At 40.2% G+C, this 66,274-nt stretch overlaps 7 protein-coding genes across 8 annotated transcripts; all 7 read left to right on the forward strand.

Annotated features, from left to right (window-relative positions):
• Window positions 1-2,329: 2,329 nt before the first annotated feature.
• Window positions 2,330-3,965, forward strand: LOC122993432 (tripartite motif-containing protein 16-like protein; the record flags this gene model as incomplete). Its single annotated transcript, XM_044367583.1, has 1 exon — window positions 2,330-3,965. A coding segment is annotated over exon 1 (1,611 nt), but the record flags the coding sequence as incomplete, so codon positions are not given.
• Window positions 3,966-14,278: 10,313 nt separating this feature from the next.
• Window positions 14,279-19,026, forward strand: si:dkey-7l6.3 (neurotrophin receptor-interacting factor 1). Of its 2 annotated transcripts, none has more exons than XM_044367879.1 (4): window positions 14,279-14,794; window positions 16,041-16,150; window positions 16,487-16,607; window positions 17,713-19,026. In XM_044367879.1, exons 1-4 carry the CDS (start codon window positions 14,521-14,523, stop codon window positions 18,537-18,539), a joined length of 1,332 nt encoding a protein of 443 aa, XP_044223814.1. In that variant the 5' UTR covers window positions 14,279-14,520; the 3' UTR covers window positions 18,540-19,026. The 2 variants fall into 2 exon arrangements, with proteins under 2 accessions (XP_044223814.1, XP_044223815.1); XM_044367880.1 differs by having other exon boundaries at window positions 17,719-19,026.
• Window positions 19,027-23,856: 4,830 nt separating this feature from the next.
• Window positions 23,857-35,141, forward strand: LOC122993433. The gene is made up of 8 exons (XM_044367584.1): window positions 23,857-24,848; window positions 27,011-27,074; window positions 27,678-28,603; window positions 28,949-29,117; window positions 31,338-31,655; window positions 32,163-32,260; window positions 32,342-32,432; window positions 32,823-35,141. The coding sequence occupies exons 1-8, from the start codon at window positions 24,486-24,488 to the stop codon at window positions 33,680-33,682; spliced, it is 2,889 nt and encodes a 962-aa protein (XP_044223519.1). The 5' UTR covers window positions 23,857-24,485; the 3' UTR covers window positions 33,683-35,141.
• Window positions 35,142-38,410: 3,269 nt separating this feature from the next.
• Window positions 38,411-40,236, forward strand: LOC122993583 (tripartite motif-containing protein 16-like). Its single transcript, XM_044367878.1, has one exon. It carries the CDS (start codon window positions 38,546-38,548, stop codon window positions 40,217-40,219), a length of 1,674 nt encoding a protein of 557 aa, XP_044223813.1. The 5' UTR covers window positions 38,411-38,545; the 3' UTR covers window positions 40,220-40,236.
• A 5,158-nt stretch (window positions 40,237-45,394) lies between these two features.
• Window positions 45,395-47,116, forward strand: LOC122994227 (tripartite motif-containing protein 16-like). The gene has a single exon (XM_044368806.1). It carries the CDS (start codon window positions 45,415-45,417, stop codon window positions 47,086-47,088), a length of 1,674 nt encoding a protein of 557 aa, XP_044224741.1. The 5' UTR covers window positions 45,395-45,414; the 3' UTR covers window positions 47,089-47,116.
• Window positions 47,117-51,894: 4,778 nt separating this feature from the next.
• On the forward strand, window positions 51,895-57,439 carry LOC122993434 (tripartite motif-containing protein 16-like). The gene is made up of 3 exons (XM_044367586.1): window positions 51,895-52,383; window positions 52,502-53,695; window positions 57,377-57,439. The coding sequence occupies exons 1-3, from the start codon at window positions 52,123-52,125 to the stop codon at window positions 57,437-57,439; spliced, it is 1,518 nt and encodes a 505-aa protein (XP_044223521.1). The 5' UTR covers window positions 51,895-52,122.
• Window positions 57,440-59,203: 1,764 nt separating this feature from the next.
• LOC122993905 (tripartite motif-containing protein 16-like) lies at window positions 59,204-61,151 on the forward strand. The gene is made up of 2 exons (XM_044368357.1): window positions 59,204-61,018; window positions 61,110-61,151. Exon 1 carries the CDS (start codon window positions 59,322-59,324, stop codon window positions 60,993-60,995), a length of 1,674 nt encoding a protein of 557 aa, XP_044224292.1. The 5' UTR covers window positions 59,204-59,321; the 3' UTR covers window positions 60,996-61,018; window positions 61,110-61,151.
• Window positions 61,152-66,274: the final 5,123 nt, after the last annotated feature.

Below are 66,274 nucleotides of genomic sequence, written 5' to 3' on the forward strand. Positions count from 1 at the left end.
ATGAATTATTATTGTGCACAACTCAAACATGAAATTATTCATCCAGTGACATAACTTATATTATAGGAGGTATAATAATAGGGAAATAGTCCTCCTTGTTGGCCACACAAGAGAGATCAATTAGAAATGTGATTGCTATTAATATTAATTATGATTTTGCGAGGGTATAGGTCTTTTAAGGTTAAGTGTCTGAGATGCAAGCACAAGAAAACACAAACAAGCCCACTTTAGTTACATACACATTACTTACTAATACTACAGGTACAAGTACTAAACACAACAACATTTTACAAACAAGACACAAGAGGGAAAGAGAAACTGGTACACAAGGCTATGGCTAGTGAATAATTGAAATGCATGATGCAGAGTTATCTACTGTGCAGTTGGTATGAGAGACCTGACAAACAGATGAGATGACTGTTATCTGAGAAGCAGTGAGTCAAATCAACGGTACAACAGCTTAGTTCTGAATTGCTAATTGAAATTACAAATCATGAAAGCACCAGGGTTCGAGCAAGTTGATGAAGGTTTTGTACAAATACTTGCTTGCTTCCTGACGTGGCTTCTTGTGGAGAATGGAGTCCGATGCACCGGGATGAGGAGCTGGAGTCTCAATCTGGTAATGATGAGTAAGTTGGCTGGTCCAGAGTTGAAAAGTTTCCATTGGAAGAGAGCTCCTGGTTCATGCTTTCCAAGGCTTGATCCTCAACTCATGACTCTAGACTTTTGAGGTCTAGAGTCCCCCCCCCCCATTCATGGACAGGTGGGTACAGTTCCTGAATACAGTTACTCCATTAATCAAAGTATTTAGAATTTAACAATTGCATGATTCCTAATTTTGCTATTTCAATAGTAGCTTTAGCATTCTGACAATGAAACAAGCAGAATGATACCAAACATGATAGTGTTATCATGGATGATGGGATTATGTTAGTGGTACATTTCTTGGCTTAAAGGTAGTGGAATAAAAGTCTGACTTAAGTACATAACAACACATATTGTGATATAAACACATATCAACATAAAACAATTATTGTCCTTAGACAAAGTCTAAAACTACATTTGTAAGTCTATGGGTTTTACAGTCCTCTGTTCTCCTTGATCTGACTGCAAACGGCAGGGGTCCATGCCATTTGAGGTTGTGTGTGCGTGAGTGCCTGTATGTCACTGGAGCACAGCATATTATGCAGCATGTCTTGTGCCTTATGCTGGTTTGCCCAGTGATCAGTTCTTGGATTGGTCATTCAAGTCCTGAAAGTCAAAATCCACAGTGGGATTAAAGTTGGCGACAGCTCTTCTCTGTGTGTGACTGGCTCTTAGAGGTGAGTTATGATAGTCAATGGTGGGGGTCGTTTATCCAAATGGTACTATCAATTCACACTGGGGTGTGAATTGGTCTTCCCATCTTGCTGGATCAAAGGTGGTTTGGGTCAGTGGTCTGGTTTGGTGACCATGCAGGACATAGGGGTTCCTTATCTGATCCTTTTCTGTTTGCAGGAGGTTGTTTAGATGGTCTGGTCAGTGAGGAGTTTGGGACTCTCACTTATATATTATTGGCCAGCATTCATGGGGTGTTGAAGAAAGTGCTGGTCTGTTGTTTGACGCTTGTGCTGTCGACCTTCAAAACATGCAGGAACTGTACCCTACAGTTGATAATACATACAGCACACAGTGATGTGTTTATCATCACTCAGCAGTGGTAGGTCTGCCAGAGAGAGTAGGCGGATCTAATGCAACAGACTTGCTCTCTAACTAAAAATAGGTCTATCTGTGCACTCACAGTATCTACACCACACACCTATTTCACTACATGACACACTCACTTGGTCAGGTTTAGGTCATGTAGTAAAGTGGGTGTGTTGTGTTTGTCTGGCATATTGGCACGTTGGTTATGTTCTTTCAGTAATTAACAGGTTTAAATTGTCTATTTATGTCTTATTCTGTGACAGCCAGATGTTACTATAGATTTATAATCAAATGATAAAACATTGGAGCAGTATGCCAGGTGTTATCAGGTGTTTTCCTTCCAGCTATCAATATGTGGAAAATATTAAGTAATAGATTAAAGAGTTTATTTACTGTACATGAATTTTAAGCTTAAACTTAAGAGTTTAAACTGTTACTTAATCATTTCTACATATTGATAGCTGACTTCTTCATAACTGACAGTGGAGATGCTGTGCATCATTGTTGTCTTCTCAAAATAACACTGGCATGAGTGAGGACGTCCCTTTTGGTGAATTAAATTCCTCTGTCCTCGCTGGGAGGAGCTGAGACATGAGTGAGGGAAACGAGGAGTCGTTAGCCAAATGAAAAGCATCCAGTATCCCTTTAAAACTGCTCCTCCTCCTGGAATGAATCAGTGCTTGATAACTCCTCCCTCTTCTTCCTGCTCTCAAACAAAACAAGCTGCAGTCTGTCCACATATTTCTTTGTTCCCTCCCCCACAGATCAGACAGGCGTTGCCACTGAGAGCTGAAATGGCACAGAAAGGAGTTCAGCTGGACCGAGAAACTTTCTCTTGTTCGATCTGTTTGGATCTACTGAAGGATCCGGTGACTATTCCCTGTGGACACAGCTACTGCATGAGCTGTATTAAAACACACTGGAATGGAAAGGATCAGAGAAAGATGTACAGCTGCCCTCAGTGCAGACAGACCTTCACACCGAGGCCTGTTCTGGGGAAAAACACCATGTTAGCAGCTTTAGTGGAGCAGCTGAAGAAGACTGGACTCCAAGCTGCTCCTGCTGATCACTATTGTGCTGGACCTGAAGATGTGGCCTGTGATGTCTGCACTGGGAGGAAGCTTAAAGCTCTCAATGATGATGAGGGGATGAAGATGTTCTGTCATACTCATCAGCAGAATATGTGTTATCTCTGCCCTGTGGATGAACATAAAGGCCACGACACAGTCTCAGCTGCAGCAGAAAGGACTGAGAGGCAGAGAGAGCTCGAGGTGAGTCGACAGAAAATCCAGCAGAGAATCCAGGACAGAGAGAAAGATGTGAAACTGCTTCAACAGGAGGTGGAGGCCGTCAGTCGCTCTGCTGATAAAGCAGTGGAGGACAGTGAGAAGATCTTCACTGAGCTGATCCATCTCATCCAGAAAAGAAGCTCTGATGTGAGGCAGCAGATCAGATCCCAGCAGGAAACTGAAGTGAGTCGAGTCAAAGAGCTTCAGGAGAAGCTGGAGCAGGAGATCACTGAGCTGAAGAGGAAAGACGCTGAACTGAAGAAGCTCTCACACATAGAGGATCACAACCAGTTTCTACACAACTACCCCTCACTGTCACAACTCAGTGAACCTACAGACTCATCCAGCATCAATATCCGTCCTCTGAGATACTTTGAGGATGTGACAGCAGCTATGTCAGAGCTCGGAGATCAACTACAGGACATCCTGAGAGAGAAATGGACAAACATCTCACTGATAGGGACTGAAGAGGACGTTTTACTGTCAGAACCAGAACCAAAGACCAGAGCTGAGTTCTTAAAATATTCACATAAAATCACACTGGATCCAAACACAGCACACACATATGTGTTATTATCTGAGGGGAACAGAAAAGCAACAGTAACAAGTCAACAACAGTCTTATTCTAGTCACCCAGACAGATTCACTAATTGGCGTCAAGTCATGAGTGGAGAGAGTCTGACTGGACGTTGTTACTGGGAGGTGGAGTGGAGAGGGACAGCAGTTTGTGTAGCAGTCACATACAAGAATATCAGCAGAGCAGGAGGCTCAAATGAATGTATATTTGGACGCAATGACAAATCTTGGGCTTTAAGATGTTACACTAACAGTTATAAGTTTTTGTTCAACAATGTCTCAACTCCCGTCTCAGGTCCTGGTTCCTCCAGAGTAGGAGTGTACCTGGATCACAGTGCAGGTATTCTGTCCTTCTACAGCGTCTCTGAAACCATGACTCTCCTCCACAGAGTCCAGACCACATTCACTCAGCCTCTCTATGCTGGACTTTGGTTTTTACAGTTTGGAGTCACAGCTGAGTTGTGTAAACTCAAATAGACAGAAGTCATTTCAGACTTCATGTGTCAGATTTGGTGGCTGGTGAATTTGAAAATCAGTGGCTATTTACATTTTAAAAAGTCAATTTCCAACCCATGTTGTCATTCTTCATGTTTTTGTCTCCATTGTTTCTGAGAGCTCGTTGCTGTGGTGTTTCTGAACTGCACAGAGATCAGCTGTCAATCAAACTGAGATTGTCAACACTTTTTTATCATTTGTTGTTCTGATGATGTTTTGAGTTTCTTTAAATGTCACTTTTTCCTGTGTGTTTTTATCCATGGAGGCTATCGCTGCTCATGATGATGTCTTTTGCCTTCACTGATGTTTCTTCAGATGAAAATATAAACTTCTCTTTGTTCTAAATGTTAGTTTCATGTTTGTATTGATGTGTTTGTGTGTTGTTGTTTCTTAAACAGAGAAAACAGCAGAACTTCCTTCATCATAGATATTTTGTTCTCTTTACTTTGTAAATTTATAAAGAACTGTGTTCTAGAACTATAATTATCTTGATAATAATCAAGGAGGAGATCATTTATTATGTTGTTGTACATAGCTGACATTCTGGGTTAAACTAACTGATTGTGTGGATGAAGTGAATCTGAACATGAAATCATTGAACAAGAGTCATTTAACAGACTTTACTGATTGGATGTGTGAACAATCTGAAGCTTTATATCATCAATAAAGTTGTTTTATTTCAAGATTGAACAAAGTATTTTCTTCTGTCTTCATCTCAGGATCTCATTCAAAGCTTCTGGAGAAAATGTGAAACCAATATGAGAGTTTATTTGAGGCAGTTTTCCTCCTGAAACACCACAAAGTGCAGAGTTCATGTTCAGAGCAGAAGAATGTTTGTCAGTCAGTCTCTGTACTTTCAGCTTTCTTCACTAAAACATTTTAATGCTTTAGAGGTGGAGATAATTTTAACACCTTATACCTTATACAATATGTAGATGACAAACTGATCAAATGTTTTATGTATAAAATATTGATCTAAAAAGTAACTAAAGCTGTCAAATAAATGTAGTGGAGTAGGAAGTACAATATTTTCCTCTGAAATGTAGTGGAGTGGAAGTGTAAAGTAGCATCAAATCGAAATAATCAAGTAAAGTACAAAACTCAAAATTGTACTTAAGTACAGTACTTGAGTAAATGTACTCAGTTACTTTCCACTACTGCAGGACTTTTACTTGTAATGGAGTATATCTATGTATTTTCAGCATGTATACAACACATCCACTTAGTTAGGTTTATGCATGAGCAGTGAGATGGTTAGGGTTAGGGTTAGGGGTCAGGGGTCAGGGGGCTGATATTGTGTAACTTGACCTATGTCGATCATTGACACACCCACAAAATGTCAGGCCACCAGACAAACAGGAGACATCTGGGAATATTGAGGAAGGGGGGCAAAGTACACCACACACACACACACAGCATGCAAAGACGAAATTAAGAAATGTCCTACTCTCATGGGTCAAAATCCAAGTGATCATTGACTCATGAAAGTGCCGAAAAACATAGGCAGGAAGTCACGTCCGCTTTGGTGTAAATAGGGGTTGGGTGTGAGTTGAAAGGGGCTGTATTGGTGATTTTCTGAGTTTTGTATGTTCGTGTGTAATGAAATAAACTCCTGTTGGTTGTCTGCACATCTCTCTGGTCTCAGCGTTTGGTGTGAACGTCTTAAATATAGTCTGATTTGAAACCCCTATATGTATTCACCAAGTTAATAGCAAACATCTGTTTAGGGAACAACAGCTTCAAACATCCAATGACAAAAGTATTTTCTGGTTAGATCTGACTCACAGAAAAGCTGCAGGGTTCCTCTGCTGTAGGTGTGGTTGTTGTTGGGGTCTTGAGTCCAGCTGACAATGAGGAGGTCGATGGATCAGCAGCCTGAAGACACAGTAAGGACAAATGTTAATGTTCCTAATCTGTCAGATGTCAATAATGTCATTATTACTGATATAAATGATGGACAAAACTACGGAAGTAAGACCCAAGTTGTAATAAACTTTAATAAAGTGGATTTACTATTAAGTGCCATGAAAATGTGATTTGTGAACAGTGTATACTCAGCAAATAGTATATTACAGTTATGGTTATATCTGTAGTCTCTATTCTGTTATTAGTTACTCCATTTATTTTTTATATTTGAGTTAGTCTATTTGGTTATTGTATATAATTTAGCTTTTCACTGTATTTGTTTCTTTTACCGACCTCACTGCTTTTGTATTTTGATTTATGTCAAGTGGCTGCTGTAACACTTTTAATTTCCCTCTGGGATTAATTAATCAATCAGTCAATCTATCTATCTATAGTAGCCTATAGTATTCTGCTAAAATCATTTGAATTCATTCTTTCCCTCATCAGTCTACACTCAGTACCCCTTAATGACAAAGTAAAAACAGAATTTTAGAAATTTTGGCAAATTTATTAAAAAGGAAAAACTGAAATATCACATTGACGTAAGTATTCAAACCTATGACACTTGAAATTTAGTTCAGGAGGAAGAGGTATTCATATCCTTTACTTAAATAGAAGTAGGAATACCAGACTATGAAAATACAGTGGAAACCGCTTATAGTGATCACGGTTACAGTGATGAACCGCTTATATGGACGAAAATGCTTTAGACAGAATCATTCCTATACAAATCCTTTAATTCGCTTATACTAATCAATAGTCCGCTTATAGTGTTTATTTTGGGTCTTTTCATAAATGAAAACATATGGAAAAAACATTTTAAACTACGGTAATTCTATTTTCTTTTTTATCTTACTCCCATAGTTCACCTATGATGTGTATTTAGCGGCTGCGACACCATTATCAGGCTTTGTGGCGCACCTCTGCAGGGTTGTGTGGAGGTGCAGGGTATGGGTGTTTATTTGTAACTGCCGTGAAACAATCAGAAAATAACGTTTTATTCCCCTCATTCACCAGCTTTCTAACTTCTGCTGCTCGCGCTCCTCATCCACTCTCTAGATCACTTGACCACTGCTTCTCTCTCTCTTTCTCGTCTTTTTAAAAATGAGTTGGAAGCCGCTAGCAAAGCCTATCTTTCTTTTAACATTATCAAACAACAAGAAATGTCCTCCCCTCTTCCTAGTAATGTTTTAGTCCTCCCTCAAGGCAGGGTTGTACAGCGTTACCAGTGTTCTCCAAAAGTTGATTCTGGTCCGACTTTCACACTACGGCCCCTAACCCCGCAGTCTCAATGCACAACGCACAACCCGTCTGCTGCCAGCTGGCGACCTGAGGCTGGTGACGCGTCCACATTGAAATCATGACGGGAGAAAGAAAAGGAAAAATTAACTTTCTCTCAATGAAAAACGTAGTCTCCTTGAAGCTCATGACAAACTGCCAAATTTGATGGTAATCTGCATGAAAAATTAAGAAAAAGAAAAAAAATCAGGTATAATAATCACCTGCTTACAGTGATCAATTTGACACAAATGGAAGTGATTACTATAAGCGGTTTCCACTGAACTCCATTATAAAAAGTTTTGCTTAAAATTAAGAATCTTTTTCTTTCTTTTTTTTTTTAGTACAGATGATCAGAGAACTTTAATACTTTTGGCTATTTGCCTAAAATATTAAAGTACATTTATTTATAATGCAGGATGACTTCTTAACAGAATATATTATCTATATAATATTTTTTGTTGCTGATGCATTAACTTGTAAACATTTGGTATATTTGGAAATTGTGCAGCCAATTTTAATTATTTTATATACTACAGTATGGGCTAGTTTAACCTATAGTAATAGTAATCAAGAGTGCTTGATACTTTAAGTTTTGTTGTGTAAGTATTTGTGCAATTATGAATTATTATTGTGCACAACTCAAACATGAAATTATTCATCCAGTGACATAACTTATATTATAGGAGGTATAATAATAGGGAAATAGTCCTCCTTGTTGGCCACACAAGAGAGATCAATTAGAAATGTGATTGCTATTAATATTAATTATGATTTTGCGAGGGTATAGGTCTTTTAAGGTTAAGTGTCTGAGATGCAAGCACAAGAAAACACAAACAAGCCCACTTTAGTTACATACACATTTCTTACTAATACTACAGGTACAAGTACTAAACACCACAACATTTTACAAACAAGACACAAGAGGGAAAGGGAAACTGGTACACAAGGCTATGGCTAGTGAATAATTGAAATGCATGATGCAGAGTTATCTACTGTGCAGTTGGTATGAGAGACCTGACAAACAGATGAGATGACTGTTATCTGAGAAGCAGTGAGTCAAATCAACGGTACAACAGCTTAGTTCTGAATTGTTAATTGAAATTACAAATCATGAAAGCACCAGGGTTCGAGCAAGTTGATGAAGGTTTTGTACAAATGCTTGCTTCCTGACGTGGCTTCTTGTGGAGAATGGAGTCCAATGCACCGGGATGAGGAGCTGGAGTCTCAATCTGGTAATGATGAGTAAGTTGGCTGGTCCAGAGTTGAAAAGTTTCCATTGGAAGAGAGCCCCTGGTTCATGCTTTCCAAGGCTTGATCCTCAACTCATGACTCTAGACTTTTGAGGTCTAGAGTCCCCCCCCCCCCCCCCCCATTCATGGACAGGTGGGTACAGTTCCTGAATACAGTTACTCCATTAATCAAAGTATTTAGAATTTAACAATTGCATGATTCCTAATTTTGCTATTTCAATAGTAGCTTTAGCATTCTGAAAGTGAAACAAGCAGAATGATACCAAACATGATAGTGTTATCATGGATGATGGGATTATGTTAGTGGTACATTTCTTGGCTTAAAGGTAGTGGAATAAAAGTCTGACTAAAGTACATAACAACACATATTGTGATATAAACACATATCAACATAAAACAATTATTGTCATTAGACAAAGTCTAAAACTACATTTGTAAGTCTATGGGTTTTACAGTCCTCTGTTCTCCTTGATCTGACTGCAAACGGCAGGGGTCCATGCCATTTGAGGGTGTGTGTGCGTGAGTGCCTGTATGTCACTGGAGCACAGCATATTATGCAGCATGTCTTGTGTCTTATGCTGGTTTGCCCAGTGATCAGTTCTTGGATTGGTCATTCAAGTCCTGAAAGTCAAAATCCACAGTGGGATTAAAGTTGGCGACAGCTCTTCTCTGTGTGTGACTGGCTCTTAGAGGTGAGTTATGATAGCCAATGGTGGGGGTCGTTTATCCAAATGGTACTATCAATTCACACTGGGGTGTGAATTGGTCTTCCCATCTTGCTGGATCAAAGGTGGTTTGGGTCAGTGGTCTGGTTTGGTGACCATGCAGGACATAGGGGTTCCTTATCTGATCCTTTTCTGTTTGCAGGAGGTTGTTTAGATGGTCTGGTCAGTGAGGAGTTTGGGACTCTCACTTATATATTATTGGCCAGCATTCATGGGGTGTTGAAGAAAGTGCTGGTCTGTTGTTTGACGCTTGTGCTGTCGACCTTCAAAACATGCAGGAACTGTACCCTACAGTTGATAATACATACAGCACACAGTGATGTGTTTATCATCACTCAGCAGTGGTAGGTCTGCCAGAGAGAGTAGGCGGATCTAATGCAACAGACTTCTCTAGTTTAGTTCTCTAACTAAAAATAGGTCTATCTGTGCACTCACAGTATCTACACCACACACCTACTTCACTACATGACACACTCACTTGGTCAGGTTTAGGTCATGTAGTAAAGTGGGTGTGTTGTGTTTGTCTGGCATGTTGGCACGTTGGTTATGTTCTTTCAGTAATTAACAGGTTTAAATTGTCTATTTGTGTCTTATTCTGTGACAGCCAGATATTACTATAGATTTATAATCAAATGATAAAACATTGGAGCAGTATGCCAGGTGTTATCAGGTGTTTTCCTTCCAGCTATCAATATGTGGAAAATATTAAGTAATAGATTAAAGAGTTTATTTACTGTACATGAATTTTAAGCTTAAACTTAAGAGTTTAAACTGTTACTTAATCATTTCTACATATTGATAGCTGACTTCTTCATAACTGACAGTGGAGATGCTGTGCATCATTGTCGTCTCCTCAAAATAACACCGGCATGAGTGAGGAAGTCCCTTTTGGTGAATTAAATTCCTCTGTCCTCGCTGGGAGGAGCTGAGACATGAGTGAGGGAAACGAGGAGTCACCATAGCCAAATGAAAAGCATCCAGTATCTCTTTAAAACTGCTCCTCCTCCTGGAATGAATCAGTGCTTGATAACTCCTCCCTCTTCTTCCTGCTCTCAAACACAACAAGCTGCAGTCTGTCCACATATTTCCTTGTTCCCTCCCTCACAGATCAGACAGTCGTTGCCACTGAGAGCTGAAATGGCACAGAAAGGAGTTCAGCTGGACCGAGAAACTTTCTCTTGTTCGATCTGTTTGGATCTACTGAAGGATCCGGTGACTATTCCCTGTGGACACAGCTACTGCATGAGCTGTATTAAAACACACTGGAATGGAAAGGATCAGAGAAAGATTTACAGCTGCCCTCAGTGCAGACAGACCTTCACACCAAGGCCTGTTCTGGGGAAAAACACCATGTTAGCAGCTTTAGTGGAGCAGCTGAAGAAGACTGAACTCCAAGCTGCTCCTGCTGGTCACTGCTGTGCTGGACCTGAGGATGTGGCCTGTGATGTCTGCACTGGGAGGAAGCTTAAAGCTCTCAATGATGATGAGATGATGAAGATGTTCTGTTGTACTCATCAGCAGAATATGTGTTATCTCTGCCCTGTGGATGAACATAAAGGCCACGACACAGTCTCAGCTGCAGCAGAAAGGACTGAGAGGCAGAGAGAGCTCGAGGTGAGTCGACAACAAATCCAGCAGAGAATCCAGTGCAGAGAGAAAGATGTGAAGCTGCTTCAACAGGAGGTGGAGGCCGTCAGTCGCTCTGCTGATAAAGCAGTGGAGGACAGTGAGAAGATCTTCACTGAGCTGATCCGTCTCATCCAGAAAAGAAGCTCTGATGTGAGGCAGCAGATCAGATCCCAGCAGGAAACTGAAGTGAGTCGAGTCAAAGAGCTTCAGGAGAAGCTGGAGCAGGAGATCACTGAGCTGAAGAGGAAAGACGCTGAACTGAAGAAGCTCTCACACACAGAGGATCACAACCAGTTTCTACACAACTACCCCTCACTGTCACAACTCAATGAACCTACAGACTCATCCAGCATCAATATCCGTCCTCTGAGATACTTTGAGGATGTGACAGCAGCTGTGTCAGAGCTCGGAGATCAACTACAGGACATCCTGAAGGAGAAATGGACAAACATCTCACTGATAGGGACTGAAGTGGACGTTTTACTGTCAGAAGCAGAACCCAAGACCAGAGCTGAGTTCTTAAAATATTCACATGAAATCACACTGGATCCAAACACAGCACACACATATGTGTTATTATCTGTGGGGAACAGAAAAGCAACAGTAACAAGTCAACACCAGTCTTATTCTAGTCACCCAGACAGATTCACTGGATGGAGTCAGGTCCTGAGTAGAGAGAGTCTGACTGGACGTTGTTACTGGGAGGTGGAGTGGAGAGGGACAGGAGTTTGTGTAGCAGTCACATACAAGAATATCAGCAGAGCAGGAGGCTCAAATAAATGTATATTTGGACGCAATGACAAATCTTGGGCTTTAAGATGTTACACTAACAGTTACACGTTTTTGTTCAACAATGTCTCAACTCCTGTCTCAGGTCCTGGTTCCTCCAGAGTAGGAGTGTACCTGGATCACAGAGCAGGTATTCTGTCCTTCTACAGCGTCTCTGAAACCATGACTCTCCTCCACAGAGTCCAGACCACATTCACTCAGCCTCTCTATGCTGGACTTTGGTTTTTACAGTTTGGAGTCACAGCTGAGTTGTGTAAACTCAAATAGACAGAAGTCATTTCAGACTTCATGTGTCAGATTCTTTGTTGTAATTCTTCATGTTTTTGTCTCCATTGTTTCTGAGAGCTCGTTGCTGTGGTGTTTCTGAGCTGCACAGAGATCAGCTGTCAATCAAACTGAGATTGTCAACACTTTTTTATCATTTGTTGTTCTGATGATGTTTTGAGTTTCTTTAAATGTCACTTTTTCCTGTGTGTTTTTATCCATGGAGGCTATCACTGCTCATGATGACGTATTTTACCTTCATTGATGTTTCTTCAGATGAAAATATAAACTTCTCTTTGTTCTAAATGTTAGTTTCATGTTTGTATTAATGTATTTGTGTGCTGTTGTTTCTTAAACAGAGAAAACAGCAGAACTTCCTTCATCATAGATATTTTGTTCTCTTTACTTAAATTTATAAGGAAATGTGTTATAGAACTATAATTATCTTGATAATAATCAATGAAGAGATAATTTATTATGTTGTTGTACATAGCTGACATTCTGGGTTAAACTAACTGATTGTGTGGATGAAGTGAATCTGAACATGAAATCATTGAACAAGAGTCATTTAACAGACTTTACTGATTGGATGTGTGAACAATCTGAAGCTTTATATAATCAATAAAGTTGTTTTATTTTAAGATTGAACAAAGTATTTTCTTCTGTCTTCATCTCAGGATCTCATTCAAAGCTTCTGGAGAAAATGTGAAACTAATATGAGAGTTTATTTGAGGCAGTTTTCCTCCTGAAACACCACAAAGTACAGAGTTCATGTTCAGAGCAGAAGAACGCTTGTCAGTCAGTCTCTGTACTTTCAGCTTTCTTCACTAAAACATTTTAATGCTTTAGAGGTGGAGCTAATTTTAACACCTTATACTGTTGAATAGTCTGATTTATAACAGTACGTAGATGACAAACTTATCAAATGTTTTATGTGTAAAATATTGATCTAAAAAGTAACTAAAGCTGTCAAATAAAAACAGTGGAGTAGAAAGTACAATATTTTCCTCTGAAATGTAGTGGAGTGGAAGTATAAAGTAGCATCAAATCAAAATATTCAAGTACAAGAACCTCAAAATTGTACTTAAGTACAGTACTTGAGTAAATGTACTCAGTTACTTTCCACTACTGTGACTTTTACTTGTAATGGAGTATATCTATGTACTCTCAGCATGTATACGACACACCCGCTTGGTTAGGTTTAGGCATGAGCAGTGAGATGGTTAGGGTTAGGGGTCAGGGGTCAGGGGGCCGGTGTTGTGTAACTTGCCTCTGGGTGCTGCGTTCCAAACCACATACGTTTTTACTTTTAGTATGTACTGCAGCTGCCCTTACAAAGTACCAACTGTTGCATGTGGTATGCATAGAATTGGGACGTAGTTCATCTGTCATTGCGGCTTCCGTCATTGCAGTGTCAATGTGCTGTCACTGGTCTGTGCTCTCTCAACGGCTCAGTCGATGTGATGTATCTTCCGCTCAGAGGATTGTGGATACTGGAAAATGCAACCGGTTGTAGTAGGACATCCTGGTACTACATACTAAACCTTTTTCTGGCATACTAAATAGTATGGTAGTATGGGTATCATGGGTATCAACACACCAAGGGTGACAACAAAGGCGGAGGGGACATGATACTTATTGTCATATGTGCTGCCAAAGAGAATGAAACTGAGATCATGGAGATTGTTATTTTAACTCTTATTACTATTATTTTCTTTATGTTGTGTGTTCTGTGTCTTCATATTATAGCACCTTGAGTTTCACTGTGAATGAAAAGTGTGGTACAAATGACATGTATTATTATTTTACTAATTTATGTTGTCAAAGAATTGATCTTAAGATATTGCTGTTGGTTTATAAAGCACTGAATGGTTTAGGGACAAAATACATTTCTGATCTGCTGCTTCGTTATGAACCATCCAGACCTCTCAGGTGGTCTGGGACAGGTCGGCTTTCTGTCCCCAGAGTAAAAACTAAACATGGATGTTCCACATATCTGAAACAAATCAGAAAACTGTAGATCTGCTGCAACTCTCAGTTCCTTTAAATAACAGCTGAAGACTTTACTGTTTGCCTTTTATTAAACCAAATTTGAGGGTTAATATTTTACACTGCACTGTAACTTTTATTCTCTTGTCTTATTCCCTTTTTAGCTTATTTTTATATCCAAATTTAACACTTTTTTAATGTTTTTTTTTATCTTTGTTTTCTTTTTACTTGTGTTGCTTTTATATTCTGTCTTGATGCCTTTTATGCTCTATGTAAAGCACTTTGAATTGCCTTGTTGTTGAAACGTGCTATACAAATAAACTTGCCTTGCCTTGCGATGCTGGAATTTACGAAGCGCACTCCAAGGCAACACTCTGAACCTTTATTTTGAAAGTAGCATTGCGGAAGTTACCCAACGACCCGTAAAAGAGGAGACAACCGACCGACCGACTGACAACAAACAACAACGGCTACCCGCAGCATCCCTCCGGTACCCGCAGCCGGTCACACCGGTTAAACACGCTCAGACTTAGCCGCGCAGAGCTCACCGGACGCCGGAGCTGACCCGCTGGCTGTTTGTTGATGTTTATTTAACGGACATTTCGACAAAAAAAATTGTTGTCGTTCCAACGTCCGTTCACGATGACGAGTTACCGGGCGTTTCATTCTCAGCTGACGTCCATCATGGAGGCTCTGGCCAAAGCCGCCGTGGCGGAGATATGCGAGCTGGTGGACGACAGCTACGCGGGGCTGCAGCTGGAGATCAGCCGCAGCCGGAAGGAGAACGAGGCGCTGCGGAGGAAGCTGCAGCTGATCGAGGGCATCATCCACCGGGGACACCGGGGGACCGTCGCGATGTTGGATTACGGCGGCGAGGAGGAGGCCGACGGGGGGCTGATGATGGATTTCACTGTCGGTGAGTTTCGGGGGTGTGGGGGGGCAGGGGGGGTTGGTCACTCAGTCAGTCCGTCAGTTGCGCTTCGTTGTCAGGGGCAACTTCCAGGAGTCCCAAATAAAAGGGCCCCAAACAGCTGGAGATTTATTATGATGTTTAGATATGAAAAACATTTAAATCATGTTACTTTTCTAACACATTTTACCCCAAAATAACTTAAAAAAGCCCCCCAAAGCACTTAAAACATGTAACTGTGTACTACTTATTTACTGTGTACTTCTACTCCAGATGTAAACATTGTACTTCGACATTTAACTGAGAGATTAATGTTATTGGTTACGCTGCAGATTTAATATTTTATTTTCAAGGTACAACAATTAAAATATGATGCATTATTATTCATGAAACTATCCAGTATTATATAAGAATTAAGAGTTACACCTTGAACAGATATTTATTAAATGTATTTCTTTCATGCTTCACTTTTAAGTAAAACTTTACTGTGTGTTATTGATATGAAAAATATTGAATTATGTGACTATTCTAACTTTTTGTATAATAAAATAAATTACAAAAGGCTCCCAAAGCACTTTAAAAAAACATGCAACTGTTTACTTCTACTTCAGAGGAAAAAACATTGAACATTTACCTGACAGATAAATATTACAAGTTATGGTACAGATTCAGATTTTACTCACAAAATATAACAATTACAATATTTATTATTCATGAAACCATCCAACATTATACAGAATAGTTAATAATATAATTAAATAAGAATTAAAAGCTCCACCTTTTACAATGCAGTATTAATAGTCGAGTACTTCCTCCACCACTACCACTTACCACCGTTCCCAGTTAGAGAAAGGTTGAAAATAAAGCAAGATGGTGTTTGTCTGGAGGCCTTCAAATCACTAAATTTAGCTAAATTTTCATTACAATACACCTTCTTTCTTATATTGATGATCCAGAAAATACACCGATACATATTATCCAAATCATGTGGCGTTTCTGAAAGGAAAACAACTTAAAAATTGTACATTTCTAAACAGACTTCCTGGCATTCATCACCTATTTCTGACATAAAATATGCCAAATAATCACAGTTTACAGCAAGGAATTCCTGTTGAAACATGACCATCACATCAGTCAGCCTTACACATCCCACTGGGACCAGTGTAACCCTCCGTAGTGGTGCTCTGGCTCTTGTATAAGGAACCTTTTCTCTTACTTTCTTTTTTGTATTATGATTTTTTTTGTTGCTCAGAACGTGCCTTGCCGACCGTAGCGGTGCAGCCGAAAGCCTCGAGTCTCAGAAGAAGCGGAAGGGTTCCTGCGTTGGAGGCGACGACACCCGTGACCCCTTTAACCAAAGAGGTGAGAGGACGTTGCCACGGCGCAGGTCTGAACGTTTCCTCTCTGCATGAACGCCAACATAAACACAGAAGTATTTCTTTAAGGGTTACAGTTGGTGCCTTTGTTTAATTTTATCCCTGTTCATTTGAAGAATGAGTTTCGGCTCTTCCTTTAAGACCAGGAAAAGACAACTACCTTCCTGTTTTTCTTGATTTACTGGATGTTTGTTGGCACCGGTTTGCCACCGGTTTCTTTGAACCTGTGAATATTTTGATAAAGGTTTGAATAAACTCCACACCTGCCTTTAGCAATTTTAGAGTTTAGTGTGAAATCATAATGGTGGTTTTCTACTCTCAGGATACTTTGTCGGAGGAGCCGAATGACGAGGACGTCGTGTTGATAAAGGAGGAGACGTCAGGCGAGGAGACGATGAACGGTACCGACGCCACAGACAACAACCTGCTTCTCAACGAGGACGGTAAGAGAGGAAACATTACAGACACCAGGAACTAACACTTTGAATTTACTGTCGTCATTCTGAGAAACAGAGAAACAACTGAAGGAACGAGAAGAGTTTAACCAGAAGAGTGAGAAACAGAGAGAGAGAAACCAGTAACAACAAGCAGTCGTGATGGTTTAGACCAGTTCACACTGTGAATCTGTCGTGAACTGTTTAGCTAACACGTCTTTTCACTGGTCGATTAGTTGGTCGATTTGCTCTCGTCCGACTAAATTCTCATTGGTCGAATAATCTCCGTGTTATTTTCATAAGGAGAAAAGTGCGACATCAACAGCTTTCCAGGATTAATCCATTATTTCCTGCGGCCCAACCTAACGGAGACCGCCGAGTCTAACTACTGAACGTTTACTGAATCAGCATTTCTCCTGTAATGAACAACGAACCCCCATCAGGCCAAAAAAAACTTTTTAATGCCAAAAAAAAAAAGCCAAACATCTCTTCATTCAGAAATCAATAGTGTTTGGGAGTCTCAGTGCAGCGCTGTTCCGAAACGTGAGTTAACCTCTGTGTCGTTGCCTGGGAAACCGCTGGTAGCGTAACCCTGTCTAAGAATAGAGAAGTGCTTCGTATGTTAGCGTAGTGAGCGAGAAACAGCGAGAGGTTAGTAGTAAGTTGTCAGTCTGGCAGTAAATGTACAGTACAGACTACAGTGTGTCAGTTAATAAATGCTAAAAAGTCACGTCTGTTGTTTCCCCAAATGCTGGAAAAGTAAAGGAGGTTAGCTCCAAAGTTAGCAACAACGGGTTAGCATAACCTGAAGATGCTAAACAGAGAAATACAGAACAGAGAAATGTGTGGCTGCAGAGTTTACTGTTCACTCTGTCCCGTTACATCACCATCAGTTTTTTGCTGCTTGATTGTTGTCAGACAGTTTGAAACGTCACTTGCTGCCCTGATCACACCAATCACACAGCTCTGATTATCACCTGTAACATCTGTCTGTCCGTCACCCAAAACACGTTGTTTCTTCTCCTAGTGCATGCTGGGTTATATTATATTATATTTTGACAGAAGTGTTTAAATGTAGAATCCTCACTAATCACTAGTTCTGCTCTGTGTGAAGGAACAGAGGTGCATCTGTCAGAAGCGGACGACAGTGAGGAAGGACCCTCGGGGATGATGATCTCCTCCTCGTCGGCTGACGTGAGGAACACGTGGGAACACGGCGGCGGCGGCGGCAACAGGCCGCCGGAGCGAGTCGAGCCTCGAGAATCCCACAGTGCACCGGGGTCTCCGGGCCCAGCAGGGGGCGCCGAGGACAACTCTTCAGACGTCGTGTTTGATCTGGCATCGGAGTCGGACTGCGAAGCCACAAGAAAACCGTTCCTCTCCGGGTCGGGGGGAAGCCCCGCCTCCCTGCACGGGGACATGAAAAGAGGCGTGTCCCTGATCAGCTCCCTCCCCTACGACACAGAGCTGGATCTGTGCTCCTCCTGGACCAATCAGGGGCTGCCGAGCATGGTGCCCGTCCCTCACCAGCAGTACCTCAAGCCGGACCACCGGTCGACATTACTGGACAAAGTGTCTGACTTGAACACCGCCAGTTTCCCGTTGGCGTTGGGCCTCGCCGCGTCCAGACTGGAACCTCTGGACCTGAACCGGTACTGCAGGGACAGACGCTTCGTCTGCAGCTACTGCGGCAAATGCTTCACGTCGTCGCGGAGCCTGGAGACGCACGTGCGCGTTCACACCGGCGAGCGGCCGTACAGCTGCGCTCAGTGCGGGAAGCGTTTCACGCAGTCGGGTCACCTGAAGACGCACCAGAGCGTCCACACGGGGGAGCGGCCGTTCGCCTGCGAGCACTGCGGGAAGAGGTTCGCCGGGAAGCAGAACCTGAGGATCCATCAGCAGAAACACCATCCCGCCGAGCAGAGCGCCGCTCCCGTTTAACCGTTTACCTCCCGTGTACCTCGGACGCTGCAGGGCCTGAACGTCAGATTGACCTGCTGATTTTTTTTTTATGCACTCATGGTACTGAGAGACCAGAACCTCACTGCTGATACTGAACTTCTGATTTCAACAGATGGTTTTTTTTTTTAAGTTGACGGCCTTTTTTAAAGATGTTTTAGAAGAATGTTGCTTTTAAAAAACAAACAAACTGATCAATACTTGTGACTGTTTTTTATCCTGTCAGGCCTTACAGACTTTTAACTGATGGAAACCCGACACGGAGCAGAACCAGAACCAGACTGTGATCCAGATCAATTCTTACCTCAAACAGAACGCGGGCCGTTTTGGGTCCGCTTCCATACTTTAGGAAAAAAAAGTGCCGACTGCGCCTGATGATGAAAAGTGATTCCTGTAGCGAGCCGACATGTAAGAAGCATGTGAATGTTCATTGGTTGGTGTATATCTGGAATTAAAAGCGTGCAATTCACTTCCTGTTTGTCTCGCTTTTATGTCGTAGACGCAGTTTGTCCCGACTTCATCTATCTGCTAGTCGCTTTTATTCAGACGTGAGAGGTCGGCATGGAAACGATTAGTCGATCGACCAAGAAACTGAAAGAAAATGAGTCGTCAGTAGTTCTTCTAATTGTTTGAAGTCGTTTGAAGATTTTCTGCTTTTCTCTCTTTTATTTCATCATAAATTGAACATCTTTGATTTTTGAGCTCTGAGAACATACTTCTGATATTTTATAGGTGGAATTATTTTATTATTTATACATTTTTATTTTTATTATTATTATTATGGATGATATTTGTAATGGAGATGATCTTTAATTGCTGGTCTACACTAAGTTTCGGGAGGATTTTTCTTGGTCTTCTTAGGTCTCACATGTGCTTTTATTGATAAGAATATTTATTTTTCTAGAAAAATGAGCAATGAGGAGGCCTGTAGTGAGACTATTTAATCAGATAGATTAGAGTAGTGTCTGTTTCATCTGTTAGAGGTGGAGTTTCGCTCCAGATGATAATCCTGGTTGACAGCGTGGCTTTCATTTTTGTAGTTTTGTCCAAAAAAAACCAACTAAAATTCTCTGATTCCAGCTTCTTAGATGTGAATATTTTCTGGTTTCTTTAGTTCTGTATGACAGTAAACTGAATATATTTATCGTTTTAGACTTTTGGAAACAGTGATCATCATGTTTCACTATTTTCTGGCCTTTTATAGACCAAACAACTCATCAATTAATCCAGAAAATAATCCACAGATGATTTGATAGTAGAGCTGCAATGATTAATCTTTGTCAAACATGACGAAACAAGACGTCTGAAGACATTTTATCGAGAAAATAAATGTAATTAATTAGATTAATCGATGATGAAAATACCAAAATGAATATGTGAGATCTGTCAGACTTCTTTTCAGTGATATTATTATTTTACGATATCAAATATAACTGATACAATGTCGTGGTTTTTTTTTCCGTACATCTCTCCAGGCTTTATGTGTCCTTTCTGTCTGTCTGTGTGTGTCTCTATACAATGTCTGATAGAATCACAAACAAATGCCTTTCACACAATAGAAGCACAGAGAAACACTGGCTGACTGGACTCTCACTGGTTCCACTGGTTTCTGAGAAATCCACACGCTGAAAGGCTGAAAAAAACCCAGCGTGAATACGAATACATTTGACTAAACAATCTCACCACAGGGTCCATTTATAAAAGTAATAATAATAATAATAATAAAAATAATCTTTATTTATATAGCAATGAAAACAAGATTACAAAGTGCTTCACTGATATAAAAACAGAAAATACACAAATTAAAGTTCAAAGCAATCAAGAAATAGATGAGGACACATTTGTACTTGAGCTTTCAATCATACCACATGATCTTCATCAGCAGATGGAGCTCCCAACCTGTCATGGAATATAAGATTTTTTTTTTTTTTTACACACTTTAACAACTTCTCATCCATGTTTGCTTAAAAGTTGTGACTGAATTCTGCTGATGAGGTTTGTGTGATATGATCGAAAGCTCCAGAACAGCTACTAAATAGACCTCGCAGTGCAAGTGTTTCATCAGCTGCAGATGTTTGGTTTTTTTTTAAATATATATACTGTGTTTTTAAAGTTTTTTTTTTTTTAATAAATCAGTGAAAAGTTTCTTTAATTGTGACACAAAGAAAAGTATTAAAACCGTCTTGAGCGACACCTCAAGAAGGTGAAATAACATAAAATTAAATCCAGTTGTTGGGCGTGTTGTTGTGTCTTTGTGGACACCCGGGAGTCCGTTCTGTCTCCTCCGACACGTCAGCTGATGAAAGGAACAGAGGTCGGCTGCGTTTAAATCCTCCTAAATGTTTGAAAGTGTTTGAAGTCTGTTTCACCGCTCAGTTAAACCGCTAACAGAGGCCTGGAGCATCACTACTGTCGCCATGGCTACCAGCAGTTCACAGGACAGGTTCACGGTTTTTCAAGTGTGTGTTAAACCAACAGTCAGGTGTCCGTATGAGCAGTGAAAGAGGTTTTTCTCGCTGTAATCATTCCTCCTGTTCATACTGGATGTTAAAAGATCCTTCAAATGTGTTTTCAGTGTAAGTGATGGAGGCCAAAATCCACAGTGTGTCCACACAGTCATTTAAAAGTCTTTGTGAAGCTTCTATTCAGCTTCAGCAGTCTGAGTTAGTCATATCAAGTGGATATCTGACACATTTACAGTCTTTTTGGCCTCTTTGTGTTTTGGGGCTCCTGATTGTTTAAGACAGATATGAAAAATTGCGAATCCGCCCTTTAATAAAAAGACTAGTATGAAACCCGTTTATCATCCAGCAGTATTCTGGTCTAACGTTGAGTTTTGTCTTTGTTTCCTTTTTTACTGTCTAAACAATAGCAGCACACATGAACGCTGCTCACTATTCATACAGTAGAAAAACAGCTTTTCACTGTGTAGACAATAGAGTCTATTTACAACACACACACACACACACACACACACACACACACACACACACACACACACACACACACACACACACACTGTCCCAGGTCACTTTTCGGGACATTACATAGACTTACATTCATTTCCTGGAAACTTAACCTAACCCTTACCTTAACAACTGACCCAAAAATCAGCTTGTTGCCAATTGGACAAAACATCCCCAATTAACTGGTCTTTGATCTGAAATTTGTCCCCGAGAGTAGCCTATGACAGAACCACACACACACACACACACACACACACACACACACACACACACACACACACACACACACACACACACACACAGAGGCCAGCTGACTGCATTAACAGCCAGCTGGAGTCAGTTTGAAGACGTAGTAAATCATCGTTCACTCAGTCGTGTTTGCTCATGTTTGGCAGCAGAAGTTGTTAAATCAAACAAAATAACGATTTATTTATTGATCATGAAGCAGACTCTGGTTTTTTAAGAATGACTGATGAGAATTTATTTGTGTGTCATCAACAAATGTAGCTGCAGAGAAATGATGTCCAAATCACTGACCGACCTTCAAATTTACAACACCATCATCATCAATACGAGGAAATGTTGAAGATGTTAATCTCGTGTTTGACAATGTCATTTTTTGGTTGGTCGAGATTATGCAGCATTGAGACAGATTTAAATTAAAAAAAAACTAAACTAAAACTAAACATCCCTCACATCTCTATAAGCTTTTGACAGGAGGATATTAACAGAAAATGGAAAACAAAGTCATAGAATTTGTGGAACTTTATCTCAGTTATATATTTATTTATTTCTCTGTTTATTTAATTTCCTATTTATCTATTTACCTGCCATTTAAAAAAAAAAAAAAAAAAAATTACTCTCACCTGGACAAGGGGAGCGGTGCTGTGTGGATCATATTCTTTCATTTTTTCCATCACCACCACCCAGCCCCTCCTACTGAGAGACAAAATGACAGAGATGAGGGTGGACTCACACCTGGTGACCTGGATCATGGACTATCTCACGGGGAGACCACAGTATGTCAGGCTGAGGGACTGCTCCTGCACACCACAGGGGACTGTGCTCTCCCCTGTCTGGTTCAACCTTTACACTTTTGACTTCAAGCACAACTTGAAGATGATTGTAGGGTTTATTAGTGGTGGACAGGAGGGGGGGGGGGGGGTACAGGAGCCTGGTGGAGGACTTTGTGACATGGTGCAGATTGAACTATCTGCAGCTGAACACCTCCAAGACCAAAGAGATGGTGGTGGACTTCCAGAGGACCAGGCCCCATCTGCAACCGGTCTCCATGTAGGGGGTTGATGAGGAGGTGGTCAGGACCTACAAGCACCTGGGGCTACAGCTGGGTGATAGACTGGACTAGTCAGCAAACAAGAGGTCCTGATGTTTTACCAGTCGGTTGTAGCCACTGTTGTTGTTCTCTATTCTATGGTGTGTTGGGGAGGCAGCATTAAGAAGAGGGACGCTATGCGGCTGGAAAGACTGGTAAGGAGAGCTGGCTCTGAGGTTGGCCCGGAGCTGAATTACTTTATGTCAGTCAGGTACTTTACAGATGAAGATTTGACACAATGGATAATATAACAAGCTTTTAAAATACAACACATTGTTAAAGATGAAACCAGTGGTTTCCAACCTTTTTGGCTTTTGACGTCTTACAAAAAGCAGTGTGTAGTCGGGGTCACATTTCACATGTCTATGAGTTGTTAACAGCTCCACCAAATAGTGATTTTTCCCTCTAAACTTCTCACATGCTTTCATTTCAATAAATGTTCAAATGATCCAATAATTCAGCAAAAATCAAAGATTAGAGAAAAAGTCCAAAAACTGAAAACAGATTTGTGTATCAGAACTTTGTTTTTTCTTCTTTCCTCTCCCATTAATCATCTCACCACCCCTCAGATTTATCTGCTGACCCTTTGGAGAGGCCCAACCCCTAGGTTGGGAACCACTCCAGCAGCTACAACAGTAACATGCTGCTCTAACACTGATGCTTCACTATTAATAATCTAATGATGTCATATATAATAATATATCAGTCAGAGGGACCAAACCACTACTTTTACTGCAATACTTTAACTACATCAAGCTCATAATACTTATGTACTTAATTTTACTGAAAGTGGAAAGTTTCTCTGAGCTCATTGAAAACCCAATTTTAAGGGGCGGGCCTACGAGCATGATTTGTGACATCACAACTGGTTTAAAAGCCAATCCTGGTCCAATATTCGACTTGCAGAAATGTGATGTGGAAACTTGAATCCTCCAGTGCACAAACATTGAGAATGACCTTTACAGTGAAGTAGGAGACATCTCGTCTGTTGTGAAATATAGTCGTATATTTTCTGGGATTTTAACAATCAGGAGGACAAGGAGTAGATGCCATTTTACATTTCTGACAAGAGTATTTTTCAAAGTTGAGTATTTTATGCACATCTTAAAACATGCCTGGAGAGGATCTTTAAGTAAAGGATCTGAATACTCCTTCCAACAGATGCTGTTGTCTTTCACACCCAACAAAAACAACAACAGACTTTTAGTTTGAAGTCAAGGAGTAATGTTATTCCGGAAACGCGAATTGGAAGGGAAGCCAAATTATTTTTCCTAGGAAGGCGAAGTCATGGCCCTCCCTACTCTGCCTCTGATTGGCTAGTGCTCGGTACCTTCGTTGTTTAGGTTGGTAAGGATCAGACATGAGGAGTGAGACTGGTTTGGGTTAGGGGTAAGAATATCAGGCTAAGCCAATCAGAGGCAGAGGAGGGCGGGTCGTGGCTTCGCCTTCCTAGGAAAAATATATCGCGGAAGGCAAGGAAACAAAATATTTCCCCTCCTTTGTGGTCAGAGGCGACAGGCAGATTTAACGTACGCACCCAGCTCTCCGGTTGTTTCAGAGCCCGCTGGAGCTCCGTGGTGCCCGTTAGCAGGAGTCTCGGTCCGGCCTGGTGTCCTCTCGAGCGACGGGATGTCGGTTTTATCCAGCAAGGCTCTGCACGAGCAGCTGTCCGTCATCATGGGCGCGTTGACCAAAGCGGCGGTGGCGGAGATCTGCGAGGTGGTGGATGAAGGTTACGCTGTGCTGCAGATGGAGATCAGCCGGAGCCACAAGGAGAACGACGACCTGAGGAAGAAGCTGCACCTCATCGAGTCCATTGTGGTCCGCGGGAGCTGCGGGGGGAAGAAGGCGGAACCCGGAGTCGTCGTAGCGGCCGCGGAGGGCGCAAAGCAAGCGGGAACACCGCAGCAGCAGCAGCGGGGCGATGATGGAGGAGACACCGCTGCTGCTGGAGGAGGAGACGGAGGAGCTGCTGTCTTCCTGCGGGAGGAGGTAAACACACGCCCGGCCTGGCTCCATCATTATATCCGTCAGCTCCGTTTCATTATTACGAATATTATTATATATTTTTATCCCTCTCATCGATTTTATTTGTCTTTTTAATCTGTTTTATCTGTTTGTTTGTTTTTTTTTTTTTTTTTTTTTAAATTATCATTATTATCATTATTATTATTATTATTTTAGTTGTTGTTGTTATTATCATCATCATCATTATTATTATATAGCTAAATCTATTTTAGTGTATTTCATTGTCATCATTTTTATTTTGTTTTGTCTTTTTAATCTATTTTTATTTCACCCTATTTTACTACTGTTACTGTATTATATCTTTTAAATCTATTTTATTACATTTTCTCATTGGTCACATTGGTTTCAGATAGTTTTTAAAAAAATATTTTTTGTTGTTTTTGCGGTGTCGATAGATAAATATTTATGAGGCTAGTCCTCTCGGAAATCAATCACTTGCTCTGTCTTTTTATTGGTTTATTATCGGCTCATCTGTGGAGCACATTGATCAGCGCTAACCTGTATGAAAAGCTCATACAAATAAAGACTGATTGATTAATTGATAATATCGTTACCGTAGTTCTGACGGTATTTTCAGAATCACCAAAGACTCCTCCAAACATCCGGATCAAAACATATTCTGTTCTCTGAATTATAAATAAGATTTTCAACCTGTTTCCATCTTTGTTGGGAATCTGAAACAGAGTCTCAACTTGGGAAACGCAGCGGTGGAAGAAGTACAAAGATCCTTTACTTCAGTAAAAAATACCAATACAGCGACGAAAAAATACTCCATTACAAGTAAAAGCACATAAGTATTATCAGTAAAATGTAGTTAAAGTATTAAAGTGACAGTGAAGTACAGGTTTGGTCCCTGACAAGCTGGAACTGGACAAAGTTTAGTATTTTTGTGTGAAAATGAGAACAATTAATAAATTGGTTGCAGATTATTTTTCTGTCAATCAAATAACCAATTGATCAACTAATCATTTCAGCTCTAAATTTGGATTTCAGCCTGTTGACAAAACAGGCAGATATGTGACTATGTCACCTTGATCTGCGGGAAGTTGTTAAGGATATTTTTTCACAATTTTCTAACATTTTATGAACAAAATGATTAACCACTCAAATGAATGGCAGACTTATCTTTAATAAATAATTGTTATCATGATTATTTTTCCATAGGAACACAGCAGTAGACGTGTTTTTATCAGTTAAATGTAAGATTTTTATCAGCTCAGCAGCACCCTCATAAATACTAAACAAAAGTGACGTCTTGGCTCGTTTGTTTTGGAGCTCTGAAGGTCAAAATGAATCTTTAAAATTATGCTTTGTAAATATATATATATATATATATATATGTACAAGTCATACAGTTGGAACAACGTCCAACAAGTTATTATCACAATATTAAACCTCAAGTTAACAAAAATATAAAATAAATATATACATATATGCATATTTTTGGACTTAATGGACATTTAATTTCTACTTTAATAATATTATTCATCATGTGGAAGTCGACAAGTCATTGCATCCTTTCATATTGTGCCATTACGCCTTAAAAATATACATGAAATGCTGCATATGGTGCAGAAGGTGTGTATATAATCTCTAGATCAGAAGTTAATTATCACCTTATCTCTGCTGCAAACCTCTGCACATGCTCTGTGCATGCTGACAGGGGGGGTGATGTTGATAACTTATCTCAAGATAGACATTTTTAAATTTATTTTTATCTCAGCCTTGTTGCCTTGGGCTGAAAGTCGTTTTCTCGTTGTTAATTACCTCGTTATCTCCCCCCCCAAAAAAAAAAAAGTCAGAAAGCTGCTGTTGAGATAACGTGATCATCAATGAGATGTTGAGATAATGAGGATTAAAAATATAATAGCAACAATGGTCACTCTAAAGTTTCTATAGAAAAGCACCGATGTGGAAGCTAATCTATGGTCAGTGTATTAATATTTCAATTAACTGTCGGTCACAAAGATGTGTCATTAACATTTGTATAGTATTAGTGAACTTTCACAGATATAAAATCAATATCTCATGTATTAAACACATAACTCTCCTGGTTGCTTATTTTAATTGTTTAAATTTGAATAATAATCATCAGATGTGACAACAGTGTTGTTCATCTTCTGCAGCTTCCAGACGTGGTGTTGATCAAAGACGAAGACTCGGACAGTAACGACACCTTCGAGGGGGAAGGTGAGTTTCTCAATCTCTGGGTCTGGACCGCGTGTGGAGTCGCTGCATATGAAGCTGGGTACTTAAAAAAAAATAACCTTCAAATTCATGGATCTGTCACCGTCTTGCCAACACAGCAACTTTACTGCACTGTTTATAATTCAGTGTTTTTTTTGGCTTTTGATGCATTTTTAATTTAAAGAATAAATGTGTTTGAAAATTCAAAGTGTTGCCTGTAAAACTCAGTGAAAACCAGGGCTCATGACAACTTTGGTTCCAAAAAACATAAGGAAAGAGAGGCATGATAACATAAATATACTAACAGCAAAAAACCAAAAAACAACAGTGACTCCTGTGACGGTGGCAGCTCTCAGCCATCAGTTACTGTATTCACACATTTCTGCAACTGAGAAGCATTTAATCTGCATGTCAGCTGTTGCTTCACTGACTTTCATGTATTTTAAATATAACTGGCTTGTTTTACTGCATGTTTTTCACTTTATGCTGAAAACATAAGGCCTGACTCAGCGCTAAAACACTAAAAAGCTTCATTCATATGGACCGGTTCAGTGTTGTTGTGATCTTTCTTAGCTTGGTGATAATATGTTTTGTCTTTTCTTTCAGGGGACAAAGCACCCGCTGACAGAGCGACAGCTGCAGCCAGAGAGAGCGCCACGTCGTCTCCAACCGGCCGGAGTATGAAGAGACCCTGGCCGGGAAACGAAGACGCTGAGAGGAAGTCGTCCTCTGAGCTCACACTGATAAGTCCGACGACATCCAAACAGACGCAGAAGAAGACCGTGTCCGTCTACAGTCTGGACTCTCCTCGCAGCGAGCCGGGCTGCTCCGCTCAGCTCGGCGGTGACGAGATGGAAGCCGGCGGCGAGCTGGTTTGTTCGTACTCCTCGCAGATGGACCCTGACATCCATTTGGTCCACCAGGAGTGCTCGCTGGTTCCTCCCATGTCGAGCGCCAGCAGACAGGTGTATTACGCCAACAGCACTCTGATCGACTCTCAGTCTCAGTCTACAGACGGAGCAGAACTGGATCTCACTCCGACGTGGAGCAAACAGTCCAAAAGCCACATGGCCTTCGCTCAGTTTCACCAAAACGAAAACATGGACGGCGACGCTTTCGGCCTCAAGCTGATCAACGTCTCGGGATCGACGCCCACAGACTGCCAGCTATCTGAAAGCAGCAACTCCGCATTCGGGTACGACGAGGCCGACACGATGAACTTCGCCGTCTACAGGGACCAATCGGGTCCATCGCAGCGCTGTAACGGGGCGGGCAAAGTGAAACGCTTCATATGCTCCATCTGCAACAAGACGTACGCCACGTCTCAGAACCTGGACGTTCACATGCGGATCCACACGGGGGAGAGGCCGTTCAGCTGCAGCCAGTGCGGCAAGAAGTTCACGCAGTCGGCTCACCTGAAGTCGCACCTGAGCATTCACTCTGGAGAGCGGCCGTATGCCTGCACCCGCTGCTCCAGGAGCTTCATCGTCAAATACAGCCTCACGTTACACATGAAGAAATGTCACCCCGACGTCTGAGCCATTTCACATCAGTCATAGGTTTTATTTCAAAACGTTATGTGCTCTGTATATCCATTTTTATATTAAGGAAAAGCCACTTAAAACAAAATTATGGAATTATAGAAATGATGCTTTTCCAATTGTAAGTTTTACTTTGACTGTACAGGGGAGCGTCATTGATGCATTTTTGTAAACAACCAAGATGGCTGCCGCTGATGTGGAACTGTCTGTTGAATCCACTGTTGTGACAGTATTAAATGCACTGGACGGTATATTTTCTCTAAAGGAAGAAAAAACAACTGCACTTAAAGATTTTATTGTTAAGAAAGACGTGTTTGCTGTACTTCTGCCGCTCAGCGCTACGTCGCTCAGCGCTACGTCGCTCAGCGCTACGTCGCTCAGCGCTACGTCGCTCAGCGCTACGTCGCTCAGCGCTACGTCGCTCAGCGCTACGTCGCTCAGCGCTACGTCGCTCAGCGCTACGTCGCTCAGCGCTACGTCCCACATTTCATAGCTCTGATTGATTGTAGGTCTATCCAATTGCGTCCAGAGGCATTTTGGTCTGCGCCCTTGGAAATCAAGAATCAACAGAGAGGTTCCAGACTAATACGCAAGTGGTCTGGCAATGTCAGGCTATAAAATCATGTCTCATTTTTAAAATAGCTCCACTTTGGTGAGAAATTTGAAAGAGGTTTCTAATGATTTCTGTCTTTGCTGTTAAAATATGTCTGAAACACTGAAAGTATGGTGCACAGGTCAAACACATTTCAGGCCAGTTAACTGTTGTGTGAGAAGCAAGATACTGTATAAGTCACATACAGTACAAGTTTGTCATTATTGGTTAATAAACAAGTTCTGAAATTTGTTTTGTATCAGTTATTACCTTTGTAACAACAGATTTGTGTTTGTTGAAGGTATGTGCAGCAGTAACACGCCACACAAGGTATTTAAGGTATTTAAAACCCCAAAGGAGATGTTTGACAGTATTTAAAGTGAGTATTTTGTTAAACTAACATGACAAACTTTTGTGACACTCTTATAATAAGTCAGATAAGAAGAGGGATGTCAGTTTCATCATCGAGTTAGGTCCAGGGTGTGTTTAGCTTAGCTTAGCACAAAGACTGGAAGCAGAGGGAAACTGCTAGCGTAGCTCCATCAAATGATAAAAAATAAACCTTCCAACGACTCTAAAGCTGTCTGATTTACATGTTGTATCTTCTTTATAAAACTGACTTATAAATAAAAATGTAAAAAAAAAACCTAAAAGCAGCAAAGGTTGTGATTTCATTTTTTTAAAATGCTGCTGTTACCTCAAGGTCACAAGTTTGTTTTTGTTTTTGTTTTTGATCTCGTTAAGGTTATAAGAAACAAAAGGTGATTAAAAAATGTTATTGAGATAAGGTTCTCATGTTACATGATGTATGTGTCTTAGTTAATCAACAAAAAATTAATCACGAACATAATCAGTTTATCTTTTATTTCATTATCAAGCCAAAATACCAACTATTCTGTTGTTGCAGGACTTGTTGCTTCTCTTTGTTTTATATCATTGTAAATAAAATATCTTTGGGTTTTGGACAAATTTGACTGTAACATATTTTTACATCTACTTGCCCGCCTTCTTTGAGTACATATTTTTAAGCAAATATCCCCAAAATTTGCTGGTTTCAGCTTCCCAGATGTGAACATTTGCTGGTTTCTGTCAGCATCTATGAGTGAAAATGTCGGGTGTTTTTAAGAATAATCTATTATGAAAATAATCATTAGTTTGAACTCTTACATCTCTTGACATCTGGAAAACTGCACAATCTGTGCAGAAAGGTCCCATCCATATTTATGAATATTTACTGAGATTTGTTCTCTTGATATTTAGCCACATTTTAAATACTGAGTGTTAAAGTATTATAGAACTATAGTTAAACTCAAAAATCTTCCAACCACAGCACGCTCTTATTCAGCAGTTAGGGTTGCTCAGTTTTCATGGAAATAGTGTAGGTTTGGGAGACTGAGAAAGCTCTAAAAACTAGTGGTGGACCTTGAGTTAAAGAATAAGTTCACAGTTTAAGTGTTTCCTAAAACACCATATGAACACTGAGAGAGGTTTTCCTGTTATTATTCCCTTCAAATGTGCTTTCAATGTAAGTAATGAGGAAAAAAATAAAATATCTTTGGGTTTTGGACAAAGTTGAGTGTAACACATTTTGACTTTTACTTGCCCCCCTTCTTTGAGTATAATTTTTAAGCAAACGTCCCCAAAATTTGCTGGTTTCAGCTCCTCAGATGTGAATATTTGGTGGTTTTTGTCATCTTTTATGAGTGAATATTGGGTGTTTTAAAGAGATTAAAAAATCGATAATGAAATAATTGTTAACTGTTACTGAAAATCAAATATTAAATAAATATGTATTTGAACTCAATTATCTTTAATTCATATATTTCATTGAGGCATGTTTTTCGTGCATGTGTGAATGTGCGTATGATTACCATTCTAACGTTGTCACACCTGCAATATTTCTGAAAATACCGAAAATAATGTAAAAGGATACTTTGCACATGCGCAGTCCGTGTTGTCTCTGGTCGTTTTTACTCTCGCATCACTTCCTGGTTTGTCTCGAAACTGTTTACATCAGGTGAGAGGCCAGTCAGATAAACGCAGCGGGCGCGTGCGTTTCTGTTTTTGTCACCTGCCACGAGGCCGTAATCTGGATTATTCTGTTTCGACAAACGCACGCGGAGGAATAAAATATGTCTCCGGCCGCCGCCTTCCACGCGCAGCTCGCATCCATCATGGAGGTGCTGGCCAACACGGCAGTGGCGGAGATCTGCGAGCTCGTGGACGGCGGCTACGCGGTGCTGCAGCTGGAGATCTCGCGGAGCCGCAAAGAGAACGAGGCGCTGCGGAGGAAACTGCGGCTCATGGAGCTCCGAGCCGCCCGCGCGACCGCCCTGCGAGCCGTGGCTACCGCCAGCGGCACCGCGCTGCTGCTCGCGAGCGGCCGCGCACGAGCTCCGCTGCCCGCTCATCACCCCGGCAACGAACCGCGGAGGAGCAGAACACCTGGAGGTGACCGTTAAAATTTGAATTTACTGACAGTTAAAAAAAAAAAAAGTAACCGTTAAAATTTGATTTAACTAGAAAGCGAATGAATCTCTGTTTTTTTAACGTTAAAATATGAATGCAACGCTGATCCGGCTTGTGTTGTGTTTGCTTTACATCTGGAAAACTGCACACCCTGCGCAAACACTGTCCCATCGGTATTTACATGGGATTTGTTATTATCCAAACAATGTTTAGTCACTTAAATGAGCGTTAAGTTCATTTTTCTTGACCTTAGAAAGCGTAGTTTGATACCATTCTCTTTACCGTTTTGTGATGACAGAAAATGAGAAGTTTTTTTATATTAAATGGGAATTGCATTGTGGGACAATAACATCAATCAAGAGCATGAAAAAACAAATAAGTTAAAACCAGCAAAAAAGACCATGCATTATGACAAAAGACATTTCTTCTGTCGTTGTTTTGTAAAATACCTGCTACCTTGCTGTGTACCTTTAACCGTGTCTCCTCCAGGTGGGGCGGCGCTGTCCAGAGTGTCCCCCCAGGAGACACCACGGTGCAGAGATATTGAGCCATCCTCAGACTCCGGACATGAAACCACACAGCAGGCGGTGAGTGGAGGAAGACGAGTCTTTCACAGATTTCCTTCATTATCCTCTTCCCTCAGTTTTATTCTATCTCTGCTCTGACAGCAGCCTGCTGCAGGTGAGTCGGCCAAACTGACGACCGCAGTGATCAAAGTGGAGGATGATGATGAGTCCTGGTCTCAGTCCGAGCAGGAAAGTGAGTACAGTTACACACAGAGCTGCAACGATAATCAGTAACTATTCTGATAATCAGTCAATCATTTCAGCTATTTTACAAGCAGAAAACAATCTCTGTTTTTCTTCAACATGTATAACAATTAAGTGAATATATTTAGTTTTCAGACTTCAGTGATGGAAAGTAAATAAGTAAATTTACTCAAGGACTGTGCTGAAGTTTTGAGGTGCTTTACTTGACTATTCCCATTTGATGCTACTTTATAAATATTGTACTTTCTACAAATCTACAATCTACAAATAATTGTGATAATGTCAACCGTAATCGTGCAAAATACTGTTGAAATCTGCTGATTTGTATGCTTGAAAAAAGTATAAAAATCGTGATATCCTGCTTTCCTTTTCTTTCCAGAAGATTTCTGTTGTGTTGTTGAAGGACAGCAGATGGAAACAGAAGCTCCGCCCCTGCTGACCAAACAGGAAGTAGTAGAGGACAGCAGCGCGTCTCTGTCGTGGACGGGTGGTGATGTCAGCTCCAACACCAGCAAGATGTCAGACACCAGCGACGCGGCCAGTTATGACTGTCTGATGTACGAGCCACAGGTCCAACATGCCCCCCGCAGTACCCAGAATCCTTTGCGTGAGGACCCGGGCTGCTCATACGTGTTGAACACCAGCGAGAGTGTTTCAGCTGCGTCTGATTTATGCAGCAGCTTCCCGTTTGCTGTCAGTGAGGTGACTCTGTCTGTTGCAGAGCACCAGCAGCCTGCAGGCTTCCAGGACGGCCAGCAGAGGGCGCCGTTACCTGCAGATGAGCCAAGGAAAGAGACAGCAGAGACGCAGCATGCTTTTATCAGAAGGGATGGGTGGAGACGTCAGGACGGCGTCAGCAGAGAGGACAGTGGCGGGAAGGCGTTTGTCTGCAACTGCTGCGGTAAAACTCTGGCCTGCCTGAAGAACCTGAAGACGCACATGAGGGTCCACACGGGCGAGAAGCCGTTCGTCTGCGCACTCTGCGGCAAACGCTTCTCCGACTCCAGCAACCTGAAACGCCACCAGAGCGTTCACACTGGCGAGAAGCGCTACGGCTGCGTCCACTGCGGCAAACGCTTCGCCCAGTCCGGATCCCTGAAGGTCCACATGACCGTGCACACGGACTGTAAGCAGTTCAGGTGTTCGTACTGCGGTAAGACCTTCATCTCCGGCAGCCACCTGCGCCGCCACGTTACCGTCCACGCAGGAGAGAAACGCTTTGCTCCAACGTCTCAGTGACAGGTGGGCTCATGGGAGGATGAGGTCAGGGGTCAAATCCTACAGGAGCCACGCACACTGACAGTGAAAGACGTCACTACAGCTGAAACGATTAGTCGATTGAAAGAAAATCAATCTGCAACTAGGAAAATATCAAAACTCTTTGGTTCTAGCTTCTCCGATGTGAGGAGTTGCTGCTTTTCTCTGTTTTGTATCAGTGTGAACTGAATAATTTTGGGTTTGGACTGTTTTTCTGTCAACACAAGACATTTGAATACTTCATCTTGGGCTCTGGGATAACTGGACGGGGATTTTTCACTGTTTTATAAATCAAACAATTAAAAGGTGCAACATGTGACATTCAGCCCCACTAGATGTCGCACTAGAGCACCATCTCAGACCAAAACAAAAATGTGCACGTCGTTTACTCAATAAAGTTTAGGAAAAGAAGAATCACCTGACCAGCTACATCAGGAAACTCAATTCAATTAATGTTTAGCTGTAGTTTGAGAAAGTTTGTGACACTGTGCCGCCATGTTGGAAACGGACACACGGCCGGACCGGCTACTAAAACAAAGAACAGAGAAACTCGGATAACAACACACACAAATGGAGTGTGACTTCATTCTCTGCTCAGGACGCCATTACTCTGCTATATCTCTACATAGCAAATAGTTGCTGACATCCAATGAGGCTGAATGTCGTGTATTGCACCTTTAATTGATGAATCAAGGAGATAACTGGCAGATTAATTGAAAATAACTGCTATTTGCAGCCCTACACCTCACAATACAACACAACAGCCCTGCAGTGAACTGTGGTTACGAGTCACTCCACTGTTAATAAAAAAGTCACCAGTGGACTGACAGATCTGCTGACGCGTTTTGATGTAAAACCTCATCTGGTGTCGACCGAAAGCGGCCCTCCTTTAAGCAAGTAGCAGCGTGTGTTTGCAGCTGTTGGGGATTCCTTCTGCATACAATATGTGAAAAAAAAGTTCAGATCACAAACTGCTCCAGAATTAGTTTATTATTGGACGTTTGTTTTAGTCTGAGTACAATCGCTGCATTCAGATCTGCCCAAATAAATCATACTGAGAAGGAAAGCTTTGAAAACACCATTTGTTTCTGAAAAGCTGATATTTTCGAGATATGTAACGTTGTAAAGTTGCGATAGTACGAATTTCGTCTTTAAACATTTTTACATCAGCAATTAAAATCCTTCAGAAGCATAAAATTGTTTTTGTTATTTCGGATGAATCCATCATCTGCATGCGTTTGTTTGCAGATTAAAGGTAACATCTGCAACTTTTCCCCCCATAATAACTCCTGTATGTTCACTATTAATCAGTTCAAAGTTTATTGTGGAATGAGGAAAAACACAATAAATGCCATGTTTACATTTTGTGATACTGTCATGAACAGTTTTTTACGATTATCATGTCATTTTGTAATAAATAAATAAAGGCAGCTCTAAACTCTGGTGTTTCTTATGATTCATAAAGGTTATCTGACAGCGTGATGTTTCTTTGGGGTTAGAAAAACCACACAGAGAGCCAACAACAGCAGCTTTTGTTCATCATCATCTCTGAGAAGGAAGTTCTTTTGTCATCACGTTTGTATTTTAACATATCTCGAAATCTTTTTTTTTTTAAGATACCATCTCTTCACATTGTGGTATACTGAATATTTTCATTCACAAATGTTCCTATTAACCACTGCACTTACCTGAATAAAGAATAATATGGTACATGCATCACCAGCCTGTTAACCAGTGTATATTTTGATGCAGTTGTGGATCAAGATGCTGATTTATAACAAAGATAATTATTTAAATAACAAATGTAGAGGTATGTGCAGCCTTAGTGGAGATTTGCATCTTCTCAGCCCTTTCTAGTTTTCTTATGGGGCAGTTTGTTACAGTGTTAATGTGTAAAAACCTGAATTTAATGATTTTACTTTAATTACCAGCTCACTTTCCTCTCTCCTCTTTAAGGTTGAACAAATTGTCCCAACGTTTATTCTAAAGTTCACCCAAATTACATCAAACAATGTCATTTCAAGCATTAAACTTGTTTTAAAGTCTACATTGCATTTAATGTATATAGTGCCTTTCTAGTCCACTCAAAGCGCTTTACACTACACGCCACATTCACCCATTCACACACACATTAATATGCAAGGTGCCAACCGGCTCATCGGGAGTTTTCTAATCATTCATACTCACACACTGATGGCACAGCCTTCATTCAGGAGCAATTTGGGGTTCAGTATCTTGCCCAAGGACACTTCGACATATGGACTAGAGGAGTCTGGGATCAAACCTCCTGAGCCACAGCTGCTCCATCTTCCTCCACTCAAAAACAAGTTTATGAAGAGTTTGGTCATGTTAGTTTGTTTAGACTAATAACAGCGATCATGTTTTCAGTTCTCTGGAGAGTAGTTGTGTGTAAGGCGGACGCTACTGAGCATGTGCAGGAATGCAGTTCTGCCTACAGTTTTACTAGCATGTGGTGCTACATATCACAACCTCTGGAATTTGTTCTCAAGTTTGTTGAGAAATATATAATGTAGGAGAAAGTAAATTGGTAGTGATATGCAGCACAACAAGCTTCTTTAATCTTTAACAATATGTTGTATTTGACAAGCTTACCTCTATATTTTTATGTCAAATCACAGCCATCAGATAAATGTAGTGGAGTGGAAGTGTGGAGTAGCATGAAATCGAAATCAGGTGAAGTGGAAGTACCTTAAAGATTGTACTTAAGTACATTACTGTACTGCTGAGGACTATATTCCAACCTTCATAGAAAAAATACAGCCATGTGGAGACCACAGTACCACTTAACATTATTTTCCCTTACTATTATACTGTGTTATTTTGGGAGACAGCGTGTGCCTTTAATCTTTAAAGGAAGCTTTGCCAAAAGAGGTCAATGCAATATGTGTGATTATTAGATTCCAGTAAATGAATCTGATACTGACACCTGCTGTTTTGCTGCTCATCTCCTTTATCATGTTACTGTTTGTTAATCATCCAAATCATAATGAAGTAAAGAGCAGGGATGTGGGTAAAAGACAAACCTGAGTTTGGCTTCATCAGTTCCCAAATTTCAGCCAGTTTGTGGCTCAGAGACACAGAGGTGTGTGTGATGACAGGAAACAGGGGAAGTTGTGACGTTTCAGTATCCTCTCATTGGTCCACTTCCTGATGTTTCATCAGGACCGACCGATGTTAACAGCTGCACTGAAACACCAAACAAGTCAAAACAACAAGAGTCCAAAAAAGAAGTGAAGTGAAGCTAAAAACAGATCAGCTGTGTTACCTGTGGACAGGTGTGAGCAGTGACAGGAAGCAGCCAGCAGGTGGCAGCACATCATCATAACAGTAGTAGGATAGTCATGGCAACAGATGACAGTGTGTGATTGGTTGACCCTGAGGGAGACTGGTGTGCAGTCCATACATGTTGGTTCTGTTTGTCATCATGAACCCACCATGAAAATTAAAAGCTGTTTAACTTTAACAAAGCAGAGTTTCCTGTACAATAAATGTGAGGATTTTCCAAACATGAAGAATGGTGTTCCTCAGCTTTGACATTGATTTTACAGTCTCTGAACTCTCCTGGAGGGACGAACACCTTTCTTTAAAAAGATATTCCCTCATTTGGTGTTTTGATGATGGTGGTGGAGAGCGCTGTCTAACACGTCAGTCCAAAATCTCACATAGGTGTTCAACTGGGTTGAGATCTGGTGGCTGTGAAGGTCATAGCATATGATTCACATAATTTTCATACTCATCAAACCATTCAGTGACCCGTCGTGCCCTATGAAAAGGGGGGATTGTCATCCTAGAAGAGATCGCTCCCATCAGGATAGAAATGTTTCATCATAGGACAAAGTTGATGATTCAGAATGACTTTGTATTGATTTACAGTGACCCTTCCCTCTAAGGGGACAAATGGACCCAAACCATGACAGCAAAATGCCCCCCACAGCATAACAGAGCCACCAGACCCTCTCACTGTAGGGATCAAGTATTCAGGCCTGGACTTGTGTTTCCTTTAACTTGTCAGCTGTCTGTAGATATAAAAATAAAAGTGAAAAACAAGTTTTGGTTTAATTTCTATTCTAATTGCCAATTTGAGGACGAAAACAGCACATATATTTCCATCTTTTAAAATTCACGTGAAAAACAGAAAAGCAAAATAATATATATTTCTTAACTGCAGAGCCAAATAATCTGGTGAATTCATGTCCTGTGGGTTTCAGAGCTGCAACATTATTTACTTTTTGTATTTTTTAGATCTGACATTAGTATATAGCTTCTAGTCAATTATCTTAAAACAGTTCTGAGTTAAAAATCTAAAAGGACTAATACTGAACATTAATTGATCAACATTTTGGGAAATTCAATATTTTACAACATTGTTTCATGTCTTCATTCTTTGTCTATTGTGTTTAAAATGTTGTATTTAAGAAAAAGTTGATTTGAGCTTCATCTGTAGATCTCTCCCAAATTCCCAAGATTACTTTGCCACCAGAAAGCAGGTGACCAGTGTTTTCAAATGAGACGTGAGCTTCATTGTATAAAAAAAGGTTTAAACACACAGTATCTCTCTCAAACTGCTCCTCTACCTGGAATGAATCATAGCTTGATAACTCCTCCCTCTTCTTCCTGCTCTCAAGCACAACAAGCTCCAGTCTGTCTACATATTTCCTTGTTCCCTCCCCTTAAGATCTACAGTTTGAAGATGGGTGTAACCAACATGTAAAAGAGCTGCAGCCTCCATTCACTGCAGAAACACATGCTGTTTAGATCAGAGCTCAAACTAGTTTCACTTCTCAGAAAGTGAAACTCAGACAGTCGTTGTCACTGAGAGGTGAAATGTCGCAGCAAGGAGCTCAGCTGGATGGAGCAAAATTCTGCTGTTCGATCTGTCTGGATCTACTGAAGGATCCGGTGACTATTCCCTGTGGACACAGCTACTGCATGAGCTGTATTAAATGTTTCTGGGATGAAGAGGATGAGAAGAAAATCTACAGCTGCCCTCAGTGCAGACAGACCTTCACACCGAGGCCTGTCCTGGTGAAAAGCACCATGTTAGCAGATTTAGTGGAGGAGCTGAAGAAGACTGGACTCCAAGCTGCTCCTGCTGATCACTGCTATGCTGGACCTGAAGATGTGGCCTGTGATGTCTGCACTGGGAGGAAGCTGAAAGCTCTCAAGTCCTGTCTGGTGTGTCTCGTTTCTTACTGTGAGAAACACCTTCAGCCTCATTATGATGTTGCTCCGTTAAAGAAGCACAAGCTGGTCGACCCCTCCAAGAAGCTCCAGGAGAACATCTGCTCTTGTCATGATGAGGTGATGAAGATGTTCTGCCGTACTGATCAGCAGAGTATCTGTTATCTCTGCTCTGTGGATGAACATAAAGGCCACGACACAGTCTCAGCTGCAGCAGAAAGGACTGAGAGGCAGAGAGAGCTCGAGGTGAGTCGACAAAACATCCAGCAGAGAATCCAGGACAGAGAGAAAGATGTGAAGCTGCTTCAACAGGAGGTGGAGGCCGTCAGTCGCTCTGCTGATAAAGCAGTGGAGGACAGTGAGAAGATCTTCACTGAGCTGATCCGTCTCATCCAGAAAAGAAGCTCTGATGTGAAGCAGCAGATCAGATCCCAGCAGGAAACTGAAGTGAGTCGAGTCAAAGATCTTCAGGAGAAGCTGGAGCAGGAGATCACTGAGCTGAAGAGGAAAGACGCTGAACTGAAGAAGCTCTCACACACAGAGGATCACAACCAGCTTCTACACAACTACCCCTCACTGTCACAACTCAGTGAACCTACAGACTCATCCAGCATCAATATCCGTCCTCTGAGATACTTTGAGGATGTGACAGCAGCTGTGTCAGAGCTCAGAGATCAACTACAGGACATCCTGAGGGAGGAATGGACAAACATCTCACTGACAGTGACTGAAGTGGACGTTTTACTGTCAGAACCAGAACCCAAGACCAGAGCTGGATTCTTTAAATATTCATTTGAAATCACACTGGATCCAAACACAGCATTCACACGTCTGTTATTATCTGAGGGGAACAGAAAAGCAACATACATGAAACAAAAACAGTCTTATTCTAGTCACCCAGATAGATTCACTGGATGGTGTCAGGTCCTGAGTAGAGAGAGTCTGACTGGACGTTGTTACTGGGAGGTGGAGTGGAGAGGAGGACGAGTTTATGTAGCAGTCACATACAAGAATATCAGCAGAACAAGAGACTCAAATGAATGTATATTTGGATACAATGATAAATCTTGGGCTTTAAGATGTGACACTAACAATTATGAATTTTTGTTCAACAATATCAAAACTCCCGTCTCAGGTCCTGGTTCCTCCAGAGTAGGAGTGTACCTGGATCACAGAGCAGGTATTCTGTCCTTCTACAGCGTCTCTGAAACCATGACTCTCCTCCACAGAGTCCAGACCACATTCACTCAGCCTCTCTATGCTGGACTTTGGCTCTTAGATTCTGGAGTCACAGCTGAGTTCTGTAAACTCAAATAGACAGAAGTCATTTCAGACTTCATGTGTCAGATCCTTTGTTGTAATTCTTCATGTTTTTGTCTCCATTGTTTCTGAGAGCTCGTTGCTGTGGTGTTTCTGAACTGCACAGAGATCAGCTGTCAATCAAACTGAGATTGTCAACACTTTTTTATCATTTGTTGTTCTGATGATGTTTTTAGTTTCTTTAACTGTCACTTTTTCCTGTGTGTTTTTATCCATGGAGGCTATCACTGCTCATGATGACGTCTTTTACCTTCACTGATGTTTCTTCAGATGAAAATATAAACTTCTCTTTGTTCTAAATGTTAGTTTCATGTTTGTATTGATGTATTTGTTTGTTGTTGTTTCTTAAACAGAGAAAACAGCAGAACTTCCTTCATCATAGATATTTTGTTTTCATCAATTTGTAAATTTATAAAGAACTGTGTTATAGAACTATAATTATCTTGATAATAATCAATGAGGAGATCATTTATTATGTTGTTGTACATAGCTGATATTCTGGGTTAAACTAACTGATTGTGTGGATGAAGTGAATCTGAACATGAAATCATTGAACAAGAGTCATTTAACAGACTTTACTGATTGGATGTGTGAACAATCTGAAGCTTTGTATCATCAATAAAGATGTTTTATTTAAAGAATGAACAAAGTATTTACTTCTGTCTTCATCTCAGGATCTCATTCAAAGCTTCTGGAGAAAATGTGAAACTAATATGAGAGTTTATTTGAGGCAGTTTTCCTCCTGAAACACCACAAAGTACAGAGTTCATGTTCAGAGCAGAAGAACGTTTGTCAGTCAGTCTCTGTACTTTCAGCTTTCTTCACTAAAACAGCTTCATCACAGAGAAATGAGCAGAGTTTTCTATTCACTTGTTGCTTTTAACAAACTGAGATTTTATTTGTACATTCAGTCAATAAAGAGGATTTTGTACTCAGGTATGAAAAAACTGATGAAATAATTAGAATTAATTTGGTCAAATGTGGATGTGAAGACGTTTTGTTGAGTCCTGACACACATAAGACAACAGATATTGTGTCGTCATGAACTTGAGGTCATTTCATTAATGTTGAAGTTGATTTTCATGAAGATGAAAGTTCAGAATGAGGCTGTCATGTTGGTTCAGTGTTTAGCTCTGTCACCTCACAGTCAGACGCTTCTGGGTTGTAAAGTTTTAATCCAGACTTGATTCAAACTTCTTGTGACTCATTTTGTTCGGGGTTTAATCTCTCAATCCACAAAACTACCTGTTGTGCTGAAGACTTTCTGTTATTGATGCTTAACTGACAACAAACAAATGCATCTAAAACTGTCATGATTAGTGTTTCTGACAACTGTGATTGATTTATTGCACCATCACAGGTAAAGTTACTCCACCTTTTCTAGTCCAGAAGTAATTTAAGAATCATTTTGTCAAATGATAACAAACATATGAAAAGCTGCATTCAGTCTAATCAGAATCAATATCAGGAGAACTTGACATGTTCATTCTAGTTTTAAGCCATTAAGAGTTCACAATAGATATTTGGTGAAGATTTGTGTTGACACCTGCTGTTTTTGTGTGTGAGCAGTGACAGGAAGCAGCCAGCAGGTGGCAGCACATCATCATCATAACAGTAGTGGGATAGTCATGACAACAGATTGATATGACAGTGTGTGATTGGTTGACCCTGAGGGAGACTGGTGTCTAGTTCATACATGTTGGTTCTGTTTGTCATCATGAACCCAACATGAAAATTAAAAGCCGTTTAACTTTAACAAAGAAGAGTGTCTTGTGTAATAAATGTGAGGATTTTTCCAAACATGAAGGAAAAAGGTGAAAAAGTGTCTCCAACCACGACTGAAGCAGAGAGAAAATAATCCAGAATAAACAACTTCAAATCACCACAAAACTCTGAAATAAAACAAGTTTATATTTTTTCAATTTATATTTACACAGTAAACATTTTAGAAACTATATACAGTATTTTAAACATAATTTTACTTCAATATTTGTTAAATTAAGCAGCAAAAGACAAACCGATCTGTTTGACCTGCAGTCGGTTGTCTCAGAGGTCACATGATGAAGCAGCTCTGTTACACAGTTTGTGTCTTTTTGTCGCGCTGCAGCTCACATTCAACAGTCACATTCATAAGTTATAAAAACTCTGATATCACATTACTCGGTCGTCATAGAGACCCATCTGTAGTACAAACTGTGTATATACAGGGCTCATTATTTGTTATTCAATTAGGTAATTAAAATCACTTCTGTCTCTGCACTGCTGGAACACTTCTACATTTCAAATTGGACATTTACTATTAGCTTCATAGCGTTGCTGCACACTTTTTAATGCTCTTTAAGACCTCAACATGGAAAATGTAACAAAACCAACAAATGCACATTAGGTCTGAGCGATACCTTTGAAATCAATATCACTATTATTATTGATAGGGATGTTTTTGTTATTCAAAGTAAATAGTCAACATGAGCCTGAGACTGAGTCAAGGCCAACAGAAATAGTCCTGTTCTAATACAAAGCTCCAACTGATTAACCAGCAGCCACTGGAGCACTTTTTAATTTTGTTATTTCAGAGTTAATTCTGTATGAAACCTCACGACTCAAGAAATTACACAAGTTTTAGACATTAAGTTAACTAGCTCAGCAGTTCTGGACATACAGAATATGTACCAACCTTTCATCCACTTTAACAGCCCATTAAACAAGTAGGAAACAAGATTTAATTAGTGTTTATTTTGATATTTCAGTAATACATAGTAAGCTTCTGTCAGTGAGTTGGGAGTTCTGTCCTACTCAATGATGGTCTGAAGGTGAAAGATGCTTCGGTTGTTTCTTTATTTTCTTTCTCTGTTGTTTGACAATGTACAAGCTGTACTCTGGTCCTGGCTTGTTTGAATTTATGGTGTCTTGTAAACCAATGCAGGCTGAGCAAAGTCCTCTCCTCTGTTTTGTTTACTTCCTCAATCTGTTACCTTCAGCCGGACCTGACTGAGTCGAAACCAAAGTCCAAAGTATTTTATATTTAAACAAGTTAATCCTGTGAGTCTGCATTGATTCAGAATTTAAGACCGACCATAATTCAAAATAAGGATCTGCAGGAAACCTGAGATAAAATGAACCTATTTCTAAATGAAAATCTGCAGGATCATTTTTTTTTTAAACTGAGGCTGGTTGTTCCTTGTGGGTGGTGCTGTACAAGCTCCAGTAACGTGTCTGACATTAAGTCCTGACATGAATTGCTCTTTGTCTGGCTCATCACTGGGGACCAGTTTGCCGTGGGAGACCCTACCAAGAGCTTTGCTCCAGACAACACAGCTGCCAGCATCCTCTGAGCACACAAACCCCTCCACCACAATAAGGTGGCGACTCACAGAGAGGTCACATGGTCACATGGTCTGTGCACTGACTGGTGGACCAGAACTGAACATCGACTCACAAGTTGAACTACAACTATTCACCTGTGAGTAATAACCAGTAGAATTGTTTCTGAAAATTTCCCGAACAGATTGTCTTTAGTGGATCCAATAATCAGTTGTTTTGGGGACATTTACACCAACGTTTTTACCTTTACTGGTGTTTCTATTAGTCTTTTCAGCGGTGGATCATGAATCAAGGCTCACTGTTTTTTCTGCTGCTGTTACAGAAAGAACTTTAGAAAGCAAAGCCAATGACAATGTTTCTGTAGAGATGCAGTCGGGGCAGATAATATAGATATATATATCAATATATCAAGAAATGTGAAAAACAAGTTGTTTTGTGGTTTTGGTTTAATTTCTATTCCAATTTGCCGATTTGAAGACAAAAACGGGAAAAGCATGTGGATTTCCTTTTCTTAAAGTCACACACAAAAAAAAGAAAAACAAAATAATATACTGCAAACGTTTTAGTCATTAAAAGTAAAGTGAGAATACTTACAAAAATATTGCTATAAATTGTTTTAATTTATCAATTAACTTCTTACAAAGTTGAGTAAACAGCAGAAAGCTAAATGAAATCAATATTTGTTGTGAGCAGCTTTGCCTTTAAAACAGCAGCAGTTCACCTTGGTTTACTTTAACACGGTTTTTCATGGTAACTTGCAGGAAGGTTGTTGTAACCATCCTGGAGAAAAAAATGTTCTTCTGTGGATTTATTATTTAGGCCATCTGAGGTGCTTCTACATGTAATCCCAGATTGACTCCATGATGTTGAGATGAGGGCTCTGTGGGGGCCAAACCATACCATTTGTTGCAGGACTCATCATTCTTCTTGTTGCTGAAAATAGTTCTTTATGACTCTAGCTGCATGCTTGGGGTCATTGTCATGTCATGAATAAATTTGGGACCGATCAGACACCTCCCTGATGGTATTGCATAAGGGATAATAATCTAAACATCTAAGGTGCCTAAAACTTTTGCACAGTACTGTATATTTCTTTGTTCTGTGATGAAACAAGTAGATCACAGCTTTGGACGGAGGGTAACACGGATCATTACAGTCTCCAGTTTAACTGCAGAGCCAAATAATCTGGTGAATTCATGTCCTGTGGGATTCAGAGCTGCAACAACATTATTTACTTTTTGAATTTTTTAGATCTAACATTAGAATATAGCTTCTAGTCAATTATCTTAAAACAGTTCTGAGTTTAAAATGCTAAAAGGACTAATACTGAACATTAATTAATCAACATTTTGGGAAATTCAATATTTTACAACATTGTTTCATGTCTTCATTCTTTATCTATTCTGTTTGAAATGTTGCATTTAAGAAAAAGTTGAACTGAGCTGGATTTTAGGAGAATACAGTAATTCAGAGAAACAGGGAGTCATCTGTAGATCTCTCCCAAATTCCCAAGATGACTTTGACACCAGAAAGCAGGTGACCAGTGTTTTCAAATGAGACGTGAGCTTCATTGTATAAAAAAGGGTTAAACACACAGTATCTCTCTCATACTGCTCCTCTTCCTGGAATGAATCATAGCTTGATAACTCCTCCCTCTTCTTCCTGCTCTCAAACACAACAAGCTCCAGTCTGTCTACATATTTCCTTGGTCCTCCCCTTAAGATCTACAGTTTGAAGATGGGTGTAACCAACATGTAAAAGAGCTGCAGCCTCCATTCACTGCAGAAACACATGCTGTTAAGATCACAGCGCAAACTAGTTTCACTTCTCAGAAAGTGAAACTTAGACAGTCGTTGTCACTGAGAGGTGAAATGGCGCAGCAAGGAGCTCAGCTGGACGGAGCAAAATTCTGCTGTTCGATCTGTCTGGATCTACTGAAGGATCCGGTGACTATTCCCTGTGGACACAGCTACTGCATGAGCTGTATTAAAGGTTTCTGGGGTGAAGAGGATGAAAAGAAAATCTACAGCTGCCCTCAGTGCAGACAGGCCTTCGCACCGAGGCCTGTCCTGGTGAAAAGCACCATGTTAGCAGATTTAGTGGAGGAGCTGAAGAAGACTGGACTCCAAGCTGCTCCTGCTGATCACTGCTATGCTGGACCTGAAGATGTGGCCTGTGATGTCTGCACTGGAAGGAAGCTGAAAGCTCTCAAGTCCTGTCTGGTGTGTCTCATCTCTTACTGTGAGAAACACCTCCAATTTCATTATGAATCACCTAGATTTAAAAAACACAAGCTGGTCAACCCCTCCAAGAAGCTCCAGGAGAACATCTGCTCTTGTCATGATGAGGTGATGAAGATGTTCTGCCGTACTGATCAGCAGAGTATCTGTTATCTCTGCTCTGTGGATGAACATAAAGGCCACGACACAGTCTCAGCTGCAGGAGAAAGGACTGAGAGGCAGAGAGAGCTCGAGGTGAGTCGACAAAACATCCAGCAGAGAATCCAGGACAGAGAGAAAGATGTGAAGCTGCTTCAACAGGAGGTGGAGGCCGTCAGTCGCTCTGCTGATAAAGCAGTGGAGGACAGTGAGAAGATCTTCACTGAGCTGATCCGTCTCATCCAGAAAAGAAGCTCTGATGTGAAGCAGCAGATCAGATCCCAGCAGGAAACTGAAGTGAGTCGAGTCAAAGAGCTTCAGGAGAAGCTGGAGCAGGAGATCACTGAGCTGAAGAGGAAAGACGCTGAACTGAAGCAGCTCTCACACACAGAGGATCACAACCAGTTTCTACACAACTACCCCTCACTGTCACAACTCAGTGAACCTACAGTCTCATCCAGCATCAATATCCGTCCTCTGAGATACTTTGAGGATGTGACAGCAGCTGTGTCAGAGCTCAGAGATCAACTACAGGACATCCTGAGGGAGAAATGGACAAACATCTCACTGACAGTGACTGAAGTGGACATTTTACTGTCAGAACCAGAACCCAAGACCAGAGCTGAGTTCTTAAAATATTCATATGAAATCACACTGGATCCAAACACAGCAAACACACAGGTGTTATTATCTGAGGGGAACAGAAAAGCAACATTTATGAGTCAACACCAGTCTTATTCTAGTCACCCAGACAGATTCACTGAATGTTATCAGGTCCTGAGTAGAAAGAGTCTGACTGGACGTTGTTACTGGGAGGTGGAATGGAGAGGAGGAGCAGTTTATGTAGCAGTCGCATACAAGAATATCAGCAGAGCAGGAGGCTGGAAGGAATGTGCATTTGGATGTAATGACAAATCTTGGGCTTTAAGATGTGACACTAACAATTATGATTTTTGGTTCAACAATGTCTCAACTCCCGTCTCAGGTCCTGGTTCCTCCAGAGTAGGAGTGTACCTGGATCACAGAGCAGGTATTCTGTCCTTCTACAGCGTCTCTGAAACCATGACTCTCCTCCACAGAGTCCAGACCACATTCACTCAGCCTCTCTATGCTGGACTTCGGCTTGTAGATACTGAAGTCACAGCTGAATTCTGTAAACTCAAATAGACAGAAGTCATTTCAGACTTCATGTGTCAGATTCTTTGTTGTAATTCTTCACTTTTTTGTCTCCATTGTTCCTGACAGCTCGTTGCTGTGGTGTTTCTGAGCTGCACAGAGATCAGCTGTCAATCAAACTGAGATTGTCAACACTTTTTTATCATTTGTTGTTCTGATGGTGTTTTGAGTTTCTTTAAATGTCACTTTTTCCTGTGTGTTTTTATCCATAGAGGCTATCACTGCTCATGATGACATCTTTTACCTTCATTGATGTTTCTTCAGATGAAAATATAAACTTCTCTTTGTTCTAAATGTTCGTTTTATGTTTGTATTGATGTATTTGTTTGTTGTTGTTTCTTAAACAGAGAAAACAACAGAACTTCCTTTATTATACATATTTTGTTCTCATCACTTTGTAAATTTGTAAAGAAATGTGTTATAGAACTGTAATTATCTTGATAATAATCAATGAAGAGATAATTTATTATGTTGTTGTACATAGCTGACATTCTGGGTTAAACTAACTGATTGTCTGGATGAAGTGAATCTGAACATGAAATCATTGAACAAGAGTCATTTAACAGACTTTACTGATTGAATGTGTGAACAATCTGAAGCTTTATATAATCAATAAAGATGTTTTTGTCAAGATTGAACAAAGTATTTTCTTCTGTCTTCATCTCAGGATCTCATTCAAATCTTCTGGAGAAAATGTGAAACTAATATAAGAGTTTATTTGAGGCAGTTTTCCTCTTGAAACACCACAAAGTACAGAGTTCATGTTCAGAGCAGAAGAACGTTTGTCAGTCAGTCTCTGTACTTTCAGCTTTCTTCACTAAAACAGCTTCATCACAAAGAAATGAGCAGAGTTTTCTATCACTTGTTGTTTTATTTGTACATTGAGGCAATAAAGAGGATTTTGTACCTAGGTCTGAAAAAACTGATGAAATAATAAGAATTAATTTGATCAAATGTGGATGTGAAGATGTTTTGTTGAGTCCTGACACACATAAGACAACAGATATTGTGTCGTCATGAACTTGAGGTCTTTTAATTAGTTTTGATGTTGATTTTCATGAAGATGAAAGTTCAGAATGAGGCTGTCATGTTGGTTCAGTGTTTAGCTCTGTCACCTCACAGTCAGACGCTTCTGGGTTGTAAAGTTTTAATCCAGACTTGATTCAAACTTCTTGTGACTCATTTTGTTCGGGGTTTAATCTCTCAATCCACAAAACTGCCTGCTGTGCTGAAGACTTTCTGTTATTTATGCTTAACTGACAACAAACAAATGCATCTAAAACTGTCATGATTAGTGTTTCTGACAACTGTGATTGATTTATTGAACCATCACAGGTGAAGTTACTCCACCTTTTCTAGTCCAGAAGTAATTTAGGAATCATTTCATCATAATGATAACAAACATATGAAAAGCTGCATTCAGTCTAATCAGAATCAATATCAGGAGAACTTGACATGTTCATAATAGATGTTTGGTGAAGATTTGTGTTGACACCTGCTGTTTTGTTGCTCATCTCCTTTATCATGTTACTGTTTGTTAATCATCGAAATCATAATAAAGTAAAGAGCAGGGATGTGGGTAAAAGACAAACCAGAGTTTGGCTTCATCAGTTCCAGACTTTCAGCCAGTTTGTGGCTCAGAGACACAGAGGTGTGTGTGATGACAGGAAACAGGAGAAGTTGTGATGTTTCAGTATCCTCACATTGGTCCACTTCCTGATGTTTGACCGGGACTGACTGACAGAAATCAGCTCCTGTGAACAGAAAGACACACAGATGTTAACAGCTGCACTGAAACACAAAACAAGTCAACACACCAAGAGTCCAAAAAAGAAGTGAAGCTAAAAACAGATCAGCTGTGTTACCTGTGGACAGGTGTGAGCAGTGACAGGAAGCAGCCAGCAGGTGGCAGCACATCATCATAACAGTAGTGGGATAGTCATGACAACAGATGACAGTGTGTGATTGGTTGACCCTGAGGGAGACTGGTGTCTAGTTCATACATGTTGGTTCTGTTTGTCATCATGAACCCAACATGAAAATTAAAAGCCGTTTTAACTTTAACAAAGAAGAGTGTCTTGTGTAATAAATGTGAGGATTTTTCCAAACATGAAGGAAAAAGGTGAAAAAGTGTCTCCAACCACGACTGAAGCAGAGAGAAAATAATCCAGAACAAACAACTTCAAATCACCACAGAACTCTGAAAGAAAACAAGTTTAGATTTTTTCAATTTATATTTACACAGTAAACGTTTTAGAAACTATATACAGTATTTTAAACATAATTTTATTTCAATATTTGTTAAATTAAGCAGCAAAAGACAAACCGATCTGTTTGACCTGCAGACGGTTGTCTCAGAGGTCACATAATGAAGCAGCTCTGTTACACAGTTTGTGTCTTTTTGTTGCGCTGCAGCTCACATTCAACAGTCACATTCACAAGTTATAAAAACTCTGATATCACATTACTCGGTCGTCATAGAGACCCATCTGTAGTACAAACTGTGTATACACAGGGCTCATTATTTGTTATTCAATTAGGTAATTAAAATAACTTCTGTCTCTGCACTGCTGGAACACTCCTGCATTTCAAATTGGACATTTACTATTAGCTTCATAGGGTTGCTGCACACTTTTTAATGCTCTTTAAGACCTCAACATGGAAAATGTAACAAAACCAACAAATGCACATTAGGTCTGAGCGATACCTTTGAAATCAATATCACTATTATTATTGATAGGGATGTTTTTGTTATTCAAAGTAAATAGTCAACATGAGCCTGAGACTGAGTCAAGGCCAACAGAAATAGTCCTGTTCTAATACAAAGCTCCAACTGATTAACCAGCAGCCACTGAAGAACTTTTTAATTTTGTTATTTCAGAGTTAATTCTGTATGAAACCTCACGACTCAAGAAATTACACAAGTTCTAGACATAAAGTAAACTAGCTCAGCAGTTCTGGACATACAGAATATCTACCAACCTTTCATCCACTTTAACAGCCCATTAAACAAGTAGGAAACAAGATTTAATTAGTGTTTATTTTGATATTTCAGTAATACATAGTAAGCTTCTGTCAGTGAGTTGGGAGTTCTGTCCTACTCAATGACGGTCTGAAGGTGAAAAATGCTTCGGTTGTTTCTTTATTTTCTTTCTCTGTTGTTTGACAATGTACAAGCTGTACTCTGGTCCTGGCTTGTTTGAATTTATGGTGTCTTGTAAACCAATGCAGGCTGAGCAAAGTCTTCTCCTCTGTTTTGTTTACTTCCTCAATCTGTTACCTTTAGCCGGACCTGACTGAGTCGAAACCGAAGTCCAAAGTATTTTATATTTAAACAAGTTAATCCTGTGAGTCTGCATTGATTCAGAATTTAAGACCGACCATAATTCAAAATAAGGATCTGCAGGAAATGTGAAATAAAATGAACCTATTTCTAAATGAAAATCTGCAGGATCATTTTTTTTTAAAAAACTGAGGCTGGTTGTTCGTTGTGGGTGGTGCTGTACAAGCTCCAGTAACGTGTCTGACATTAAGTCCTGACATGAATTGCTCTGCGTCTGGCTCATCACTGGGGACCAGTTTGCCGTGGGAGACCCTACCAAGAGCTTTGCTCCAGACAACACAGCTGCCAGCATCCTCTGAGCACACAAACCCCTCCACCACAATAAGGTGGCAACTCACAGAGAGGTCACATGGTCACATGGTCTGTGCACTGACTGGTGGACCAGAACTGAACATCGACTCACAAGTTGAACTACAACTATTCACCTGTGAGTAATAACCAGTAGAATTGTTTCTGAAAATTTCCCTGACAGATTGTCTTTAGTGGATCCAATAATCAGTTGTTTTGGGGACATTTACACCAACGTTTTTACCTTTACTGGTGTTTCTATTAGTCTTTTCAGTGGTGGATCATGAATCAAGGCTCACTGTTTTTTCTGCTGCTGTTACAGAAAGAACTTTAGAAAGCAAAGCCAATGACAATGTTTCTGTAGAGATGCAGTCGGGGCAGATAATATATATATATATATATATATATATATATATATATATATGTATATATATATATATCAATATATCAATATATCAATAAATGTGAAAAACAAGTTGTTTTCTAGTTTTTGTTTAATTTCTATTCCAATTTGCCGATTTGAAGACATAAAGAGGAAAAGCACGTGGATTTCCTTTTTTTAAACTCACGAAAAACAGAAAAAGAGAAAAATAAAATAAAATATTATATATTTCTTTATCCTGTTATCAAACAAGTTGATCACAGCTTTGGACAGAGGGTAACACGGATCATTACAGTCTCCAGTTTAACTGCAGAGCCAAATAATCTGGTGAATTCATGTCCTGTGGGATTCAGAGCTGCAACAACATTATTTACTTTTTGTATTTTTTAGATCTAACATTAGAATATAACTTCTAGTCAATTATCTTAAAACAGTTCCGAGTTTAAAATGCTAAAAGCACTAATACTGAACATTAATTGATTAATATTTTGAGAAATTCAATATTTTACAAGAGTGTTTCATGTCTTCATTCTTTATCTATTGTGTTTGAAATGTTGCATTTAAGAAAAAGTTGAACTGAGCTGGATTTTAGGAGAATACAGTAATTCAGAAAAACAGGGAGTCATCTGTAGATCTCTCCCAAATTCCCAAGATGACTTTGACACCAGAAAGCAGGTGACCAGTGTTTTCAAATGAGACATGAGCGTCATTGTATAAAAAAAGGTTTAAACACACAGTATCTCTCTCTAACTGCTCCTCTACCTTGAATGAATCATAGCTTGATAACTCCTCCCTCTTCTTCCTGCTCTCAAGCACAACAAGCTCCAGTCTGTCTACATATTTCCTTGTTCCCTCCCCTTCAGATCTACAGTTTGAAGATGGGTGTAACCAACATGTAAAAGAGCTGCAGCCTCCATTCACTGCAGAAACACATGCTGTTTAGATCAGAGCTCAAACTAGTTTCACTTCTCAGAAAGTGAAACTCAGACAGTCGTTGTCACTGAGAGGTGAAATGGCGCAGCAAGGAGCTCAGCTGGACGGAGCAAAATTCTGCTGTTCGATCTGTCTGGATCTACTGAAGGATCCGGTGACTATTCTCTGTGGACACAGCTACTGCATGAGCTGTATTAAAGGTTTCTGGGATGAAGAGGATGAAAAGAAAATCTGCAGCTGCCCTCAGTGCAGACAGACCTTCACACCGAGGCCTGTCCTGGTGAAAAACACCATGTTAGCAGATATAGTGGAGGAGCTGAAGAAGACTGGACTCCAAGCTGCTCCTGCTGATCACTGCTATGCTGGACCTGAAGATGTGGCCTGTGATGTCTGCACTGTGAGGAAGCTGAAAGCTCTCAAGTCCTGTCTGCAGTGTCTGATCTCTTACTGTGAGAAAGCTGGTCGGCCCCTCCAAGAAACTCCAGGAGAACATCTGCTCTCGTCATGATGAGGTGATGAAGATGTTCTGCCGTACTGATCAGCAGAGTATCTGTTATCTCTGCTCTGTAGATGAACATAAAGGCCACGACACAGTCTCAGCTGCAGCAGAAAGGACTGAGAGGCAGAGAGAGCTCGAGGTGAGTCGACAACAAATCCAGCAGAGAATCCAGGACAGAGAGAAAGATGTGAAGCTGCTTCAACAGGAGGTGGAGGCCGTCAGTCGCTCTGCTGATAAAGCAGTGGAGGACAGTGAGAAGATCTTCACTGAGCTGATCCTTCTCATCCAGAAAAGAAGCTCTGATGTGAAGCAGCAGATCAGATCCCAGCAGGAAACTGAAGTGAGTCGAGTCAAAGAGCTTCAGGAGAAGCTGGAGCAGGAGATCACTGAGCTGAAGAGGAAAGACGCTGAACTGAAGCAGCTCTCACACACAGAGGATCACAACCAGTTTCTACACAACTACCCCTCACTGTCACAACTCAGTGAACCTACAGACTCATTCAGCATCAATATCCGTCCTCTGAGATACTTTGAGGATGTGACAGCAGCTGTGTCAGAGCTCAGAGATCAACTACAGGACATCCTGAGGGAGAAATGGACAAACATCTCACTGACAGTGGCTGAAGTGGACGTTTTACTGTCAGAACCAGAGCCCAAGACCAGAGCTGAGTTCTTAAAATATTCACGTGAAATCACACTGGATCCAAACACAGTAAACACACGTCTGTTATTATCTGATGGGAACAGAAAAGCAACATTCATGAGTCAAAAACAGTCTTATTCTAGTCACCCAGACAGATTCACTGGATGGTGTCAGGTCCTGAGTAGAGAGAGTCTGACTGGACGTTGTTACTGGGAGGTGGAGTGGAGAGGAGGAGCAATTCGTGTAGCAGTTGCATACAAGAATATCAGCAGAGCAGGAGGCTCAAATGAATGTATATTTGGACTCAATGACAAATCTTGGGCTTTAAGATGTGACACTAACAGTTATATATTTTGGTTCAACAACATCACAAGTCCCGTGTCAGGTCCTCAGTCCTCCAGAGTAGGAGTGTACCTGGATCACAGTGCAGGTATTCTGTCCTTCTACAGCGTCTCTGAAACCATGACTCTCCTCCACAGAGTCCAGACCACATTCACTCAGCCTCTCTATGCTGGATTTTGGTTTTTACAGTTTGGAGTCACAGCTGAGTTCTGTAAACTCAAATAGACAAAACTCATCTCAGACTTCATGTATCAGATTCTTTGTTGTAATTCTTCATATTTTTGTCTCCATTGTTTCTGAGAGCTCGTTGCTGTGGTGTTTCTGAACTGCACAGAGATCAGCTGTCAATCAAACTGGGATTGTCAACACTTTTTTATCATTTGTTGTTCTGATGATGTTTTGAGTTTCTTTAAATGTCACTTTTTCCTGTGTGTTTTTATCCATAGAGGCTATCACTGCTCATGATGACGTCTTTTACCTTCACTGATGTTTCTTCAGATGAAAATATAAACTTCTCTTTGTTGTAAATGTTAGTTTCATGTTTGTATTGATGTATTTGTGTGTTGTTGTTTATTAAACAGAGAAAACAGCAGAACTTCCTTCATCAAAGATATTTTGTTTTCATCAATTTGTAAATTTGTAAAGAAATGTGTTATAGAACTATAATTATCATGATAATAGTCAAGGAGGAGATCATTTATGATGTTGTTGTACATAGCTGATATTCTGGGTTAAACTAACTGATTGTGTGGATGAAGTGAATCTGAACATGAAATCATTGAACAAGAGTCATTTAACAGACTTTACTAATTGAATGTGTGAACAATCTGAAGCTTTACATAATCAATAAAGATGTTTTTGTCAAGAATGAACAAAGTATTTTCTTCTGCCTTCATCTCAGGATCTCATTCAAATCTTCTGGAGAAAATGTGAAACTAATATGAGAGTTTATTTGAGGCAGTTTTCCTCCTGAAACACCACAAAGTACAGAGTTCATGTTCAGAGCAGAAGAACGTTTGTCAGTCAGTCTCTGTACTTTCAGCTTTCTTCACTAAAACAGCTTCATCACAGAGAAATGAGCAGAGTTTTCTATCACTTGTTGTTTTAACAAACTGAGATTTTATTTGTACATTGAGGCAATAAAGAGGATTCTGTACTCAGGCCTGAAAAAACTGATGAAATAATAAGAATTGATTTGATCAAATGTGGATGTGAAGACGTTTTGTTGAGTCTGACACACATAAGACAACAGATATTGTGTCGTCATGAACTTGAGGTCTTTTAATTAGTTTTGATGTTGATTTTCATGAAGATGAAAGTTCAGAATGAGGCTGTCATGTTGGTTCAGTGTTTAGCTCTGTCTCCTCACAGTCAGACACTTCTGGGTTGTAAAGTTTGAATCCAGACTTGATTCAAACTTCTTGTGACTCATTTTGTTCAGGATTTAATCTCTCAATCCACAAAAGTGCCTGCTGTGCTGAAGACTTTCTGTTATTTATGCTTAATTGACAACAAAGAAATGCATCTAAAACTGTCATGATTAGTGTTTCTGATAACTGTGATTGATTTATTGCACCATCACAGGTAAAGTTACTCCACCTTTTCTAGTCCAGAAGTAATTTAGGAATCATTTTATCATAATGATACCAAACATATGAAAAGCTGCATGCAGTCTAATCAGAATCAATATCAGGAGAACTTGACATGTTCATTCTAGTTTTAAGCCATTAAGAGTTCATCATAGATGTTTGGTGAAGATTTGTGTTGACACCTGCTGTTTTGTTGCTCATCTCCTTTATCATGTTACTGTTTGTTAAGCATCCAAATCATAATAAAGTAAAGAGCAGGGATGTGGGTAAAAGATAAACCAGAGTTTGGCTTCATCAGTTCCCGACTTTCAGCCAGTTTGTGGCTCAGAGACACAGAGGTGTGTGTGGTAACAGGAAACAGGAGAAGTTGTGATGTTTCAGTATCCTCACATTGGTCCACTTCCTGATCTTTGACCAGGACTGACTGACAGAAATCAGCTCCTGTGAACAGAAAGACACACAGATGTTAACAGCTGCACTGAAACACAAAACAAGTCACACAACAAGAGTCCAAAAAAGAAGTGAAGCTAAAAACAGATCAGCTGTGTTACCTGTGGACAGGTGTGAGCAGTGACAGGAAGCAGCCAGCAGGTGGCAGCACATCATCATAACAGTAGTGGGATAGTCATGACAACAGATGACAGTGTGTGATTGGTTGACCCTGAGGGAGACTGGTGTCTAGGTCATACATGTTGGTTCTGTTTGTCATCATGAACCACCATGAAAATTAAAAGCCATTTAACTTTAACAAAGCAGAGTTTCTTGTGTAATAAATGTGAGGATTTTTCCAAACATGAAGGAAAAAGGTGAAAAAGTGTCTCCAACCACGACTGAAGCAGAGAGAAAATAATCCAGAACAAACAACTTCAAATCACCACAGAACTCTGAAATAAAACAAGTTTAGATTTTTTCAATTTATAATTACACAGTAAACATTTTAGAAACTATATACAGTATTTTAAACATAATTTTATTTCAGTATTTGTTAAATTAAGCAGCAAAAGACAAACCAATCTGTTTGACCTGCAGTCGGTCGTCTCGGAGGTCACATGATGAAGCAGCTCTGTTACACAGTTTGTGTCTTTTTGTCGCGCTGCAGCTCACATTCAACAGTCACATTCACAAGTTATAAAAACTCTGATATCACATTACTCGGTCGTCATAGAGACCCATCTGTAGTACAAACTGTGTATATACAGGGCTCATTATTTGTTATTCAATTAGGTAATTAAAATCACTTCTGTCTCTGCACTGCTGGAACACTTCTGCATTTCAAATTGGACATTTACTATTAGCTTCATAGCGTTGCTGCACACTTTTTAATGCTCTTTAAGACCTCAACATGGAAAATGTAACAAAACCAACAAATGCACATTAGGTCTGAGCAATACCTTTGAAATCAATATCATTATTATTATTGATAGGGATGTTTTTGTTATTCAAAGTAAATAGTCAACATGAGCCTGAGACTGAGTCAAGGCCAACAGAAATAGTCCTGTTCTAATACAAAGCTCCAACTGATTAACCAGGAGCCACTGAAGCACTTTTTAATTCTGTTATTTCAGAGTTAATTCTGTATGAAACCTCACGACCCAAGAAATTACACAAGTTTTAGACATTAAGTTAACTAGCTCAGCAGTTCTGGACATACAGAATATGTACCAACCTTTCATCCACTTTAACAGCCCATTAAACTAGTAGGAAATAAGATTTAATCAGTGTTTATTTTGATATTTCAGTAATACATAGTAAGCTTCTGTCAGTGAGTTGGGAGTTCTGTCCTACTCAATGATGGTCTGAAGGTGAAAGATGCTTCGGTTGTTTCTTTATTTTCTTTCTCTGTTGTTTGACAATGTACAAGCTGTCCTCTGGTCCTGGCTTGTTTGAATTTATGGTGTCTTGTAAACCAATGCAGGCTGAGCAAAGTCCTCTCCTCTGTTTTGTTTACTTCCTCAATCTGTTACCTTCAGCCGGGCCTGACTGAGTCGAAACCAAAGTCCAAAGTATTTTATATTTAAACAAGTTAATCCTGTGAGTCTGCATTGATTCAGAATTTAAGACCGACCATAATTCAAAATAAGGATCTGCAGGAAACCTGAGATAAAATGAACCTATTTCTAAATGAAAATCTGCAGGATCATTTTTTTTAAAACTGAGGCTGGTTGTTCCTTGTGGGTGGTGCTGTACAAGCTCCAGTAACGTGTCTGACATTAAGTCCTGACATGAATTGCTCTTCGTCTGGCTCATCACTGGGGACCAGTTTGCCGTGGGAGACCCTACCAAGAGCTTTGCTCCAGATAACACAGCTGCCAGCATCCTCTGAGCACACAAACCCCTCCACCACAATAAGGTGGCGACTCACAGAGAGGTCACATGGTCACATGGTCTGTGCACTGACTGGTGGATCAGAACTGAATATCGACTCACAAGTTGAACTACCACTACTCACCTGTGAGTAATAACCAGTAGAATTGTTTCTGAAAATTTCCCGGACAGATTGTCTTTAGTGGATCCAATAATCAGTTGTTTTGGGGACATTTACACCAACATTTTTACCTTTACTGGTGTTTCTATTAGTCTTTTCAGTGGTGGATGATGAATCAAGGCTCACTGGTTTTTCTGCTGCTGTTACAGAAAGAAGTTTAGAAAGCAAAGCCAATGACAATGTTTCTATAGAGATGCAGTCGGGGCAGATAATATATATATATATATATATATATATATATATATATCAATATATCAATAAATGTGAAAAACAAGTTGTTTTCTGGTTTTGGTTTAATTTCTATTCCAATTTGCCGATTTGAAGACAAAAACGGGAAAAGCACGTGGATTTCCTTTTCTTAAATTCACACACAAAAAAAAGAAAAACAAAATAATATACTGCAAACGTTTTAGTCATTAAAAGTAAAGTGAGAATACTTACAAAAATATTGCTATAAATTGTTTTAATTTATCAATTAACTTCTTACAAAGTTGAGTAAACAGCAGAAAGCTAAATGAAATCAATATTTGTTGTGAGTAGCTTTGCCTTTAAAACAGCAGCAGTTCTCCTTGGTTTACTTTAACACGGTTTTTCATGGTAACTTGCAGGAAGGTTGTTGTAACCATCCTGGAGAAAAAAATGATCTTCTGTGGATTTATTATTTAGGCCATCTGAGGTGCTTCTACATGTAATCCCAGATTGAGTCCATGATGTTGAGATGAGGGCTCTGTGGGGGCCAAACCATACCATTTGTTGCAGGACTCATCATTCTTCTTGTTGCTGAAAATAGTTCTTTATGACTCTAGCTGCATGCTTGGAGTCATTGTCATGTCATGAATAAATTTGGGACCGATCAGACACCTCCCTGATGGTATTGCATAAGGGATAAGAATCTAAACATCTAAGGTGCCTAAAACTTTTGCACAGTACTGTATATTTCTTTGTTCTGTGATGAAACAAGTAGATCACAGCTTTGGACAGAGGGTAACACGGATCATTACAGTCTCCAGTTTAACTGCAGAGCCAAATAATCTGGTGAATTCATGTCCTGTGGGATTCAGAGCTGCAACAACATTATTTACTTTTTGAATTTTTTAGATCTAACATTAGAATATAGCTTCTAATCAATTATCTTAAAACAGTTCTGAGTTTAAAATGCTAAAAGCACTAATACTGAACATTAATTAATCAACATTTTGAGAAATTCAATATTTTACAAGAGTGTTTCATGTCTTCATTCTTTATCTATTGTGTTTGAAATGTTGCATTTAAGAAAAAGTTGAACTGAGCTGGATTTTAGGAGAATACAGTGATTCAGAAAAATGGGGAGTCATCTGTAGATCTCTCCCAAATTCCCAAGATGACTTTGCCACCAGAAAGCAGGTGACCAGTGTTTTCAAATGAGACGTGAGCTTCATTGTATAAAAAAAGGTTTAAACACACAGTATCTCTCTCATACTGCTCCTCTTCCTTGAATGAATCATAGCTTGATAACTCCTCCCTCTTCTTTCTGCTCTCAAACACAACAAGCTCCGGTCTGTCCACATATTTCCTTGTTCCCTCCCCTTAAGATCTACAGTTTGAAGATGGGTATAACCAACATGTAAAAGAGCTGCAGCCTCCATTCACTGCAGAAACACATGCTGTTTAGATCAGAGCTCAAACTAGTTTCACTTCTCAGAAAGTGAAACTCAGACAGTGGTTGTCACTGAGAGGTGAAATGGCGCAGCAAGGAGCTCAGCTGGACGGAGTAAAATTCTGCTGTTCGATCTGTCTGGATCTACTGAAGGATCCGGTGACTATTCCCTGTGGACACAGCTACTGCATGAGCTGTATTAAAGGTTTCTGGGATGAAGAGGATGAGAAGAAAATCTACAGCTGCCCTCAGTGCAGACAGACCTTCACACCGAGGCCTGTCCTGGTGAAAAACACCATGTTAGCAGATATAGTGGAGGAGGTGAAGAAGACTGGACTCCAAGCTGCTCCTGCTGATCACTTCTATGCTGGACCTGAAGATGTGGCCTGTGATGTCTGCACTGTGAGGAAGCTGAAAGCTCTCAAGTCCTGTCTGCAGTGTCTGATCTCTTACTGTGAGAAACACCTCCAACCTCACTATGAATCACCTGCATTCAAGAAACACAAGCTGGTCGACCCCTCCAAGAAGCTCCAGGAGAACATCTGCTCTCGTCATGATGAGGTGATGAAGATGTTCTGCCGTACTGATCAGCAGAGTATCTGTTATCTCTGCCCTGTGGATGAACATAAAGGCCACGACACAGTCTCAGCTGCAGTAGAAAGGACTGAGAGGCAGAGAGAGCTCGAAGTGAGTCGACAAAACATCCAGCAGAGAATCCAGGACAGAGAGAAAGATGTGAAGCTGCTTCAACAGGAGGTGGAGGCCGTCAGTCGCTCTGCTGATAAAGCAGTGGAGGACAGTGAGAAGATCTTCACTGAGCTGATCAGTCTCATCCAGAAAAGAAGCTCTGATGTGAAGCAGCAGATCAGATCCCAGCAGGAAACTGAAGTGATTCGAGTCGAAGAGCTTCAGGAGAAGCTGGAGCAAGAGATCACTGAGCTGAAGAGGAGAGACGCTGAACTGAAGCAGCTCTCACACACAGAGGATCACAACCAGTTTCTACACAACTACCCCTCACTGTCACAACTCAGTGAACCTACAGTCTCATCCAGCATCAATATCCGTCCTCTGAGATACTTTGAGGATGTGACAGCAGCTGTGTCAGAGCTCAGAGATCAACTACAGGACATCCTGAGGGAGAAATGGACAAACATCTCACTGACAGTGAGTAATGTGGATGGTTTACTGTCAGAACCAGAACCCAAGACCAGAGCTGAGTTCTTAAAATATTCATGTGAAATCACACTGGATCCAAACACAGCAAACACACAGGTGTTATTATCTGAGGGCAACAGAAAAGCAGAACAAATGAGTCAACACCAGCCTTATTCTAGTCATCCAGACAGATTCACTGGATGGTGGTGTCAGGTCCTGAGTAGAGAGAGTCTGACTGGACGTTGTTACTGGGAGGTGGAGTGGAGAGGAGGAGTAGTTCTTGTAGCAATCGCATACAAGAATATCAGGAGAGCAGGAGGCTCAAATGATTGTCTATTTGGATGTAATGACAAATCTTGGGCTTTAAGATGTGTCACTAACAGTTATATGTTTTTGTTCAACAATGTCTCAACTCCCGTCTCAGGTCCTGGTTCCTCCAGAGTAGGAGTGTACCTGGATCACAGTGCAGGTATTCTGTCCTTCTACAGCGTCTCTGAAACCATGACTCTCCTCCACAGAGTCCAGACCACATTCACTCAGCCTCTCTATGCTGGACTTAGTCTTGGTTCTGGAGCCACAGCTGAGTTGTGTAAACTCAAATAGACAGAAGTCATTTCAGACTTCATGTGTCAGATTCTGTTGTAATTCTTCATGTTTTTGTCTCCATTGTTTCTGAGAGCTCGTTGCTGTGGTGTTTCTGAACTGCACAGAGATCAGCTGTCAATCAAACTGGGATTGTCAACACTTTTTTATCATTTGTTGTTCTGATGACATTTTGAGTTTCTTTAAATGTCACTTTTTCCTGTGTGTTTTTATCCATGGAGGCTATCATTGCTCATGATGACATCTTTTACCTTCACTGACGTTTCTTCAGATTAAAATATAAACTTCTCTTTGTTCTAAATGTTAGTTTCATGTTTGTATTGATGTATTTGTGTGTTGTTGTTTCTTAAACAGAAAAAACAGCAGAACTTCCTTCATCATGCATATTTTGTTCTCATCACTTTGTAAATTTGTAAAGAAATGTGTTATAGGACTATAATTAACATGATAATCAACGAGGAGGAGATAATTTATTACGTTGTTGTACATAGCTGATATTCTGGGTTAAACTAACTGATTGTGTGGATGAAGTGAATCTGAACATGAAATCATTGAACAAGAGTCATTTAACAGACTTTACTGATTGAATGTGTGAACAATCTGAAGCTTTATATCATCAATAAAGATGTTTTATTTAAAGAATGAACAAAGTATTTTCTTCTGTCTTCATCTCAGGATCTCGTTCAAAGCTTCTGGAGAAAATGTGAAACTAATATGAGAATTTATTTGAGGCAGTTTTCCTCCTGAAACACCACAAAGTACAGAGTTCATGTTCAGAGCAGAAGAACGTTTGTCAGTCAGTCTCTGTACTTTCAGCTTTCTTCACTAAAACAGCTTCATCACAGAGAAATGAGCAGAGTTTTCTATGACTTGTTGCTTTTAACAAACTGAGATTTTATTTGTGCATTTAGTCAATAAAGAGGATTTGTTACACAGGTCTAAAAAAACTGGAAAAAATAGTTTATAAAAATAGTCAAATTTGGGTGTGAAAATGTTTTGTTGAGTCGTGACGAACATAAAACAACATCTATGTGTAATTGTGAACTTGAGATCATTTCATTAATGTTGAAGTTGATTTTCATGAAGATGAAAGTTCAGAATGAGGCTGTCATGTTGGTTCAGTGTTTAGCTCTGTCACCTCACAGTCAGACGCTTCTGGGTTGTAAAGTTTTAATCCAGACTTGATTCAAACTTCTTGTGACTCATTTTGTTCGGGGTTTAATCTCTCAATCCACAAAACTGCCTGCTGTGCTGAAGACTTTCTGTTATTTATGCTTAACTGACAACAAAGAAATGCATCTAAAACGGTCATGATTAGTGTTTCTGACAACTGTGATTGATTTATTGCACCATCACAGGTAAAGTTACTCCACCTTTTCTAGTCCAGAAGTAATTTAGGAATCATTTTATCATAATGATACCAAACATATGAAAAGCTGCATTCAGTCTAATCAGAATCAATATCAGGAGAACTTGACATGTTCATTCTAGTTTTAAGCCATTAAGAGTTCATAATAGATGTTTGGTGAAGATTTGTGTTGACACCTGCTGTTTTTGTGTGTGAGCAGTGACAGGAAGCAGCCAGCAGGTGGCAGCACATCATCGTAACAGTAGTGGAATAGTCATGAAAACAGATTGATATGACAGTGTGTGATTGGTTGACCCTGAGGGAGACTGGTGTGCAGTCCATACATGTTGGTTCTGTTTGTCATCATGAACCCAACATGAAAATTAAAAGTTGTTTAACTTTAACAGAGCAGAGTTTCCTGTGTAATAAATGTGAGGATTTTTCCAAACATGAAGAATGGTGTTCCTCAGCTTTGACATTGATTCTACAGTCTCTGAACTCTCCTGGAGGGTTGAACACCTTTCTTTAGAAAGATATTCCCTCATTTGGTGTTTTGATGATGGTGGTGGAGAGCACTGTCTAACACGTCAGTCCAAAATCTCTCATAGGTGTTCAATTGGGTTGAGATCTGGTGACTGTGAAGGTCATAGCATATGATTCACATCATTTTCATACTCTTCAAACCATTCAGTGACCCCTCGTGCCCTGTGAAAAGGGGACATTGTCATCCCAGAAGAGATCGCTCCCATCAGGATAGAAATATTTCATCATAGGATAAAGGTGATCACTCAGAACAACTTTGTATTGATTTGCAGTGACCCTGTACAGGTAATGAAAGACCAAAGGATTGGCTAATCGTTTTAATGTCCTGGGTCTTGGAGTAGACAGGACAGGTTAAGGGGTCAAAGGCCACATATAGGTTAGGGCTTTTGCCTTCCTGTGTCCTATGGAGATGTGGCTCTTATCTAGCATACATGGGCATGTAAATGTATACCTTGTGGCTGTTTGCCATTGGTTGTAATCCACAAGTTTGTATGACTTGACCAATCACAGATTATCTCTCTGTTCCTTCTCTCACTATAATAGATTAGGTTTGCTCTTCGTTCAGTGAGACAAACTGATGCAAATCTTTGTGTGTTCTGTCTCCTTGTTGTACATTAATATTTTTTAATCTTCAACCCAGCAGTGTTTTGTGTATTATTTCATGTGCGTTCAGTGTTTTCAGACAATTTCCACAACAACCCTTCCCTCAAAGGCGACAAGTGGACCCAAACCATGCCATCAACATGCCCCCCACAGCATAACAGAGCCACCAGATCCCCTCACTGTAGGGGTCAAGTATTCAGGCCTGGGCCCGTTTTTTCATTTAATTTGTCACCTGTCTGTAGATACAACAATGAAAGCAAAAAAACAAGTTTTGGTTTCATTTCTATTCCAACTGCCAATTTGAAGATGAAAACAGGAAAAGTACAAGGATTTCCATTTTTTAAAATTCAAACGACAAATAGAAAAGCAAAATAATGCATATTTCTTCGTCATATTATCAAACAAGTTGATCACAGCTTCAGGCAGAGGGTACACAGACCATTACAGTCTCCAGTTTAACTGCAGAGCCAAATAATCTGGTGAATTCATGTCCTGTGGGATTCAGAGCTGCAACAAAATTATTTACTTTTTGTATTTTTTTAGATCTAACATTAGAATATAGCTTCTAGTCAATTATCTTAAAACAGGTCTGAATTTAAAATGTTAAAAGGACTAATACTGAACATTAATTAATCAACATTTTGGGAAATTCAATATTTTACAAGAGTGTTTCATGTCTTCATTCTTTATCTATTCTGTTTGAAATGTTGTATTTAAGAAAAAGTTGAACTGAGCTGGATTTTAGGAGAATACAGTAATTCAGAAAAATGGGGAGTCGTCTGTAGATCTCTCCCAAATTCCCAAGATGACTTTGACACCAGAAAGCAGGTGACCAGTGTTTTCAAATGAGACGTGAGCTTCATTGTAGAAAAAAGGGTTAAACACACAGTATCTCTCTCAAACTGCTCCTCCTCCTGGAATGAATCATAGCTTGATAACTCCTCCCTCTTCTTCCTGCTTTCAAACACAACAAGCTCCAGTCTGTCCACATATTTCCTTGTTCCCTCCCCTTAAGATCTACAGTTGGAAGATGGGTATAACCAACATGTAAAAGAGCTGCAGCCTCCATTCACTGCAGAATCACATGCTGTTTAGATCAGAGCGCAAACTAGTTTCACTTCTCAGAGAGTGAAACTCAGACAGTCATTGCCACTGCGAGGTGAGTACTGATCAGCAGATTATCTGTTATCTCTGCTCTGTGGATGAACATAAAGGCCACGACACAGTCTCAGCTGCAGCAGAAAGGACTGAGAGGCAGAGAGAGCTCGAGGTGAGTCGACAAAACATCCAGCAGAGAATCCAGGACAGAGAGAAAGATGTGAAGCTGCTTCAACAGGAGGTGGAGGCCGTCAGTCGCTCTGCTGATAAAGCAGTGGAGGACAGTGATAAGATCTTCACTGAGCTGATCCGTCTCATCCAGAAAAGAAGCTCTGATGTGAAGCAGCAGATCAGATCCCAGCAGGAAACTGAAGTGAGTCGAGTCAAAGATCTTCAGGAGAAGCTGGAGCAGGAGATCACTGAGCTGAAGAGGAAAGACGCTGAACTGAAGAAGCTCTCACACACAGAGGATCACAACCAGTTTCTACACAACTACCCCTCACTGTCACAACTCAGTGAACCTACAGACTCATCCAGCATCAATATCCGTCCTCTGAGATACTTTGAGGATGTGACAGCAGCTGTGTCAGAGCTCAGAGATCAACTACAGGACATCCTGGGGGAGAAATGGACAAACATCTCACTGACAGGGACTGAAGTGGACGTTTTACTGTCAGAACCAGAACCAGAACCCAAGACCAGAGTTGAGTTCTTAAAATATTCACTTGAAATCACACTGGATCCAAACACAGCACACACACTGCTGTTATTATCTGAGGGCAACAGAAAAGCAACACACATGAAACAACACCAGTCTTATTGTCGTCACCCAGACAGATTCACTGATTATTGTCAGGTCCTGAGTAGAGAGAGTCTGACTGGACGTTGTTACTGGGAGGTGGAGTGGAGAGGGAGAGGAGGAGCTGGTGTAGCAGTCGCATACAAGAATATCAGCAGAGCAGGAGTCTCAAATGAATGTATATTTGGACGCAATGACAAATCTTGGGCTTTAAGATGTTACACTAACAGTTATACGTTTTTGTTCAACAATGTCTCAACTCTCTTCTCAGATCCTGGTTCCTCCAGAGTAGGAGTGTACCTGGATCACAGAGCAGGTATTCTGTCCTTCTACAGCGTCTCTGAAACCATGACTCTCCTCCACAGAGTCCAGACCACATTCACTCAGCCTTTCTATGTTGGACTTTGGTTTCAGTATCCTGGAGTCACAGCTGAGTTGTGTAAACTCAAATAGACAGAGGTCATTTCAGACCAAAATTTATAGATTGTGGCAATTTAGCACCAGCGAAATGCTGGTTAAACATCAAAGTGGCTGGTAGATTTCAGACACAAAATTAGGATTAACTATTTGGTGGCTGGTGAATTTAAAAATCAGTGGCTATTTACATTTTAAAAAGTCAATTTCCAACCCATGTTGTCATTCTTCATGTCTTTTTGTCTCCATTGTTTCTGAGAGCTCGTTTCTGTGGTGTTTCTGAACTGCACAGAGATCAGCTGTCAATCAAACTGAGATTGTCAACACTTTTTTTAATCATTTGTTGTTCTGATGATGTTTTGAGTTTCTTTAAATGTCACTTTCCTGTGTGTTTTTATCCATGGAGGCTATCACTGCTCATGATGACGTCTTTTACCTTCACTGATGTTTCTTCAGATGAAAATATAAACTTCT

Source organism: Thunnus albacares, chromosome 12 (assembly GCF_914725855.1).
Source record: "Thunnus albacares chromosome 12, fThuAlb1.1, whole genome shotgun sequence".
Classification (NCBI taxonomy): Eukaryota; Metazoa; Chordata; class Actinopteri; order Scombriformes; family Scombridae; genus Thunnus; species Thunnus albacares.

Bases quoted from the DNA above. Each gene is read 5' to 3' on its own strand.
- si:dkey-7l6.3 (XM_044367879.1), top strand. From the start codon at position 14,521: ATGACGAGTTACCGGGCGTTTCATTCTCAGCTGACGTCCATCATGGAG. The intron at 14,795-16,040 runs GTGAGTTTCGGG...TTTGTTGCTCAG, and splicing joins GATGATGGATTTCACTGTCG to AACGTGCCTTGCCGACCGTA. The intron at 16,151-16,486 runs GTGAGAGGACGT...TTCTACTCTCAG, and splicing joins TGACCCCTTTAACCAAAGAG to GATACTTTGTCGGAGGAGCC.
- LOC122993433 (XM_044367584.1), top strand. From the start codon at position 24,486: ATGTCGGTTTTATCCAGCAAGGCTCTGCACGAGCAGCTGTCCGTCATC. The intron at 28,604-28,948 runs GTCTGAGCCATT...TCTGCCGCTCAG, and splicing joins TGAAGAAATGTCACCCCGAC to CGCTACGTCGCTCAGCGCTA. The intron at 32,261-32,341 runs GTGAGTGGAGGA...CTGCTCTGACAG, and splicing joins ATGAAACCACACAGCAGGCG to CAGCCTGCTGCAGGTGAGTC.
- LOC122993583 (XM_044367878.1), top strand. From the start codon at position 38,546: ATGTCGCAGCAAGGAGCTCAGCTGGATGGAGCAAAATTCTGCTGTTCG.
- LOC122994227 (XM_044368806.1), top strand. From the start codon at position 45,415: ATGGCGCAGCAAGGAGCTCAGCTGGACGGAGCAAAATTCTGCTGTTCG.
- LOC122993434 (XM_044367586.1), top strand. From the start codon at position 52,123: ATGGCGCAGCAAGGAGCTCAGCTGGACGGAGCAAAATTCTGCTGTTCG. The intron at 52,384-52,501 runs GCTCCTGCTGAT...ACTGTGAGAAAG, and splicing joins AGAAGACTGGACTCCAAGCT to CTGGTCGGCCCCTCCAAGAA. The intron at 53,696-57,376 runs GCTGGATTTTGG...ACTGGGGACCAG, and splicing joins CATTCACTCAGCCTCTCTAT to TTTGCCGTGGGAGACCCTAC.
- LOC122993905 (XM_044368357.1), top strand. From the start codon at position 59,322: ATGGCGCAGCAAGGAGCTCAGCTGGACGGAGTAAAATTCTGCTGTTCG.